The following is a 65276-nucleotide window of genomic DNA, read 5'->3' on the forward strand; positions in this document are numbered from 1 at the left end:
ATCCTGAAGCTGAGGCTCCAAGACTTTGGCCACCTCATGAGAAGAGAAGACTCCCTGGAAAAGACCCTGATGTTGGGAAAGATGGCGGGCACAAGGAGAAGGGGACGACAGAGGACGAGATGGTGGGACAGTGTTCTCGAAAAGACCAGCATGAGTTTGACCAAACTGCGGGAGGCAGTGGAAGACAGGAGTGCCTGGCGTGCTCTGGTCCAGGGGGTCACGAAGAGCTGGACACGACTAAACGATTAAAGAACAACACTTACGGGGGGGGGTGGCGGAGATCATTCATGATCACTCAGTGGAAAGAGCTGGGAATGGCAGCATCGTGGAGCAAGACTGGTAGGTGAGAGTGTTCTCCTGGGTTGCCAGGGAAAGAGGTCAGGGCTGTGCAAGAGCCAAGCTATTCTTTGTTTGCTTGTTACATTTGTATACCAATTCTTCCTCCAGTTTGCTTAGGGTGCTGCACATAGATTTCCTCTTCCCCATTTGACCCTCGCAACAATCCTGCAAAGTAGGTTTGGCTGAAAGACAGTGGCTGGGCCCTCGAGGTCACCCAGTGGACATCATCATCATCATCATCACCAAATGTGCATACAGCCCCCTTCATCCAAGGAGCCTTTTAACAGCAGGCTCAAAGTTCTGCTCCTCTAACCACAGTCATTGACTCCTGAGTCCATCTCACATGTTTCTAAATTTCAGCCTGGAATCAGAAAAAAAGCCAAGCTGCACAGCTGAAGAAACTGCAAAGGTGGTGGTGGGGTTTGAGGGTGATTTATCTTCTTCCCAGCTGCGCCCCCCCCCCCCGCTTAATTTGGACTCACATATGGAAATACAGTATGTGTGAGGGTTTGTTTCAGAGGCCTGAGTGGGCGTAATGCTTTCCATCACTCTTCACCACAGAAAAAGCTTTGCTTCAGCACTTGGGGAAACTGTGAACACCGGGCAGAAGGAAGAATCGGGTGGAGAGAACCCTAATAAGACATCTGATGACTTGGGAGATTTATCTGTTTTTAATCTGGTCCTACGCACTCTGTGATCCTTGCTCACAGCATCGTGCATAGGTTGCAAAAGTCACTTTTAGGCAATAAAGGAGGCACTGTTAATCTACCACAGTCTCTGGCATTCATTAAACAGGGTAAACAGGGGAAGTGTAGCTCTTGAAGCGGACGACAACCTTGGAGTTGTAGGAGATAACTCCATAAAGATGTTGACCCAGTGTGCGCCTGCTGTAAAAAAAGGCAGATTCCTTGCAAGGAATTGGCAATAAAGTCGCCGCTGCTGTAATGCCATTATTCAAGCCTATGCTGAGACCATGCTGCATACAGTTCTGATCGCCTCACTTCAGAAAGGATATTGTAGTGTCGGAAAAGGTTCAGAAATGGGCCACCAAAATGATCGAGGGGACGGTAGAAGTTTGTAAAATTCTGCATGGCACAGAGAATGTGGATAGAGAAAAGGTTTTTTTCCTCTCTCCTAACACTCGTAACTTGTGGACATCCAGTGCGGTTGAATATTGAAAGATTCAGGATGGATAAAAGCCTTGTTCATGCAGCACATAGCATAGGGTGGATCTACACACAGGGGGAAAAACGCTATACATAAGTCAGAAACTAAATTGTTATAATGAAAGGGGGGGGAAGCCCTATGTAAAAATCACAGAGAAATTTTGTTTGCTCTCTGGCACCACCTGGTGTTGCATGCTTGTAACACATCCAAAGCGTTGTTTTTTGACTACTGTAGCTGAGTCCATAGATAAGCTATGGAAATCTCTCCCACGAGAGGCTGTGATGGCCTTCAACCTAGATGCCTTTAAAGGAGGATGAGACAATTTCATGGAGAAGGAGAGTTGCTCTCGTGCTTGAATCCTGCTTGCAGGTTCCCCACAGGCATTGGGCTGGCCGTTGGACTAGACGGGACACTGGCCTGATCCAGCGGGCTCTTCTCATGTTCTTACATTAAGGTTACAAAGTTTAGGTTGCTGTTGTAAATGCAAAAGGTCTCGCCTGAAAGTTGTAGCTGACAGTGCAGATTAAAGCCACCTAACGTCTAGGCTGCGGAGGCTGGACTGCAAGGTTGTTGCCAGTCAAGAAAAGCGAAATAAAGTAAAAACTAGTTAGTTTTCTTTTAGTAGCATTACTAAGAGTGTGCCTGGCGTGCTCTGGTCCATGGGGTCACGAAGAGTCAGACACAAGTAAACAACAGCAACAAGAGTGTGCAAACAGGCCTTCCTCTAAGGCAGGCAAGCATCTTCCTTTTCAAGTGCTTTTGAGATTCCTGGCTAGCAGTTATGCTCTAAGGTGTCCTGGTAGTGGTCATTTGGAGTTTGGGGGGCCAGCGGTGTTATGTACTGAAGTTCTCACCCTGGGCCAGCAGGGGGATACTGTAGATAGTTTTCACTCAGGTCCACATATGCAAATAAGGGATTGAAAGTGACGTTCAGTGATTGGATAGTTACAGAAAGTAGTTACTGTTGCATTCTAGTGGAGCTCTATATAAGCAGGCTGGCTGAACCCTTCAGTTCAGTTCTGTTCTGGCCTGTGAATAAACAAGAGCTGTTTGAAGAATTGCTGTGTCGTCTGATATGTTCACCCACAACTTAACAATGTGCACCTATAGCCATCTATCTGGAGGGAGGGGTGTGTTGTTCGTCCCTCCCCTCAGCCACTCCTCCCCCACCCACCGGTATTTTTCTTTTCTTTTCTTGGCACGCATGCTATTGTTTCTACACCTGTGCAAATACGCACGCCTTTTTCTAAGAGGAAACAAAATCCCAGGAATTATGCAGGAGCACAATAGCAAAGGTTGCAGTCCTCATCTCACCTACCTGAGAGTAAGCCCCCAATGAAGTCAATAGGCACGCATGGTTAGAAATGTGCTATTGGTGCTGAGTAAAATAGAGGCTTTTGCTTTTTTGTTTTTGGAAGATAAGGAGAAATATCTGTTTTGTTTCCATTTGGGTTTTTGAATACTGGGGTGGGTCTTGTGCAAACTGGATAAAGAGATCCTGCCCAACCCCCCTGTGTATTAAACAACTTTTTCCTTTTTTTAAGCCCGATGTGCAGCGGAGGTTTGCCCAGTTGAGTGAATGGAAGAACTGCCCCACTGACCTCAGTCCGCCCTCACCTAGTTTATTTGAGCGCCAGAGCAATCTGAAGCGCCAGTCACAATCCATTATATAATATTGTGTAGTTTGAAGCTCAACATCAAAAAAACGAAGATCATGGCCACTGGTCCCATCACCTCCTGGCAAATAGAAGGGGAAGAAATGGAGGCAGTGAGAGATTCTACTTTCTTGGGCTCCATGATCACTGCAGATGGTGACAACAGTCACGAAATTAAAAGACTCCTGCTTCTTGGGAGAAAAGCAATGACAAACCTAGACAGCATCTTAAAAATCAGAGACAACACTTTGCCAACAAAGGTCCGTATAGTTCAAGCTCTGGTTTTCCCAGTAGTGATGTATGGAAGTGAGAGCTGGACCATAAAGAAGGCTGATCGCCGAAGAATGGATGCTTTTGAAGAAGATCCAACCTCTCCATTCTGAAGGAAATCAGCCCTGAGTGCTCACTGGAAGGACAGATCCTGAAGCTGAGGCTCCAAGACTTTGGCCACCTCATGAGAAGAGAAGACTCCCTGGAAAAGACCCTGATGTTGGGAAAGATGGAGGGCACAAGGAGAAGGGGATGACAGAGGACGAGATGGTGGGACAGTGTTCTCGAAGCTACCAGCATGAGTTTGACCAAACTGCGGGAGGCAGTGGAAGACAGGAGTGCCTGGCGTGCTCTGGTCCAGGGGGTCACGAAGAGGCGGACACGACTAAACAACAACAACAACAACAAAGTTTCTTCTGCTCAATGCACCTCCCTTCAAGCCAGATTCCATCCAATCTGAAAATGTAAGCCATGTTGACTTTGCAAAAAAGGTAGTAACAGAATAGAATTCAAAACAGTAACAACTGATTGCACATTTATTCAAAATCCATGATACCAGCTTTTCAGAGACTGACAGTCACTGACACTTCTGCCCCCCCCCCTTGCCACCTGTTTGCCTCCTACCGCCCCCTTGGGGAATCCCACCGCAGAGGACGGAACCACCAACTTTGGGAACCACTGGGTTAGCGTAGCACGAGGACCTGGGAGAGGACGGTTCATTTTTTAATTTTGAATATTTATTGAATTTTATAACAAATAATGATACAAATCTCATTCATCGTGTTATTTACAATTATTCTCCCTCCCCTCCTCTGGACTTCCCTCAACTCCCCCTCTGCTGAGTTATTTCGTTTTATTTATCGTATCTTGCTTTTCCTACACAAAAATAAAATCCCTTATCATTTCTCTGAAATATCGGTTACTCAAATGAAATTGTGAAAGTTTATTCAAATCCTGCCAGTGAATCCAGTCCATTACAGTTTATTTGTTTCTGCAAATAAACTGTAAATGGTTCCCAGACTCTTTTGAAGTCCTTTTTTGTCCTTCTCTCGTAGTTTGTCTGTTAGCTTAGCCAATTCTGCACATAGTTCATCAACTTTTCTTGCCATTGTTCCTTTGATGGTATTTCTTCCGTGTTCCAAAATTGTGCAATCAAGATTCTTGCCGCTGTTGTAGCATACATAAATAATGTCCATTTTTCTTTTGGTAGTTCTTGATTTGAGATACCTAACAAAAAGGCTTCAGGGTGTTTGACAAAATTCATTTTAAACGTTTTTTTCAATTCGTTGTATATCATTTCCCAATATTTTTAATGCATTTGCATTCCCACCACATGTGATAAAATGTTCCTTCCTTTTCCTTACATCTCCAACATCTGTTATTTTCTTTCCTAAACATCTTTGCCATTTTCACTGGTGTGATATACCATCTAAACATCATTTTCATGTAATTCTCTCTTAACAGTATGCAGTCTGTGAATTTTATATGGGAGACCAGGGTTCAAATCCTCACTCGGTCATGAAGTTTGCTGGGTGACCTGGATCACTGCCTCTCAGCCTAACCCACCTCTCAGGGTGGTTGTGGGGATTAAATGAGGAGGGGAAAACCATGTACACTACTTTGAGCATCTTGGAGGAAAAGGTGGGAGAAAACTCAAGCGATAAATAAATGCTAATAAGTTTATCTGACCTCCACCCACCCTTTCATGGCTACCAGATAGCTGCATAAAGGTAAAGGGACCCCTGACTGTTACGTCCAGTTGTGGCTGACTCTGGGGTTGCGGAGCTCATCTCGCTTTATTGGCCGAAGGAGCTGGTGTACAGCTTCCGGGTCACGCGGCCAGCATGACTAAGCCGCTTCTGGCAAACCAGAGCAGCGCATGGAAACGCCGTTTACCTTCCTGCCGGAGTGGTACCTATTTATCTACTTGCACTTTGACGTGCTTTCGAACTGCTAGGTGGGCAGGAGCAGGGACCGAGGAACGGGAGCTCACTCCGTCATGGGGATTCAAACCGCCAACCTTCTGATCGGCAAGCCCTAGGCTCTGTGGTTTAACCCACAGCGCCACCCCGTCCCAGATAGCTGCATACTGGCCTGCATTTTCTAGACCAGCTCTTGGTAGAGGTGCAAATTTAGGAGGTTAAACTAGATCAACGAGCAACCTGGAACATCTGGTAATCCCTGAGATCAGCTCTAAAATTCAGAGAGGATAGGACTGCTGTGTAGCAGGTGAAAAGCCCAGCTTCCCTGCTCCTCTTGGGTGTGTTTGCTTAGGTCCCAGTTCTAACCGTGCTGCAGCCACGGCCTCATCGCTTTGCAAGCCTTGCTGTCTGCCGCCAGCTGGGAAATGAAGCAAGCTTCCTCTCCTCTCTCCCACATGTAGACGTGCTGCGAGGAGCGTCAGAAATGGTGCCTGCATAACTGCCGTACTTAGCTTCAAGGCAGGAGGAGGAGGAGCTGTGTGACTTCTTAATTGCAAGCTGGTTTTTTTGCAATCTGGGCTATAATGTGTTGGCTGGGGACTCACCTTCCTGTAAAAGGCAGGAAATCACTGCATCTCTCACCACCCTGTGCAAATTTTACGAGGCTGCAAAACTGAACAGGTTGCAAGGCCTTCGCAAGATGCAAAATTAACGTGGGGAATTTAGTGCCTCTTGATGGCTGTTGGCAAGAGGTTTTCTTAAAAGGAAGCAGGAGGCAAACGAGAAAGGCATTTGCTGTTTCAATGTGCTTTTAAATAGAGCTTAGAGGCTTTTGCTGGATTTAAGCTGAACTGCAAATTGTTTAGCTTTCTCAGCTAGAAGGAAAGTTTGGGGTTGGAAAGCCTGGAGAGCAGCTGCCAGTCCGTGTAGACAGTATTGAGCTAAATGGACCAATGGTCTCAGTAAAAACTGTCTCAGGAAGGTCTACAGCACAGGGTAGAACATCTGCATTGCGTGCAGAAAGCTCTAGGGTCACGGAATCATAGAATCGTAAAGTCAGAAGGGACCCCAAGGGTCATCTAGTCCAACCCCCTGCAGTGCAGGAATCCTTTGCCCAACGTGGGGCTTGAACCCACAGCCCTTGGATTAACAGTCTCATGCTCTAGCAAGCAAATCAATCCCTGGCATCTCCCCGTAGGGCTGGAGAAAATCCTGGTCTGAAACCTTTGAGAGCCACGGCCAGTCAGTCAGTACAGACAATACAGTGATACGTCGGGTTACATACACTTCAGGTTACAGACTCCACTAACCCAGAAATATTACCTTGGGTTAAGAACTTTGCTTCAGGATGAGAACAGAAATCGTGCTCCGGCGGTGGAGCGGCAGCGGGAGGCCCCATTAGTTAAAGTGGTGCTTCAGGTTAAGAACAGTTTCAGGTTAAGAACGGACCTCCGGAACGAATTAAGTACTTAACCCGAGGTAGCACTGTACTGTGGTGACAGCAATCACGAAATTAAAAGACGCCGGCTCCTTGGGAGAAAGGCGATGGCAAACCTAGACAGCATCTTAAAAAGCAGAGACATCACCTTGCCAACAAAGGTCCGTATAGTTAAAGCTATGGTTTTCCCAGTAGTGATGTATGGAAGTGAGAGCTGGACCATCAAGAAGGCTGATCGCCGAAGAATGGATGCTTTTGAATTATGGTGCTGGAGGAGACTCTTGAGAGTCCCATGGACTGCAAGAAGATCAAACCTCACCATTCTGAAGGAAATCAGCCCTGAGTGCTCACTGGAAGGACAGATCCTGAAGCTGAGGCTCCAAGACTTTGGCCACCTCATGAGAAGAGAAGACTCCCTGGAAAAGACCCTGATGTTGGGAAAGATGGAGGGCACAAGAAGGGGACGACAGAGGATGAGATGGTGGGACAGTGTTCTCGAAGCTACCAGCATGAGTTTGACCAAACTGCGGGAGGCAGTGGAAGACAGGAGTGCCTGGTGTGCTCTGGTCCATGGGGCCACTAAGAGGTGGACACGACTAAACAACAACAGCAACAAACCTTTGAGAGCCCCGGCCAGTCAGTCAGTACAGACAAGACTGAAACAACAGTCTGACATGGTGTTTGAGAACATAAGAACGGAGTTGAATATTTATCAGCTGTTTTTATTATAAATATTATAATAAAAAGACAGCAAGGCAATGTACATCACGCAAAATTACAATAAGATTCTGCATTACAAGGGGTTGGCCCTTGTGGGGCCTTCTAACTCTACAATTCTCTGTGAAAAGCTAAAGCAGGAGTAGGCAAACTAAGGCCTGGGGGCCGGATGCGGCCCAATCACCTTCTCAATCCAGTCCGTGGATGGTCCGGGAATCAGCATGTTTTTACATGAGCAGAATGTGTCCTTTTATTTAAAATAAATCTCTGGGGTTATTAAGAATCTGCGAAAAATGAAAGATGAATATGAAAGCCTGTTGAAGGGAGGGAGGGGAGTCTGTGCTCATTAGAGCGTTGAGAAAATAAGTGGACGTACGACTGTGGAATTTTACTGTATTTATTTTGTTTTGTTTATGTTAAAGAAAATTGAATAAAAAGCATTTTTAAAAATTAAATGCATCTCTGGGTTATTTGTGGGGCCTGCCTGGTGTTTTTGCATGAGTAGAATGTGTGCTTTTATTTAAAATGCATCTCTGGGTTATTTGTCGGGCATAGGAATTTGTTCATTTCCCCCCCAAAAAATATAGTCTGGCCCACCACATGGTCTGAGGGACAGTGGACCGGCCCACAGCTGAAAAAGGTTCCTGACCCCTGGGCTAGAGTGCTCTTGGGGCAATGTGATTACCTGCATTCTGGCCCCAGACTGGCGGGGATGCCAGATTGCAAAATGCAAAAGCAGCAAAATAGGGCTGGAACGAAAACATATCCATGTACCGTATTTTTCGCTCTATAGGACGCACTTTTTCCCCTCCAAAAATTAAGGGGAAATGTTTGTGCGTCCTATGGAGCGAATGCAGGCTCCTTGGCTTCAGCGATAGCAACCGCGCTCCGGAGGCTACGTGTTGCTTTCGCTGAAGCCTGGAGAGCGAGAGGGGTCGGTGCGCACCAACCCCTCTTGCTCCCCAGGCTTCAGGGACAGCTGCCTGAAGCCTTTGGAGTGCAGCGGGAACTCACACTGCGCTCCGCAGGCTTCGGGTTCCTTTTGCTGAAGCCGGGAGAGCAAGACTCTCCCAGTTCTGGGCACCACAGTTCAAGAAGGACACTGACAAACTGGAACATGTCCAGAGGAGGGCAACCAAAATGGTCAAAGGCCTGGAAACGACGCCTTATGAGGAACGGCTAAGGGAGCTGGGCATGTTTAGCCTGGAGAAGAGGAGGTTAAGGGGTGATATGATAGCCATGTTCAAATATATAAAAGGATGTCACATAGAGGAGGGAGAAAGGTTGTTTTCTGCTGCTCCAGAGAAGCGGACACGGAGCAATGGATCCAAACTACAAGAAAGAAGATTCCACCTCAACATTAGGAAGAACTTCCTGACAGTAAGAGCTGTTCGACAGTGGAATTTGCTGCCAAGGAGTGTGGTGGAGTCTCCTTCTTTGGAGGTCTTTAAGCAGAGGCTTGACAACCATATGTCAGGAGTGCTCTGATGGTGTTTCCTGCTTGGCAGGGGGTTGGACTCGATGGCCCTTGTGGTCTCTTCCAACTCTGTGATTCTATGATTCTATGAGAGGGAGAGCTGCGCGGCGCTCCTTCAGCCAAGCGGGAGGAGAAATGGAAGGGGCTCCGTTTCTCCTGCTGCTTCACTGAAGGGGCGCTGTGCAGAGAGGGGGAGATTTTTTTTTCTTGTTCTCCCCCTCTAAAACAAGGTGCGTCCTATGGTTGGGTGCGTCCTATAGAGCGAAAAATACGGTATTTGTCAGGTCCGAAGGCTGCGTTTCCTCTTGCACCGTTGCGTAACTCCAGTTGGATGGACTCTGAAGTGCAGCCCCGGCAGGAGCCTGCGGTGGGGGGAGCAGGGGGGGCGGACAGTGCTGGCAAAGGGAGGGCGAGGATTCTGCAGTGTGTGGAAAGAGGAGATAAGCACCCCCTTCTCCTCCCCCTCCATATAGGGCAGCAGTGCAGAGAAAACTTTCTCTGCACTTTCCCCCCGACACCCTTCTTTGGGGCAAACTGGCCAGGTCCCTAAGCTCAAGTTTCCAAAAAGCGCCTAAACTGGCCACGCCCCATTCTTAGTGATGAGCAGCTCCGGGGAGTCCCCAGCTCTGGCTGGGGGCGGGGTATTGATTTAATCCTTTCCCCTCCTAAGCCCATTTTCGGCCTCAAAACTGTCCCTTGATGCTGCTAGCTTGCTGCAACAATAAAGAATTGTCATAGGAATTCAAATGAATATTTTAAAATGAGGTACAGTGGTACCTCGGGTTACATACGCTTCAAGTTACATATGCTTCAGGTTACAGACTCCGCTAACCCAGAAATAGTGTTTCAGGTTAAGAACTTTGCTTCAGGATGAGAACAGAAATCGTGCTCCGGCGGCGCAGCGGCAGCGAGAGGCCCCATTAGCTGAAATGGTGCTTCAGGTTAAGAACAGTTTCAGGTTAAGTACGGACCTCCGGAACAAATTAAGTACTTAACCCGAGGTACCACTGTATAATTTTGAAATAAAAATGGATTTTAATCTGTTTCAACTTTTTAAATGTCTTACAAGTATGGTTTTAATTTTTTCTCGGTTTTCCTGTATTATCTTTTTGTAAACCGCTTTGAGGCATAACATTCTGTGCGTAAGTCCTGAAGAGAGAAAGAGGGAGAGAGAGAAAGACAGAGTAGTACCAACAAGCAGCACGTTTTTAAGGAAGCGCATTAGCAGATCCATGAAGGAAATGGAAATGGGTGGGACCTTTTCTTGGCAATGGAAAATGCAGACATGGGCATTTTCTATATGATTGGGGGCAAATGGCTAAAATCCCCTAACCATGATGCTAGGGTTCCAATCCAGATTTTGCTGGGTGGCAAGGCATACTGGATACATTCAAGCAAACATGTTTAGCTTGGAAAAGAGGAGACTGAGAGGAGATACGACAGCCATCTTCAAATATCTTAAGTGCTGTCCATGGAAGATGGAGAAAGCTTGTTTTCTCCTGCTCCGGTGAGTAGGGTGGAATCTACAAACATATTAAAAAACGCTGTGAAAATGCTTTTTTTAAAAAGTTTTGAAAAATACATTGAATTTTGCATAGCTCCCTCTCGCCATCTAGTGTCAAATTTGTATACTGCACTTTACAACACATTTAAAACGTTTTATTTGTAGCTGCACAGCTGAGTCCTAAGACCAGAACCAACGCTTCTAATTACAAGAAAGGAGATTCCACTTAAGCATCAGGAAGAACTTTTTTACAATAAGGGCTTTTTGGCAGTGGAATGGATTTCCTCAGGAGGTGGTGGACTCTCCTTCCTTGGAGGTTTTCCAGCAGAGGTTGGATGGCCATCTGTCTTGGGTGATTTAGCTGAGCTTCCTGCATTGCAGGGGGTTGGACTAGATGACCCTCAAGGTCCCTTCCAGCTCTACAATTCTATGATTCTATGAAACCTTGCAGCACTTAAGGGTGGAGTCTTAAGTTGCACATGTCACTTCACATGTGAACAGAGCAAATCTATACAGACCTGGGTGTGCTGCCCTCATGCGTAACTTCAGGCTTGTTTTCTGCTTATGCGGGTTTTGTTCCAGGCATTTCATGTTTCATGAGAAACCAAGCGATGTTTCAGTTCCTCGCATCCTCTTTGCGTATACTTCTGAGAGGTCTTCAAGAACAAGAAGTGAAAATGGTACTCCCAGCACACTCCACAGGGAAACATGCCTCCACCTTTCTTTTTAAAAATAAAAGTAGATGGCTGGTTCCTCTCCCACCCTCCCAGCCTGACTTGTCAGATGATTTTTAGAAATTATTTGAATTGCCTATATTTAGTGCATTTTTGTGTAAAAATAAAAAAACTGAGAAGTGCATTGTCTGCTGTTTGAAACAGTTAAAACGAAAATCGACTGAGGGGGTGGTTGGAAAGCAGAACACTCACTGGTAGGTTGGTGGGTGGGGTGTAGAGTAAGACACAAACGTGATTCAGGTACTGTGGTGTTTGCCTCCTAGGATGGGTCATAAGGAAAGGGTTAAAATGGGTGTGATGTGATTGGCCAGTGAGAATGCAAGGGGGGAATAAAAGTTAGAATGGGAGGTTTTGAAAGTCAGTTGAGAGTTGAGTTGAGTTGAGTGCAGTTGAGTTGAGAGTGGAGGTTTGGGAGTTGAAGAAGGAAGAGGGAGGTTTAGGTGTGGGTTGGTAGAATTGTATTGTGAGAGAGTGAGAGGAATTGTTAGGTGGAGTCAGATAGATAGTTGGGAATAATCAGTTTGAAGTTGTTAGGAACTAAGATTAAGAAACTGTCAAGAAAAACTAACTGAAACCATAAGCTTGTTCCTGCATTTAAAAATAAACTTGATTATTCGTTTATGTTAACAACTGACTGGACTCCGTGTGTCCCCATGTGATACGGGGTGGTGGCAGCAGAAAAAGCAATCGCAGTGGCGGCACAGGGTCAATAGACCGTCAAATGTCCGGTGGCCCTGTGTGTGATCGCCACAGGTAGGTAGCCGTCTTGGTCTGACACAGTTGAAATAAATAAAATAATAAAAAATTGCCACTAGCACCTTAGAGACCAACTAAGTTTCTTCTGGGTATAAGCTTTTGTGTGCATTCACATTTCTTCAGATACACGAAAGATTATACCCAGGAGAAACTTAGTTGGCCTCTAAGGGGCTACTGGACAATTATTATTTTTTTATTTACACAAACTTGAGTGTCAGGTAAGGTTACCAGCCTGGACTCCTCACTCTTCTGCCTTTAACAGCAGTGTGACCTGCAGGACCTACCAGGCAATAACATGCTCATCTCTGTGCCTGTTGTTAAAAGAACATAGGCTGGCCACTTTTCCCAGTCAATTGGCAACCCCTGGCCTCTCAAGACCAGCCAAGAATGTGGGTGCTGCCAGTGGGGAGCCAATGGGGTAGAGTTGGGCCTAAAGCTGGAGTGTCAGATGGCATCAAGGCAAGCAATAGTCAATGTCAGAGCTGCAAGATTTGGTCCAAGGCTGAAGAGGAACAGAGCATCTCAGTTTGTTTGATGGGTAAGGTTAAGGTAAAGGGACCCCTGACCATTAGGTCCAGTTGCAGATGACTCTGGGGTTTTGGCGCTCATCTCGCTTTACTGGCTGAGGGAGCCGGCGTACAGCTTCTGAGTCGTGGCCAGCATGACTAAACCGCTTCTGGCGAACCAGAGCAGCGCACGGAAACGCCGTTTACCTTCCTGCTGGAGCAGTACCTATTTATCTACTTGCACTTTGACATGCTTTCGAACTGCTAGGTTGGCAGGAGCAGGGACTGAGCAACGGGAGCTCACCCGGTCGCGGGGATTCGAACTGCCGACCTTCTGATCGGCAAGTCCTAGGCTCTGTGGTTTAACCCACAGCGCCACCCGCGTCCCGTTTGATGGGTACCGTCAAATAAATATATGCCTTACAATTGGCCAGCCAGGATTCATCTTGTGGAAGGCTTGTTGGGTTGCTTTGAATTATAGCAGCTCTCCTGACTCTGTAACATTGCTCCCTTGCTACTGCAGCCAAAAGTAGAAAGTCCATGTTTAGGGGCATTACATCTCTAGTTGCTGGAGACAACAAGGTTCTGGGTTAAGATGGACCCTCCACCAGAGCAATTGCTGTGTTCTTTGGTCCAGCTCTCCATGATCCTTGGTGGCAGAGAGACTCTTGTGGCTCTGAGCTGCTAGTGGAGGAACATGGGAGATGTTTGGCCGGATCCAAGCACTGCACACAAGCCTGCCAACAGCCTACAAATTTGAGCTGCAATATGGATAAGCCCAAAGCAAAGGTGCCTTGAACAGGGCAGGATTTGGACCGCATGGTCAGTTATCACTAGAGGAGCAGATCTCCCAGGATGGAAGGAGGGACTTATCTGCGATGCTGCCAGGGGCTTAATTCCTGGAGGTAGAAAGAGGGTGGGATTTGGGTGCTTCTGTGTGGCAAGATAAGGGGCATGTGTAACACAGCTGCTGCCGCCCCCCTTCACCCTGCCCCCCCCATGCTTTCTCTGCCTTTCTGCACTAATCCCAGTATAATTAAAACAAATAAACTCTGGTTGTTGCATTAAAAAAAAAACTTGGATCAGGAATAAAAGAGGCTAATCCTTTTTCAAAGAAGATACTTATAGTAAAAGGAATAAAGACCTGTAGCACAGGACTTGGAAGGTTCCCCCCACCCCAGCTTCAATGTGGGGAAGCGCAAGAGTAGCAGTTCTGACATGAGGGGGGATTCTCAGGGCTTGAAGAAATAAAGACACCTCCCAGGTAGAGCAACTGCAGCCCGAATGTGGACATCGGCATGATCAGACCACACGCAAGGCTCGCTGTTTTTGGCTCGTGTGAGAGGCAGAGAAGACCATGTGCCCAGGTAGAAAGGGAGCAGCGCACTTTTAGCATCTGCTGTGCTCCTGTCTCCACCTGTGGGGCTCTTGCAGAGCTGTTGGGCTCTGCGAGAGAGTTTGGCTTCCCGGACTTGGCTCAGCAGTTTCTGATAGCTGGCACCAGTGTTTGCCTTTGCCCTCAGTCCCACAGCCCTCAGGAATGCTGCTGCCTTGGCTGCAAGGAACCAACGGGTGCGAAGGTGTTTACCCCTTAGTAAATTTGTTTGGCTTGTCAGTTGTGTTGGCTTCTGTGTGAGAGTCAAGAACAATCTGGAGGGCATGCACGCATGCGCCTAACCCAAGCACTTGGTGAGAGGTCAAGCGCTGGGGAATGGTGACCTGGTGAGAGCATGGAAGCCATTCATGGGCACATATGCATGCTGGATGATACTGCTGTCTGTGTGTTATTTCGGGAGCTTTTTTTATTCAGGGTCCTGGATTATTTTAACTCGCTCTACGTGGGGCTGCCCTTGAGACTGACCCAGAAACTCCAGCGGGTGCAGAAGGCCGTGGCGAGACTCCTTACGAGGTCTTTGCTGCAAGATCACATTCACCCGGTGCTATACCAGCTGCACTGGCTCCCGGTGGAGTACAGGATCAGGTTTAAGGTGCTGGTTTTAACCTTTAAAGCCCTATACGGCCTAGGACCCTCGTACCTACGGGACCGCCTCTCCTGGTATGCCCCACAGAGGAACTTACGGTCTTCAAATAAAAACATCCTGAAGGTTCCAGGCCACAGAGAGGTTAGGCTGGCCTCAACTAGAGCCAGGGCTTTTTCGGCTGTGGCTCCGATCTGGTGGAACACTCTGTCACAAGAGACTAGGGCCCCGCGGGACTTGACATCTTTCCGCAGGGCCTGAAAGACAGAGCTGTTCCACCAGGCCTTTGGTCAGGGCACAGCCTGACTCCCTCCTTTGGCAGTCTTCACAGAACTTTAGCTTAATGGTTGCCATCAATTTGATTTTAATGAATTTTTATAATGAAATGTTTTCAGAATGTTGCATTATTTTATTGTTATTAGCCGCCCTGAGCCCGGCTTCGGCTGGGGAGGGCGGGATATAAATAAAATTTATTATTATTATTTTTTATGGGTTTGGGGAGTGTGAAAACCTTGATATGAATCAGGATGTGTCTGAGTAGACGGTGGAGGAGAGGAGGCTGGCTGGTGGTGGATTTGCCTGGTTTGGTGAATTGAAGAGGGGGTGAGTCTGAATATTGGGAGGGTTAACCCTGCAGTCATGATCAGACCACTATCTGGTGACGTCTGATCTTACAGTGTCAGACCGCCACACACACACCCCCCCAGTGTGCATGCAGGAGAGGACCTTTTTAGGAAGGTCTGCCCCCATCCTTTGTCACAAGGGATTTTGGCATGCTTTGGGGGATTTTCTACAAGTCAGAGCCAGCAATATTGTTGAGTCTTTTGTCCTGCTATGGAATGGCGAGATGTGCTGGGCTGCTGACGCAGTTGCTCCTGAGCGCCCTCTCTAAACCTCTGGAGCCAAGCTATGAAACAGGTTGGGCGCAAGTGGCGTAAGACATGATTAAAAGCTGATCAGATACATGCTGGAGTGCATGGTTGCGCCTATTGCATGGCAGTGGCGAAGCATCTCTGAGTAGCCAGCCAAAAGAGCTATTCCATGTGGCGAGAGGACTGCAGATATCTGTCCCTGATAATAGTTTTTAGGCCAGGTGTGAAAAGTTTGCCGGGGAGTTTGAGGATAAAATCATTCATCTCTTTGTTCAATGTCGCCACTATTACAGAACCAGGAGAGATACTATTTCTTGGAAGGCACTGGCAGACAAATGTTACATGAAAGAAAATCCATAATTGTACACTTAGAATGTAAGAACAGCCTGCAGGATCACGCCAAAGGTCCATCTAGTCCAGCATCCTATTTTCACAGTGATCAACTAGATGCGTGTGGGAATTCCACAAGCAGAATTTGACCACAAGAGCAAGACTCTCCCCTCCTGTGGTTTCCAGCAACTGGTATTCAGAACCACAGCTGCTGCCAGCTGTGGAGGGAGAGCATAGCCATTGTTGCTTATAGCCATTGACAACCCTCTCCTTCATTAATTTGTCTAATGATCTTCTAAAGCCATCCAAGGTGATGGCCATTACAGTGGTACCTTGGGTTATATACGCTTCAGGCTACAGATGCTTCAGGTTACAGACTCCGCCAACCCAGAAATAGTACCTCGGGTTAAGAACTTTGCTTCAGGATGAGAACAGAAATCGTGCTCCGGTGGCGCAGCGGCAGTGGGAGGCCCCATTAGCTAAAGTGGTACCTCAGGCTAAGAACAGTTTCAGGTTAAGAACGGACCTCCAGAACGAATTAAGTTCTTAACCCGAGGTACCACTGTACTGCCTCCTGTGGGAGCAAGTTCCATCGTTTAACAATGTACTGTGTGAAGAAGGACTTTCCTGGCACTTCCAACATTCAGCTTTATGGAATGTTCCAGTCTTACGAGAGGGACAAAAATTATTCCCTCTCCACTGTCCCCATGCCATGCCCGATTTCATAAACTTCTATCATATTAGCTTCCAACTGTGAGTGAGGTAGAATGTGCCTCTCCCTGCCAACCAGTTCTTAGCACAGTATATTCGGACTCTGGAAACACCGTTGTTCTCTCAACTAGCAAAACCCCAAATCCAATCTGAGCTCAAGGGAGTGAGCGCATGCATCAATTTCTTGAGCCACCAAGTTACCCAGCTGCAGAGGCTGGTGTTCAGCTTGCCAGCTGTGGCGATCACACAGGGTCCCCGGACGTTTGACGGTCTAGTGATCCCTGTGCCACCAACCCGTTTCTCTCGGGGGGACACGGAGTCCAGACAGTTGTTAACATTAATCTAAATAAAGAAGTTTATTCTATAAGCATTAACAAGTTTATGGTTTCAGATAATTTTTTTTGTCAGTTTCTTAATCTTAGTTTCTTTACCGGCCTATAGTAAAGGTAAAGGAACCCCTGCCCATTAGATCCAGTCGTGAATGACTCTGGGGTTGTGGCGCTCATCTCGCTTTACTGGCCGAGGGAGCCGGCGTACAGCTTCCGGGTTATGTGGCCAGCATGACTAAGAGGCTTCTGGCGAACCAGAGCAGCGCACGGAAACGCCCTTTACCTTCCCGCCGGAGCGGTACCTATTTATCTACTTGCACTTGACGTGCTTTCGAACTGCTAGGTTGGCAGGAGCAGGGACCGAACAACAGGAGTTCACCCCGTCACGGGGATTTGAACCACCGACCTTCTGATCAGCAAGCCCTAGGCTCTGTGGTTTAACCCACAGCGCCACCTGCATCCCTATACCTTCCAAATAACTTCTAAATGATTATCCCAACTGTCTATCTGACTCCTCTTAACAGATTCTCTCACTCTCTCACATCAAACTATCCCAACCCACAGACTTATCCTCCCTCTCTCTTCTCTAACACCCGGCTGACTCCTTAACAACACTAACTCTACCTCTAACTCCTCCCCTTGGGTTCCCACTTGCCAATCACTTCACACTCATTTAACCCTTTCCTTATGACCCAGCATGATGTCACCTAGGAGGGCAAAAGCCACACCAGCCATGGGCAGAAACAACTGGTCTATTGCTCATCTCCCTCCAGTCTAACCCTGGCTGTGCTGTTTTGTGGCTCATTGACAGAGCACCTGCTTTGCATGCAGAAAGGTAAAGGGACCCCTGACCATTAGGTCCAGTCATGGCCGACTCTGGGGTTGCGGCGCTCATCTCGCTTTATTGGCCGAGGGAGCCGGCGTACAGCTTCCGGGTCAAGTGGCCAGCAGGACTAAGCCGCTTCTGGCAAACCAGAGCAGCGCACGGAAACACCGTTTACCTTCCCACCGGAGAGGTACCTATTTATCTACTTGCACTTTGACGTGCTTTCGAACTGCTAGTTGGGCAGGAGCAGGGACCCAGCAACAGGAGCTCATCCCGTCGAGGGGATTCAAACCGCCGACCTGATCAGCAAGCCCTAGGCTCGGTGGTTTAACCCACAGCGCCACCCAGGTAGGGCTAAGAGGGACCCTTGCCTGAAACTCTAGAAAGCAACTGCCAGTCGCTGTAAACCAGCAATGACATTTAAATTCTAAATCTGCATGTATACATGCATACATTTTATGTAACTTTGTGTCTTATTAGCTTGGGTCCCAAATTTTCTGCATACCAAGCAAAGCTCCTGGCCTTAGATCTGGCTACCTAGGCTGGTCCTAAAATGTATGCTTCCCCTGACTATAGTCTGTACTCCACCCCTTGAGTCCATGGCTGTGGACCATGGACTGTTAAGCAGGAAAGCTATGATAGTGCAAGTTATCTGATCGTTTTGATTCCAGTGGGTGAGCAGGTGCAGAAAACCGGTTGGGCAGGACATTGTGACCTGCTTGGATTTAAAAGAATGAAAAGCATTCCATCATATTGGAAGGAACAGACCCTCATGGCCACAAGCCTTCAATGGCTTTCAAACGGTGTTCTAGTCTGGATTTTATCAGAAGAAGACAAGTTATTGTTAGATGGCTTTCCTTACCATTTCCTATAGCAGCCAGCAGGGTATGTTTTGGGGTTTGCTTTAGGGCACACTCTCAGTTCATGTGGGGCAATGGAAAAGCCCCAGACACCCAGCAAGCACCTCTTGTGAGAACCTAGTTCAAGGGTGGGCATCCTTGGGTCCGGAAGTCCCAAAGGGTCCTCCAGTCCTCAGAGCTTCCCTCAGCCACATCCTCAAAGCCCATGCTTAACATCATCCTTGAGTGCTTTAGCCTGCCTGCAATGTCTACTTGAACGGCAATGTAATTCTTCTCATTTGCCTGGTTAAGAAATAAGGAGAGATGCGTGTGTGCGTATAGAGACTAACAACCCTGATTCCACGCACCCATTTTTTATTTTCAGACATTACTTGTCTGGAATGTAGCCTTCTGTACATCTGTATCTGGATTTTTAACCTCTGGCCATATTCACTTTTCCCTCCCACTAACACGGGTGGCGCTGTGGGTTAAACCACAGAGCCTAGGACTTGCCAATCAGAAGGTCGGCGGTTCGAATCTCCGTGATGGGGTGAGCTCCCGTTGCTCGGTCCCTGCTCCTGCCAACCTAGCAGTTCAAAAGCACGTCAAAGTGCAAGTAGATAAATAGATACCACTCCGGTGGGAAGGTAAACGGCGTGTCCGTGTGCTGCTCTGGTTCGCCAGAAGCGGCTTAATCATGCTGGCCACATAACCCGGAAGCTGTACGCAGGCTCCCTCGGCCAATAAAGCGAGATGAGCGCCACAACCCCAGAGTCGGCCACGACTGGATCTAATGGTCAGGGGTCCCTTTACCTTTACCACCCAGTATGTGGTCCATATCAGGGGTTTTCAACCTTTTTGAGTCCACGGCTCCCTTGACCAACTACCTTCTTTCTGAAGCACCCCTGTGGGGCTCAGGAGCCCAGTGAGGTCACCCCTTGCCTGCAGAGTGGGCAGCCTCTCACCCTTTTTCAAACACCCTCCCTCAGCCTCCTCACCTCTCCCCTCTCCTTGGGAGTCCTCTGGGCAGCCGCTGCTGCCGTCCCTGGTCTCTGAGCTGCCCCACCCCAAAGAGAGGTGATTCCTCACACTGCCCCACAGGGGCCTGGGACTTGACTGTCCATTCCCAAGAGCAAGGGCTGGCGGACTGGCTGGCTAAACTCCCTTGCCTGCTTGCTTGCCTACCCTGAGGCTGCCTCAGCTCCTGGCAACCAGCACCCCCTGGCCAGCGCTAGAGGCGCCATTCACCTGGGGAGCTTGTAGCCACTGCTCTATATCATAGAATCATGGATGTGGCTCTTGGGCTAAGTCCCCACCTCAGAAAAACTCCTACAGAACTGTTTTGGGCTGTTTGGTTTTGCTTTCATGAATGAAGCTCCAGAATTTGACCAGCTGCGCATCCATTTATCTTTGTTGCCTCTTTATCATTTTCGCTGTCATGATGACTAATGTCCGGATAAGTCAGTATCTCCTCTTAGCCAAGGGTACTTTAGAGAAGGCCAGAGTGTTAAAGGACTCAAGATGTCCTTGGTGAGGCATGATAAGTTCTAGCCTTGGGGCTCATCTCAGGAATGCAGAAGAAAAGCTCAGCTTGCAAAGAAGACTGTTAATGATATGGCACAGAAAAGTGCTCCTTCACTCTTTGCTCATTTCCCTTTTCATTATTAAATTTTATGCAACTCACTTGCAGCTGAGATCGGACAAGCCCACACCCTACTGAAGTTTTTCTTTCATTCCAGCAGGCATTTTAATTGAAGCCCAATTTGATAGTTTTAACTGATTTTTATTTTTTTGTATTGCTTCTTTGTAGGACACTTAGTGACTATCATAGTTAAGCAGTATATGAGTTGTTTAAACAAATCAAGGGCAGCCACAGTAAGGAAAAACCTCACATAACAGCTCCAGAGCCATAGAGCTCTCACCAGAAGCACTGCTTCTGAACTTCTAAGCCCAAAGGTTTGCACATTCTTCTTTCCCTAACAGGGCTTCCCCTAATAGTTGTGTGTCAGGCAGAAATTCGTCAGGCACAGCTTCTTTTATCCATGCATGCAGCAATTAATGCTTGTCTGCCATTCTAGCCCTTAGGCCAGGGGTCAGCAAGGTTTATCTTGCCTGGGCCGGATCAGTCCAGCAGAGAGCCCTCCGTGGGCCGGATCACACACGCGCACCTGCGATTTTCGATGTCTACATGTGCGCAGACGCGATTTTCAGCGTCACGGAAGCGAGTCGCCGGGCCACACTGCACCGGTTTAGCGCAGCACGCAAGCGGGCAGCTTGGTTTGGGGGCGGCTTGGGGGGCTGGTCAAACGGCCTCTGCAGGCCGCTTGCAGCCCATGGGCCTTTGGTTGCTGACCCCTGCCTTAGGCCAAATCAGAAAATGTCTGATTTTCAGGTTAGACACTTGATCCCACATTTGTCTCTGCCATGGCCCACAGGGGGGATGTCTGAACCATGTTGTTGTTGTTGTTTAGTTGTTTAGTCGTGTCCGACTCTTTGTGACCCCCTGGACCAGAGCACGCCAGGCACTCCTGTCTTCCACTGCCTCCTGCAGTTTGCTCAAACTCATGCTGGTAGCTTCGAGAACACTGTCCAACCATCTCGTCCTCTGTGGCCCCTTCTCCTTGAGCCCTCCATCTTTCCCAATATTAGGGTCTTTTCCAGGGAGTCTTCTCTTCTCATGAGGTGGCCAAAGTATTGGAGCCGCAGCTTCACAGTCTGTCCTTCCAGTGAGCACTCAGGGCTGATTTCCTTAAGAATGGAAAGGTTTGATCTTCTTGCAGTCCATGGGACTCTCAAGTGTCTCCTCCAACACCATAATTCAAAAGCATCCATTCTTCGGCGATCAGCCTTCTTGATGGTCCAGCTCTCACTTCCATACATCACTACTGGGAAAACCATAGCTTTAACTATACGGACCTTTGTTGGCAAGGTGATTTCTGAACCATAGATCCATCCAAATGCATGAGAGCTACCCTGTACTCATTCCAGAGATGGTAGACGCCTTCTTCACCAATACTGTTAATGGCATGGGAGCCAATTCCCTCTGGTGAGATCATATGAACATTCTTTGTGCATCTCAGATGCCGCTGTTTATATTCACCATAGGCCATAGCTGAAAGGGGTCTTGCTTGCCCTTGCTGACTAGGTCTCCTGTGTGACCTCCTTGCAACTCTGCCATTCTGTTAAATTTCACACTAATACACCTTTTAAATGCAATAATATTATGCCAATGCAGTCACTGGGCAGGCAGAACCTCCAGTGCCACCAACGCAGGCAAAGCCTCAGGAAATTAGACACAAGGCGTGTATGCCAAGACTCAGATCAAATTAATTTCTCCTTTGGTGAAGTAGGAATCTGAACCTCGAGAACATTTATTCTTCTGTTACAAAACTAATCCTCTTTACAATCATGTGTTATGCTAAACTTTCCAGATCCCCCCTTTTGCAAGCCTCTCTAGAACTGGTGCTGGGGAAGCATTTAAGCCGTGCATCAAAGATTCAAGTCCACACAGACAGATGATTTTTCTTGGAAGTAGGCATTGAACATATACATGATCAAATATTATTTTTTAAAACCCAAACCCTTATAATTTGAACCGCACAGTCTCTGTGTTATGAAAGATTATTTCAGGTCACATTTTATGTAAGAAAATTCATAAAGTAGGTTATTCTAATTTTTCTGGAGCCAATTGTTTTTATAGGACAGCCTCCCTTAACCTGGTGACCTGCAGTTATTCTGAACTTCAATTCTTACTCTTATTCTGTGATCTAAAACAGCTGGAGGGTACCAGGTTGGGGTGGGCTGCAAGGTAAAGCACAGTCAGAGAAGATCCTAAACAAAGTCCCCTGTAGCCCCATCTTCTATTTATTATTGTTCTTGTCATTATTTCTTTAAAAGTATATACTGCTTGATTGTAGAAAAAACCTCAAAGCCGTTTACAAAAAAGATAAAACAAAACTATCACTAAAAATTTACACCATAATATAAAGCATACAGAAGGATAGAACTGCAATAAAATAGATTTTAAAAATTTAAATGCCCACAAACTTTCTAAACATCTGGGCAGATTTGTCTACATAAGAATGTCTTCAGCAGGTGCCAAACCTTAGCCTGGTTTTCAAAGTAGTAAAACAACTTTAGGCAAGTGCTTGGTTAGATGAGTTGATTACTGCTAGTTTCTACTTTTACAATCCACATGTTATGCATAATGAATTGGTAAATGTGGTAGAATTCTGGGCTGGACTACTACATAACCACCGCAGATTTAAATAACATTTTAAATCCCATTCCTCCCCCGCCCCTGAAGAATTCTGGCAACTGTAGATTATCCTTTACAGAGCTAGAATTCCCAGCACGCAGCACCCTTAACAAACTACATCTTGCAGGATTCCTGGGGGTGAGGAGAGAAATGTGCCAGAAATGTATTGTAGGTGTGGAGCAGGTGGGATTCTTTAATGCTTTTTCACACATACTGAAGCTAGCACAGTCTGCTTCCCACAGAGGCCTCTGGGAAACCTATCAGCTCCCCAGCAAATAGTTCCATGTAGTCATCATGATTGATAGCCATTGATAGAGCATCCTTCATGAGTTTGCCTAATCTCCTTTTAAAGCTGCCTAAACTTGTAGCCAATGGCACACTGTGTTCATTATCAGAGGGTGAATTCCCCTACTCCGCCCCACTGAGCTGATAAACTAATCCACTGATTTGTCTCTTTTCCTCCTGACCCTACATAGACTGCCAGGTCCTCACTGATCCACTCCAATGCCGTTGCCGTTCACGGAACATTTAGTTCTAAAACATTTAAAGTTCATGCTTGTGATTTTAAATAAAGGTAAAGGTACCCCTGCCCGTACGGGCCAGTCGTGTCCGACTCTAGGGTTGTACACCCATCTCACTTAAGAGGCCGGGGGCCAGCGCTGTCCGGAGACACTTCCGGGTCACGTGGCCAGCGTGACGAAGCTGCTCTGGCGAGCCAGCACCAGCGCAGCACACGGAAACGCCGTTTACCTTCCCGCTATAAAGCGGTACCTATTTATCTACTTGCACTTAGGGGTGCTTTCGAACTGCTAGGTGGGCAGGAGCTGGGACCGAAGACGGGAGCTCACCCCGCCGCGGGGATTCGAACCGCCGACCATGCGATCGGCAAGCCCTAGGCACTGAGGTTTTACCCACGGCGCCACCCGCGTCCCTTGATTTTAAATATTTATCTCAAATATTTCACTGTACTGTATCTGAGTGGTTATAATCTGCTAGAGAGAATATTTGAAGCAATTAATTAATTATTTAAAGCACGCATGGGAAACCAATCAAAATCATATCAAAGGAAGGGAGAAGAGCATAAATCAAACTCTGCATTGGAAAGCCTTACAGTGGGGCAGGCAACGCAGTACCCTTCCCGCCCGGAAACCAATGTCCCCACTGCGGAAGGATGTGTGGATCCATAACCGGCCTCCATAGTCACTTATGGACTCATTGTTAAAACTGTGTTTATGGAAGACAATCTTACTCGGCTACGAGTGATCGCCAAAGAAGAAGAAGACCCTCCTCCAGATGATATTGTAATACAACTGCCAGCTTCCACGACAATAATAATAATAATAATAATAATAATAATAATAATAATAATAATATCTTGATTGTCATTGCCCCCCTTCAGGGACAACGAAATTACTTGACTGCTCCATAAAAACACTAATTAATCAATACAGTATAATACAGCAAGGGAGATTAGATGACTTTCAAAGTCCGGGCTTCCCATTCAGGGCCGAGATCGCTCTGGAGAAGAAGCTGTTCTTAAGACGGCTCGTTCTTGTCTTCATCGTCCTGTATCTCCGTCCCGACGGCAAGAGCTCGAAGAGACAGTGACCAGGATGCGATGGATCTTTTACTATGTCCAGTGCCTTCCTATGGCACCTTGTGGCATAAATCTGCTCTAAGGTGGAGAGTGGGCAGCCAACAATGCTCTCTGCTGCCTTAACAACCCTGCACAACCCCATCCTGTCCTGGGTAGTACAGCTTCCGTACCACACACATAAGCCATAACTGAGCACGCTCTCAATGGCACAGTGATAGAAGGCAAGCAGCATGGCTGGGGCTGATGAAAGTTGCAGTTCCAGAAGATCTGGAGGACACCATGCTGCCAACCCCTGCCTGAGGTCAAGCCCTCAAATCTGGTGAATCTCAAGGGGTGATGAATTAATCTGGGGAATCTCAGGCTGGCAACAAAGAATGACAATTTTGAAAGTCAATCTAACCCTGAAGTAGGCTGTACATGCAGCAGAGATTCATTGGGGGTTGGTGAGGTACATATGGGAGTTGGTGGTACTCCCTAAGGCAGAGGTTTTCAACCTCTTTTGAGTCCACAGCTCCCTTAACCAACTACATAATTTCTGTGGCTCTCCTGTGGGACTCAGGAGCCCAGTTATGTCACCCCTTGCCTGCAGAGCTGGCAGCCTCTCACGCTTTTTTGAACACCTTCCCTTGTGGATAATAATAATAATATATTTATACCCCACCAATATGGCTGGTGCTTTTGAATTATGGTGCTGGAGGAGACTCTGGAGAGTCCCATGGACTGCAAGAAGATCTAACCTCTCCATTCTGAAGGAAATCAGCCCTGAGTGCTCACTGGAAGGACAGATCCTGAAGCTGAGGCTCCAATACTTTGGCCACCTCATGAGAAGAGAAGACTTCCTGGAAAAGCCCCTGATGTTGGGAAAGATGGAGGGCACAAGGAGAAGGGGACGACAGAGAACAAGATGGTTGGACATTGTTCTCGAAGCTACCAGCATGAGTTTGACCAAACTGCGGGAGGCAGTGGAAGACAGGAGGGCCTGACTTGCTTTGGTCCAGGGGGTCACGAAGAGTCGGACACGACTAAATGACTAAACAATAACAACACAATATGGCTGGGTTTCCCTCAGCCTCCTCTCCTGTCTCTTCTCCTTGGGAGTCCTCCGGGCAGCTCCTGCTGCCATCCCTGGTCTCTGAGCTGCCCCCCGTGCACCAAGGAGAGGTACCTCTCAGAGGCACCATTTGCCTGTGGAGCTTATAGCCAGGGCTGCTGTAATAAACAGCTGTGCAAGCCTTTGGGAGGCAGAGATGCAAAAGGGCATCAGAAAAAGGAAGGGAAGGGACGAGGGACAGAGGCCAGCGTTGTCCGCAGCACACAGAAAACCACTGCCCTAAGGTATCCCTGAACCAAAATTTAAAGGCAAGAACCAACCCTTGACATCAGCGCAAAAACATACAGTAATGGTAACCAGCAGAGCTCTTGGAAGTACAGTGGTACCTTGGGTTACATACGCTTCAGGTTACAGACTCCGCTAACCCAGAAATAGTACCCAGGGTTAAGAACTTTGCTTCAGGATGAGAACCGAAATCGTGCTCCAGCGGCGCAGCCGCAGCGGGAGGCCCCATTAGCTAAAGTGGTGCTTCAGGTTAAGAACAGTTTCAGGTTAAGAACGGACCTCCGGAACAAATTAAGTACTTAACCCGAGGCACCACTGTACTCGTGGTATTTGATATTTGACTTGATAACCATACTCAAGGTGAAAACTCCAAATGGGCAGAGAAAATACTTATTGGTTAACTATATATGCATTAATGATAAGCTATCCTTCAGTGTGAATATTTGCAGGGATGCTGACAAGCTAATATAATAAAAGATGTTGTTAACATACTTAACAGCCTAGACTCTAGGCCCCAGAGTTACACGGTATTTCAGACACACAAGAAGAGAGAATTTTAAAGAAAAGCTACAAAGAGAAGCAAAGTACCACCGTGAAAATTAATACAATTAAAGTGGGGATTTCTGCTAGTCTCGGTTTAATGCTATAACTGCTGTTTACTGTTTCTTTGTGGTCACATGCTAGGTGGTTTCCACACAAAAAAAGGTGGGAGGTCTGTGCTTTACAGAGCTCACATCTGTACAATTTATGAAGCTGGCAATGATGGATCATGGAGGCTTAATGCCTTGGAAGGGGGAAGTGGCTTCCATTACTCCCTCAGCAATAGTCTTTTGTCATTCCAGCATGAAAAACCACACCTGGCAAAACTTCCTCTTTGTTTCTGCTGACTTGATCGTTGCTATCAGCAGGGAGTTTCATTTCACAAATTCATGCTCGAGTTGCATGAACAGGCCGATTCTGCTATGAGCTGCTGCCCATGGCGAGGGATGGGGGGAGGACTGCACCTCAGTGATATCCATGGCTTTGCATGCAGAAGATCCTAGGGTTCAATCCTTGGTCCATCCAGGTAGGGCTGAGCACGACCCTTTGCCTGAAACCCTCAAGAGCCATTGTTGGTCAAGAAAATACTGAACCTAAGCCTAAGATGTATGGAAGTGAGAGCTGGACCATAAAGAAGGCTGATCGCTGAAGAATGGATGCTTTTGAATTCTGGTGCTGGAGGAGACTCTTGAGAGTCCCATGGACTGCAAGAAGATCAAACCTCTCCATTCTTAAGGAAATCAGCCCTGAGTGCTCACTGGAAGGACAGATCCTGAAGCTGAGGCTCCAAGACTTTGGCCACCTCATGAGAAGAGAAGACTCCCTGGAAAAGACCCTGATGTTGGGAAAGATGGAGGGCACAAGGAGAAGGGGACAACAGAGGACGAGATGGTGGGACAGTGTTCTCGAAGCTACCAGCATGAGTTTGACCAAACTGCGGGAGGCAGTGGAAGACAGGAGTGCCTGGCGTGCTCTGGTCCAGGGGGTCATGAAGAGTCGGACACGACTAAATGACTAAACAACAACAAGCCTAAGAATACCTTCAGTAGGCCCTCCTCCCTCATTGCAACCAGCTGCTGCTATTTTTCCTATTGCTACTGTGCTGTTGTGCACCAGTTGCCATAAACTGCAGGAGGGAGGCCTGCTCTTGTACTCAGCTTCCGCTTATGGGTTTCCCACTGGCATTTGGATCCAGAACAGGATGCTAGACTAGATGGGCCGCTGGCCTGATCTGGCAGGCTCTTCTTGTTTTCTCTTCTTCCCCCTCCCCGTTTGCAAGTTGGCAAGCAAATGAGCAGGCTATGGTGACTCTTCCTCAACACCCCTACTGTTTGCTCTCTGAAATATACTCAGAGTCGAGCGTGGATTTCATGCTCTTTATTCAGCTCATAGTGGTAAGGAGGAATGGAGTTCCCCCAGAATGTCTGCTTTATATACATTATTTACACAATGGGCCCCACGTGATTGGCTAATTCCGGAATTCACCTGTAGGCCAATCAGGTTGTGGAATCACTTCCATCTGGAGCTGGATTGGGTGGCTCCTGCAGACCAATCATACTGCTGCATTCTGAATCCTATTGCTCTGGGACCAATCAGACTGCTGCATTTTGGATCCTATTGTTCTAGGACCAATCAGACTGCGGCATTTTGGATCCTATTCAACTCAGTACATAACACTCACCCACCCTCCCTGGGCTAGAGGGAAAGTGCAAATGAGAATCAGAAGCTGGGCCACTATCAGCTGTGCCCCGTGTCTGCCAGTGTGTGGGTTTCAGCAGATGCCCAACCATGCACGCTTGTGGCGCTGGCCCCTCCTTGGGGGTTAAATCTGTGGGCTTTTAAGATGCCAGTGACATTTGTAGCACTGTCCATGTTTTGACTTGGGAAAGGGGGAAAAAGGAATGGATAACATTCCATCTGACACCTGTTTAATAAAAACTCAGGTTGGGGGAAGGAGTTATGTTGCACGTGTTTCTAGAATACTGTAAACCAGTAGTTAATTTTGTGTTTCAAATCATCCCCCCGCCGATTTCTGCCCGGCTTTGGCCCTTATACTCATGGGTCTGTATTTAAAAAAATAAACAAATGATGTCCAAATGGGTACAGCAAATGTCCAGATGTTTCCATCTAGCTACAGAAAAATGAAAGCTTTCTAGAAAACCAGACAAGCAAAGACATTAAGAATGCCGAATAATGTGTCAGACATTGATCTATGGATCCACATTTTTTTATTATCAAAATAGGCTGCTAAGATACGCCTCAGTAGTGTACCCCCACATATGGCTCTGGGGCTGCAACAGCATAAATAGTAGTCAATGAATTCACCCTTAATGTAGCAATATAGTCTAATAATCTCTTACATGAAATCTACATTGGAAATGTTTTTAGATCTAGGGTCATTTGCTGTTTATTTTTGCTTATTTGTGTTGAATTCTCCAATCATGCAGGGAGAAAGGCTTCTCAACCTTCCATGTTAGAATCCTGGATTGTAGGGAACTTCCAGATGAGCAGCTCTTAAGAATATATGAAGAACCCCAAAAGGGGCCCATCTAGTCTAGATCCCACAACTTCCCAATGATTGCTCTTCCACTGTATGCCATAAGAGGAATTGCTGCTGACATTACAGGGGGATAGACCATTTTTGGTGTGTACATCCCATTATGGTTTGTCTACACTAGTGGGTGTGGCATGGCCATAAAGGCGGAGAATGGACAATTCACCAAAGCATCCATTAAAAAAAAAAATCTTTAAAAGTTTTAATTTTCACTTGTACAAGTTAAAATGCTACTGCTTAATCAACCCAAATACTTTTTTTTTTTTTTTGCAGAAACCTGAAGTGCAAAAGTGGCTCAAACAGCAGCAGCGGAAAAGCCTAGACATGTTTTCTTGCTAATTAAAAGATCAATCAAATATAATAAACATTGGGACAACATGTCATTGAAAAGGTCGTAGTGAAGGTATCCCAAAGTGGCAATAGGTTCACCAACTCAGTGCAGCGCCTGTCAAAACCATGTGTCTTGAAAGACAGAAGATTAGCACTAAAGACATTGTGCTACTCTTACATTCTTTTCTTAAGTGAGTTTATGTGGTTTGAGAAAAAGATGGAACAACCACACAGAAGAGAACGAGTTGATCATGACGTTGCTGCTGTAACACTGTTAAGATGCAATGTTTTTTCCACTCTGCATGAGCAGTGTGCTTTCTCAGACATATATGTATGCAATGTTTATCACTCAGCAACAGTCTTGTGGCAATTGTTTTCTCAATCCAGGTAGGTGGCAAATTATGGGGTCAGGGTTCTGCAGCTCCTGTGGACTGTGGTATCTGGTTTGGGGAAGAGGGAGAGTTTTCTAGAATTTGTTTTATTTTCTAATTAGCAATCTGCATGGATCAATATTTCCCTCTACAAGAGGAAACCCACTTTACAGTATGTAGCAGCCGTAGTTATGTACATAGCTCACCTCTCAACCTAACAACTAAATGGCTATGGAACTCCTCTCCATTCAATTAATACATGAGGTAAGAAGCTGCTAATAAAAATTATTAATAATCTTGATAGGGAGTCTTGCCTCCTGGGAGGTTTCTTAGCTTGTCTACCCTGTTTTTCCACTGGCTAACTTCCATGCAAATCAATAGCCTACAATATTTTCAAAGTGCATCTCCATTTGCAATTGAAAATGATCAACTCTTATTTTCCTGGAAGAGATGGAAAGATTGTAATGATCCAGCTGTTCACGGGAAAGTCACAGGAAAGTTCAGAGGAAAGTCCCACTGGTAACCCCGATAGGTCTAAAGAAGCTGGTACCGTCATCTCTTGCAGTTGCCCTTTTCCAGAATTAGTACAACTGAAAAACAGATGTACTTATCTTTAGGGGGGGCTGGACAAAATGTGCCTGTTTAAAAAAAAAAAGATTGTTACAGATTTCTAAAAGCAGATTTAGCATATAAATTAATTTAATAATTTATATGGGTTTTCCCCACCCACTTCCTGTTTGGGTTTTTTTTTTCCAAGCTCAGGGCCAAGCCACATGTGACATAAATTTTTTTTTTTTTTTGCATTTAACATGAAGGTAGGTGATGTTGTTTTTAATGCAAACAGCACCAGCTGTGTGGGGATGAGGTTGATAATTGCTGTAATCACTGCAGGTGGGAAAGGAGAGTGTAACCCTTTCCTCCCCTACTAAGGAAAATCATTTGTGTGAAAATGGGTAGTTGCTTTCTGGGGAAAGGTTTAATTTGCAAATACTAGCATCAGGGAAGGACTTCTCCTTAGGACCTCAGCAGGATATTAAATTTAAGGCTCAGTGGTAGAGTTTATGCTTTGCCTGTAGAAGCTCCCAGGCTCAATGCTCAACAACATCAAGTAAGGCTGGAAATGTCCCATTTGAGGCTGGAGTGCTGCTGCCAGTCAGTGTGGACAATATTGAGCTAGCTGGACCAATTCTCTTTCTCTGTATAAGGGAGCTTCTTATATTCTCCACCTCAGGGGTCAGCAAACTTTTTCAGCAGGGGGCCGGTCCACTGTCCCTCAGACCTTGTGGGGGGCCGGATTATATATTGGGGGGGGGGGGGAATGAATGAATTGCTATGCCCCACAAATAACCCAGAGATGCATTTTAAATAAAAGCACACATTCTACTCATGTAAAAACACACTGATTCCCAGATCGTCCACAAGCCAGATTTAGAAGGCGACTGGGGCGGATCCGGCCCCCGGCCCTTAGTTTGCCTACCCATGCTCCACCTGCTACAATCCTGGTAATTATCAGCCCACCCAAAATGCACTACTGTATTTGCATTTTTAAAGAACCTTCATGGTGAATGCAGATACTGCGCTTCACTTCTAGTTTGGCTTTCAGCCCCAGTGTTAAACGACAACTACATTTCGGATACACCAAATGTGAATTAAGACAAAACTTGTGTGAGCCAACTTTCTTCCTTCGCGTCTCTCCTCAAAACCTAGCTTTCATGAAGAAGACATTAGAACCTCTTTCTCCCTGAACCCCACTGTTGCCAAGCATAAGTAAAGTGAAATAAATATAACGTGCTGTATATGCATTCCGCTGTTTTCCCTCTGATTCCATCTCTCTCCCTTGCGTTGAATTTTAAAATTGTAAGCTCCTCGGGGCAACGGCCAGTTCTCTTACACTTCGTAAAGTGCCAAACGCCCATGCAGTTATGATGTTATATAACTAGCTAGCTAACTCATAACAGCTGCAAGCGAACATATCCAAGATTTGGAAGACAGCAACCTTTTTGTGGCAAAGATTGGAGAGTCAGAATCTGTGGACATGCAAAGACCTGCTTTATTCAGTCTAGTGCTTGTTCCAAGTAGTTGCTTGCAAGGAGGAATATGCACCTCACCTGGGCTACCTCAGGAGACAGAGAAATGGCTGGGAAAGAATTAAGTACCTATGCTTTCTGGCAGTCTTTTGAGACTATATATATATATATATATATATATATCCCTGACTAATTATATATATTAATAAGTATATATCCCTGAGTGCCATTTTACACATTCAAATTAACAGGAACCACTTGCTTCCCCAAGACAGAGAAGTCACTCCTCAAAGATGTAAAAGGGAAGCTTTTTGACTTTATAGCTAATGATAAGGGTGATCACTTGATGGCTAACACAAGGCTGTGGAGTTGGGGTTGTTGGGGTTTTTTTGCCTTTGAAGGACTTGGCAACCACCTTTCTCCATTACTTCTTCATCTGTGTTCTTTGCCCTTTGGTTACTGGCAAGTAATAAAAGCTGCTGGCTTCCAAATGCCCTTATATAATGTATGTGGTTGCAGAAACAAGGAGAAACAAGTCTTGCGACACCTTAAAGTCTTAAGAAATTTATTTTGTCACAGCAATATATTTTCTGCGCTCTGCAGGGGGAGGGCGGGATATAAATAATTTTAATAATAATAATATTTATGTTTAGGCGAGCCTACCCAGATATGTAGAAAGCTGGTGGGTGTTTAACCTTATCTTTGAATGTTTCAAATAGCTGATTTTATCGATGATTTTATTATCTTTCGTAAGCAGCTCTGACATGTTTTCCCCACCCCTGACCATCAAGCAGTATATAAAATTTTATGTAATAAGTATTCTGGCCACTTTGTCAGGTGCAGCAAAGCGAAAGAGGAATGGCGCGCCTTGTGATCTGTTTCAGGGGAAAGGCTTAAAAAATCGGAGCACCTTCACTGCGCTGCATAAAACCTATGCCAAGTGCGAAGGAAAGGCATGGCCACTTGTTGTTGTTTAGTCGTTTAGTCGTGTCCGACTCTTCATGACCCCCTGGACCAGAGCACGCCAGGCACTCCTGTCTTCCACTGCCTCCCGCAGTTTGGTCAAACTCATGCTGGTAGCTTCGAGAAGACTGTCCCACCATCTCGTCCTCTGTCGTCCCCTTCTCCTTGTGCCCTCCATCTTTCCCCACATCAGGGTCTTTTCCAGGGAGTCTTCTCTTCTCCTGAGGTGGCCAAAGTCTTGGAGCCTCAGCTTCAGGATCTGTCCTTCCAGTGAGCACTCAGGGCTGATTTCCTTCAGAATGGTGAGGTTGGATCTTCTTGCAGTCCATGGGACTCTCAAGAGTCTCCTCCAGCACCATAATTCAAAAGCATCCATTCTTCGGCAATCAGCCTTCTTGATGGTCCAGCTCTCACTTCCATACATCACTACTGGGAAAACCAGAGCTTGAACTATACGGACCTTTGTTGGCAAGGTGATGTCTCTGCTTTTTAAGATGCTGTCTAGGTTTGTCATTGCTTTTCTCCCAAGAAGCGTCTTTTAATTTTGTGACTGCTGTCACCATCTGCAGTGATCATGGAGCCCAAGAAAGTAAAATCTCTCACTGCCTCCATTTCTTCCCCTTCTATTTGCCAGGAGGTGATGGGCCCAGTGACCATGATCTTCGTTTTTTTGATGTTGAGCTTCAGACCATATTTTGCGCTCTCCTCTTTCACCCTCATTAAAAGGTTCTTTAATTCCTCCTCACTTTCCGCCATCAAGGTTGTGTCATCTGCATATCTGAGGTTGTTGATATTTCTTCCGGCGACCTTAATTCCAGCTGGGGATTCATCCAGCCCAGCCTTTCGCATGATGAATTCTGCATATAAGTTAAATAAGGAAGGGCACGGCCACTTAGGTCCCTCTAACTTCTATGAGGAGCGAGGCCATTCCTTCCTCTTTCCCGCCCTTCTCAGGCAGCGCCTTTTCTTTTTCCCGCCTTTTTCCCGCCCCTCCCCTCCCCCCCACGGCCCTTTAGCTTCGTTTCCCTCAGAAACTCCCCGCGGGCCATCGGCTCCGCCTCCGAACCTGAAACCTGCCAGGTGACTGAGAGATAACACTGAAATAAAAATAAAAATAAAAAACCCTCCTTTGTTTCTGTGATTCTCTCCCGGACGCGAGCGCGTGAGGGGAGAGGCCGCGGACGGACCTTTGCACTTGTAGTAGTAATCGATGCCGATTCTCCCTCAACCCCCACCCTGTTCTCGCGCTTCCTTTCGTGCCTTTTTAAATTAAAAGTAAATTAAAGCTCTGAGCGGACGGCGACGTGTCCCAGCCACCCCGGAACCCATTTTTTCCCTCAGCTACGGTGGTTTCTTTGGGGGCTGGGTGGTATTAACGCCGCCCTCCTGCCTCGGAAGCTGCAGCCACAAGCGACGGTTTCCTGAGGGGGGGAAGGAGGGTGGCCTGTTGTTGCTCTGCGCTTGTCATGGAGGGTAAACCGAGAGCTTCGAGGCGCTTTCAAGGCTGTCATAGAATTGTCGAGTTGGAAGGGACCACAAGGGGTCATCTAGCCCAACCCGCCGTGACAAGAATCTGTCAGACCCATAGAGCGGGTAGGGAGATTCATTTCACGGCGGGGGAGGGGGGCGCGATTTCTGGGCGCTGTCAGAGAAGCCCCTCCAAGACCCAAGCAGCAGGTGCTCGGAGTGCTTGTTATTCCCCGCCTCAGGCCAATTACAGACATGACGAGCGACCCGCGTCTTAGCTAAAGGCGCGCCTGAGGCGGAAGCCCCAGCCTCAGAAAACCATCTTCATCGTACTATTTGCTTAAAAGGCGGTTTCTCGGCTGCCAGCCCGTTTCAGCTGCCTGAGGTGAAGGCGGCCGACAGCCTCGCTCTTTGCCCAAAGGAGAGGGCGAACCCCGAAACGGTGCTTTTTGGCCGTTCAGTTTTATTATTTCCTATGTGTTGGGGGGGAGGAGAGGTCCCCCCGCTTCCCGTGCGCGTGGGACCCGCGTCTCAGCATTCCCACGTGCAGCGGCGCGTTCGACGCGGCCTCGGGGCGAGCTCCGCCCAGCCGCTCCTTGAAAAGCGGGTCGCGCGCTCCCGGCGCCGGTGGGCGGGGCTCCGGGCTGCCCTTTTACGCGCTTGCGCGCGACGTTGCCGGACGCCCTTTCCTCGTAGACCGAGCTGGTTGTGCTTGCGGCAAGCGCCGCGCGAGAGGGCCTGCCTGGGAAAGGTGATGCGCCGGGGGAAGCGGGTGCGTGGCCGCGGGGGAGGCCGCCGGGAGAAGGGCTTTTCTCGGGAGGAGGGGCGGGGGGCTCGCGTGCGGCAGCCCCAGAGGGCGCGGGCGCGTGCTCCGTCTGGCTGTGGTCCAGGTCCCTGCAAATGCCGCATGGTGTCTGCACCCTTTGCAAGGCGCGGAGGTGGCGGCGGCTTCGCACAGCCTTGCGCCCCAGGCACGCTCGTTCCCTCTCCTCCCATTCATTTGCCTACAGAGCTCGCTGGCGGGCGGGGGAAAAAAAAAAGGTTGTGCATTATGCAATGGGAGAGGCTGGCTCTGGGAACTTGGGGGTGGGCGCTATCCCGTTTGCATTGCGGCCCTAAAAGGGCTCTGTCTCTCGCTGCATGCCCAAAAGGGGCCCTTCGCCCTCGCAAGTCCCTTTCCCCTTTTCCCCCTTTGTTAAAAGTCTCTGCGCTTTTCTTGCGCCGCGGTCGATCTCCTTGTAAGCTTGCCTACGTGACATTGCTCGGCTTTGACCTTTTCTTTAGGCCGACCAGGGCTTGAGGCGTCCCTTCTCCGCATAATGTGGGGTGGGGTGAAGTAAGGGCGGGCGGGCGGGGAAGATCTCCAGGCTAATGGGTTGTTTGAGGCGGGGGGGGGGGGATGCAATTTGTGGCCTTTGTGCTTTGTAGAGCAGAGCTGAAATCGTGCTTCTCGACAGGAGGAGGACCTATTACTGGGGAATAGGAAAGGCGCTACAGAAATCTTGTGGGGGGGGGGGATGTTTTACCGTTTACCAGTCGGAAGTATCCGGGGAGAACGTGGGGCATGTATGCGCTGCTTTTTGTGTAGTTGCAGGATCCTGTTGTTAGGGATAGGGGCCCTTAGGTGAACCTCCATGGGTTTTGACTGGGGAGGGGAGCTCTGCATGTGCTTGGAGCGCATGGCTCCATATTTCCTGACCTTGAAGGGATAACTGGGGGCCAGCATGCTGGGAAAGGAAGGGGTGAGGCAACAAGCCTGCCCATTGGCTGTTACTCCTTCTCCCTCGCGGTTTCTGCCCCAGCTTGCTTATATAAAGAATAACGATGGGTTATTACAGGAGGCTCATTTTTCTTGATATTTCTGGGCCCAGGGCCTTTTACTCATCTTCGTTTAAATTCTTTGTTCTGCCCACTCATGTGCTTGTCTGCTGGTGCAGTATGACTTGCTGCTTTTCCATTAACTTTCCTCTTCCTGCCCAGTGCAGAGTTGTTGAAGGCTGCCTTGTTAGGCATAGTGCCAAATACAGAGGGAAACCCCTTGGTTTATTTAGTTTACATTGACCAGCCATGGCTCTGCAGGATTTCGGACAGGAGATTCCCCCAAATCTGATTGAACCTGGAACCTTCTGCATGCAGAGCAAAAGCTCTACCAGCAAGCTTTATTTTGAGAACACTTTAAATGTATAGTGTGTATGCAGCCCAAGTTAAAAGGAGCTTCAGAAACAAATCTTGCTAGAAGAGCTTCTGTAGAGGCTTGTGTCACCACCCTAAAGTACATCCTTAGGACATGGTTTGTGTTGCTGTGCAAATGTGGCGGACCCTTGCATCACAGGTTAATCGTGCAGTCAGACCGGTTAAGAATAGAGGAGATAGAAGGGAAGTAGTTGCAATAGTTGAGTGCCTTTAAATGAATTCTCCCGTGAGTTCTCACAGAATCCCACCACACATGTAGAGCAGAGATGTTTGACTGTTCTGATGACTTTGTGGCAAGTGGCTGCTACTGCATGCTAGAACATTATTTAATTCAACAGGACTTCTTTTAAGAAGGCAAGATTAGGATTCTTCTGTTAAACAATTACTTAGATAGTAATGGCAGCGTGATTGAGGTTTTCATGTTTTCCAGGTGTGTTTTTTTACTGCGTATAAATGTGAAGGTGAAGGGAGGTGACACTAACCTTTGATCAGCAGAGTGCTTAGCAGCAGCAGCAGCAGCCATTGAGCAGGGGTGGCAAATTGTTTTAGTGCTGGTAGGATCAGGGGTAAAAGGAGGCACTGACGGGGCAGCCTATAAGGGGTTGATCCTTAGTGTGGCAGAGGGAGCTCTTATTTGTTTTACTAGCTATAAATCCTGGTTGGGGGGGGGACAGCCCATGAAGGGAGGGGTGTTGGGCGGGGCCTCACTGTGAGAGGTGGGTTGGTTTCATACATGCACTCTTAACCACAAAACTCTTACCTCATGGCTTTAATGGGAGTCTGGGGTGAGAGGCTAAACTGAAGGTGATTGAAGCCATCTATTGCCGACAGAGTGTCTTCCTGAGAGGATTACTGAGAGGTGATTTTGAGCACTTTATAGTAAATGATCAAGCAGCTAGGAACTGTCCGCACATTTTAGTCTATATGAAAAAAAATTGTGCACTTCACTAATTTTTATAGCATTTGGCATAGTACTGCCATGTGCTGCCTTCTGATTATATTATTGTAAAATAACTGCATTGGAAGTGTTTTGCATATCTGTCTCTGGTTTATTATTTGGTTTAGCTAACGGATATCAATTGATATGCTTTAAGTATTTTATAATGAAATGTTATGACCCTGTTATCAAAATGAATTATTTGGATTTTATATCACGTTTTGAAATGAATTAGCATTTAGATGGTTATAGTTACAATATATTGATTTGCATTTTTTTGTACTTGAGATATTTTATGCACTGTAGAAAGAAGCAGGCTAGAAATTGAAATAATAAATACGTATTTTATAAATAAAAATGGGGTGTATAGTCTGGTTGACAGTACAGTTACGCTGAACAGATCAATGCTTCCCATGTACATGAAGGTTCATGGTGAGTTGACTTGTTTAGGACAGTTTCAACAAGCAGTTTGTGCCACCTAGTCAGTGGTTTAGCTTTCTGGCACACCTTGGGCTCTGCCATTCATGGTGCCCTGCAGATACTGAAATGAAAACTTGGCCGCCAATGGAAAGCCTTGGCAGTGAGCTGGTGACACACCTAGTGCTACTGTAAACATTAGTTTGTGAAGTTATAGGTAAAGTATATCTATTACTTTTCTGCCTTGCCATGAATGAAAATATGTTCTAAGAGTTCTAGACCTCTTGCTTTATTCATTGCGCTGAAGACTCCTTGACTGCTATAGTAGTGCAAGGTATGGTGAGATTAAATCAGGCCAAACTGGCTTGTTTGACTCCTTCATAAACTGGTAATTCCAGCATATTGCAACTGCAGTGTTTCTGGCAATCCTAGAACCTACTCAAACAAGCTAAATAAGGCAGTGTGCTGAACCAGTTTGTGAATGAAATACTGTAGAACTTTATTACTTTATGTTGAGAGTAGTTCCAGATTCTTTCTAGCTCAACTTCCTGTGACAGAATATTAAGACAGTAGAGCACAAGTGCAATTAAAATATTAATTATGTGGTCCTCCACATGTTGGACTCAACAGCCCCAGCCAGCCTGGGCAGTTGTCAGGGATAATGGGAGTCGCTGTCCAACAATATCCAGAGGACTACAGGTTCTTCATCACTACTTTAGGTAGATGCTTGGAATGTGGATGTGTAATAACTTAAAAGTTTAGCCTGAGGTTTGCCACTTCTGTAAGCTGTTTCTGGTTTGGTGTTTAATGGAGCTGTGTGCTTGTTGATCCACTTCAGTAGCTGCAAGCATTTAACACCTACCTAACGGGGCCACCTGTGTAAAAGGTGATTCTGTGTACCCTGGTATTCCTGAAGCCGAAGTTTGAAAGGGACATATCAGTTGCCTCCTTCTGTGGAAGACTCATTGCTTTCTACAGAAAGGTGGAGTTCATTTGCTTGCTATCTAAGTGCATAGCAGCTTACCCAGTTTTCCTCGAAGTGGTTATCTTCTCTGGCCAGGCTATGGGATCATTTGCTGATGTGTAATAGCCAGAGATAGACTGTGGCTAAGCTTGACTCCTGAGCTTCATGTAACTCCAAACACAGTATATATGTATGCTTGGCACATTTTCACAACTGAGAGACTGGCCATTCTGCCATGTATTGGGACTTCTGGGGGCTGCTTCTTGCTTGATGTGTTGGATACAGCATAAAGACATGCACCTTGCATCAGTTCTGAAGGTGCACGTGAACTCATATTTCTATTAGTTCAAAGAAGTAAAATAGCTGCCGCCGAAATCTTACACCAAGAAAAGAAGCTGCTTGAAAACACTATTCAGAACTGGTGCTGGCATTTAGAACTTTAGCATCTACCTAAATATAAAATGTCAAAATCTGAGGAAGCTTGGAAAGTCTGTGTTCAGGGACTGATTGAAGATCAAATCTTGTTGGGAGGATTGGAGGTAATAAACTAATCTGAGCCACTTGATCCAACTGAAAGAAGAGCTTGGCCTGATAAGGATAAATCTGGGTGTAGGTTTGAGTCTTTTTACAGGTAATAGAGCTTCAGTTTAGTTTTATGTGCATGCTGCCTTTCTGCAGTGGACCATCCAGGAAGTATTTCACAATAGGCATCAAAATACAGCATTGAAACATCTCATGTCGCTAACCCAGAAATAGTACCTCGGGTTAAGAACTTTGCTTCAGGATGAGAACAGAAATCACAAGGCAGCAGTGGGAGGCCCCATTAGCTAAAGTGGTGCCTCAGGTTAAGAACAGACCCCCAGAACGAATTAAGTTCTTAACCCCGAGGTACCACTGCATTACAATTATTTATACCGTTCCACTCATTATACAGTCCTTTCAAAGCAGATTACAGGAGTCATTCAAATACATTTAGTGGTTTTTAAAAAGGCTTTCCTACAGGATAGTTGGTGGTAGTGGTAAGAAAGAGAAAGTCCAGCTGGATAGGTTCTTGAGATTGCTTACTAACCAATTCACACCTCATATGTGGCAATCAACAAGCCAGATCAACAATAATTTATTTGTATGCCGCCCATCTGACTGTGTTGCCCTAGCCACTCTGGGCAGCTCCCAACAAAAAATAGTAAAAACTCAAGACATGACATACTAAAAAGGAAAAACCTCTCACCTCAACCATGACTACAGCTGCAGTTATTGCCGACCAAGAAAATTGGCATGCAAAAGCATAGCAGTGGCATGCGGGATAAAGTAGCTGTGTATTGCTGAACGCCAGCAAAAGATTACTAGTTAGGGCTTCTGTGAAGATTTTTCATCCTTAAGCTCCCCTTTCCACCCCTAAAATAACTCGGTGAAATGTGCACATAGACTTCATGCCAAGCTTACATAGGAACTCTAAACAACAGTTTCTAAATGTAGATGTGTTAAAGGTCATCTACTCTGTATGTGACAGGTGAAGCCTGTCACAAAGAAAGTCCTTGAAAGTAGCGGGCATGGCTGCAGAACTGAGCTACTCAGGACAAAATTTCCATCCTGCCATGTGAATTATACTTGTTATAAATATATATGTATATATTATTAATTTTCCAAAAACAATACATATTCAAACATAAAGAAAAGAGTTGACTTCCCCTTAGTCCCATCCCTGGTTCCGTTGTTTATCATAATACTGCATGTCCATTTTTAAATTAAAAAGTGATTGAAATTAATTGTCCATTCATTTAAAAGGGACGCGGGTGGCAATGTGGTCTAAACCACAGCCTCTTGGACTTGCCGATCAGAAGGTCAGCGGTTTGAATCCCCACAATGGGGTGAGCTCCCATTGCTCGGTCCCAGCTTCTGCCAACCTAGCAATTCGAAAGCACGCCAAAAAGTGCAAGTAGAGAAATAGGCACCAATCTGGCGGGAAGGTAAATGGTGTTTCTGTGCGCTGCTCTGGTTCTGCCAGAAGTGGCTTAGTCATGCTGGCCACATGACCCGGAAAACTGGACAAACGCCGGCTTCCTCGGCCTGTAAAGCGAGATGAGCACCACAACCCCAGAGTCGTCCGCGACTGGACTTAACTGTCAGGGGTCCTTTTAATGTCCTTACCAGTACTTGAATTAGAGTAGTAATTAATTCCCGAGTTGCATCTTGTTTACAAAAGGTGCAGCTTTTAAGTTCAGATGGCACTGTTGCATGGCTTCAATAGTTGCCTGGTGTCCTGTGGCATCTCTGGTAATGGGTGCTAGCTAGGGCCACTGCTTGTGGCAGCTGCCAGTGTGTCCTCTTTCTGCAGGAAGTGCATCACTGACAGTGGGTAACAGGTGGTAAGTGAGCCAGGTAGCCATGTTGGAAAGCTACCTACTAGCTGGTGTTTATAAATGCCATTTCCTAATACTATGTGGCTCAATAAAGATAGAATGGAGTACAGTGCACCTGTATATCAAAGTGTTGCAGATAATCTGTCCGTGTGGTTGTAGAGGCCTCTAGTGGTGACTGCCGCTTTTAGTTTTGATGGGAAGAGCTCTTGTGCCTTATAGATGTGGCTTTTACTGTCCTAATGAAGACCTTGCTTTGCTAAAATGTCTTCAAACATCTGTGTTTCAGTTAAGTACCTGAAGGAGTGACCAGCTATGGATCATGCTAGGAAAGCAATATTTAACATGGTAAGGATGATCAAACTGCATTATCAGGTTTACTCAAATAATAAAAATTCCCTGGCCAAAACCTTGATGCACCACTTAGTCCCTGTCTTTACATGTAGCTTGGTCTGCAAAAGCTGTTCCAGCATGCAGAATTGGACCTGAATGGCACTCTTAATTATGGGGATGCTGTTCTGGCTTCCCAGGTGGTGCTAAGCTGTAGTTCCCACCATTCTTGATGATTGGCCATGCAGGCTGGAGATAATGGGGACAGGGGGGCCATTGGCTATCTACCCCACTTTGTCACAGAGAACTGTAGGTAGCCAGTTGTTCAATGGAAACAAGTATTTGTGCTTGTACGTGCCTGAAGTAGCTCCTCAACTGCTGAGCTTAAATCTAAGCTTCCCATGTAGATTGGTCCTTAGGCCTAGAGACGCATGGGTGAATTATGACCACAGTTATGAATGAGCAGGGTCATGTCTATGTAAATGCTTTGGACTGATTATGTCATGTTCGTTAATCTCATAAGCCCAGATAGGTTTATGTTCTGCAGCATCTAACTTGAGAACCGAAAATACTGCATGCTGTCCTACCCCCCCCCCCCCCAATTTTATTTTTAAGCCAAGTATGTGAGACCTTGCTTTGGATGTCATGTTGTTTTATATATTTCTGCCTCCTTTCCTTGATTCAGTCAAGATATACAGTAGGGAAAGAACAGCCAGACTTACTTTTCCTATTCATATGTACCAGATTTTATTCCAATCTCAGATATTCAATTATTACAAATAATTTGCAGCAAGGCTATTATATTAGCAGACGGCAGTCTTTAATATTAGCACTCTTCATTCATCTCTGATGAATTCTTTTTTCTATCTAGTTTGGAGGAGAGCCGCTCTCGTACACCCGCTTCAGTCTGTCTCGACAGCCAGATGGAGACAACAGTCATGTGGAAATGAAACTGTCTGCTGAAGATGAGGAAGGTATTGAAAATGGAGGAATTGACCATCTTCATACCCGACCAATAAAACCAAGGAACAACAATCGACACCTCTGCTGTGTACTTACTGGGGCAGCTCTCCTTTTCCTTATAGGTAAGATGAATAGGTGAGAAGTAAAGAGCAATTTGTGGGTTTTTTTGGTATCTTCCAAGGCACACTGAATAATGCATTCCCTCCGGTAGGCACAATTCAGCAGTGTTTCCTAGAAAATAAACTTGGTGTATTAAAAGTTAAAATGGTGCCACATGGGTATTAGATCTTCTAGGGAGGATTTACTTATGGACATATACAGGAGTATCTTCATTACAGGAAAATAAAGAAAAAATTATGCAGCAATGGTATCAAACCACAGGAATAGTCATAGACTTTAAAAAACCCACCCTGATCTCTGCTGGAATTGTAAAAAAAGTAAGAGGGGAATTTTGTCCATTGGTGGTGCTCCCGTGAACGTGCTAGAAGTTCCTCTGAATTTTGAATTTCTTGGGTTTGCATATGTAAAGCCAGCATCTATTCATCAACTATTTCAATTTTACAAAGTCTGGAATACTGTACAGTTGTACCTTGGTTTTCAAACTTAATCTGTTCCAGAAGTTCATTCGAAAAGCAAGGTGCGGTTTCCCACAGAAAGTAATGCAAAATGGATTAATCCATTCCAGACTTTTAAAAACAACCCCTAGAACAGCAATTTAACATGAATTTTTCTATTTAACGAGACCAGTGATCCATAAAATAAAAGCAAACAGTGTACTTCAGTCACACAATCAGTCAATCAGTAGCTGAACTGGGTTCCACACAATCACACACAAAAAAGAGCCACAAAAAGGCAAAATAAATAGCAAAAACAGACAGACCTCAGTGTAACACTCAAACGGAAGTGTGGCACTCAAATTGTCAGCATAACACTCAAAATGAAAGTGTAACACTCAGTGGAGCACGTTTGGTTTCTGAAAAGTTCGCAAACTGGAACACTGCAGTGTTTGGGTTCCAAGTTGTTTGAGTACCAAGGCGTTTGAAAACCAAGTTACCACTGTATTTGTGTATAGCATATTGCATTTTATTTTGTACAGTGGTACCTCGGGTTACAGACACTTCAGGTTACAGACTCTTCTAACCCAGAAATAGTACCTCGGGTTAAGAACTTTGCTTCAGGATGAGAACAGAAATTGTGGTGCGGCGGCAGCAGGAGGCCCCATTAGCTAAAGTGGTACCTCAGGTTAATAACAGTTTGAGGTTAAAAACGGACCTCCGGAACGAATTAACCCGAGGTACCACTGTATTGGTTTTTGATTTGTAAACCACCTTGAGGTTTGTTTGTTTTTAAGAAAGGTGGTATATAAACTAAGTCCAATGAATAAATCTACACAAACAGGATTCCTGATTGGCTATCTGAGTTTCCGTGGAAGGATACAGGCAATGAAAAGTGAAGATGGTGTTGAAGCATGCCATGGCTATCGATGCTCAACCGAGCCTGAAGATGACACACCGGAACCAGAACCTGTGTTATACTGGAGTGACCTTAAAAGCAAGTTGTCGTCCAGGCTGCGCTCTGCAGGTTTCAGAGAGAAAATTGAGTAAGCTTTTTTAGAAACCTTCTCAAAAATCCTTTCTAAAAGAGCATTTCAGTAGACTCAAAATAATGGCTGGCTGCAATGCTTGGCTTCTGGAAACATAACTTAACTGGAATACCTATGTGTTCAGGTTCGGTCAGAAAGATGCTGGCAGTCCAGGAGATGAGAACCTAGCCAATATCATTCATCAAGAGTTTGAGAATTCCAAGTTGGATAAAGTCTGGAATGATGAGCACTACGTCAGGCTGCAGACCCCAGGGTATGTGCTTCTTCAGTTCTTCATATCAGAGCTCCTCTGGTCGGTCTCAAACATTAGAGCTGATTCTATATGAAGCTGTCAACAAGGTGTCTGCAGTATAACTTGGTTGGCAGATCTTCTGAGAATTAACCCAATGTGGAAAGCCAAAATACAGGAAGTGAATATTCACATATTAGAAAAGAACAGGCTTCCTATCTAGTAAGGTCCAGGTTCAAATTGATCTTAAGGCTGTGATTTCTGCTCTTGTCCTCCTGGTCCTAGGGTAGTGGTCACAGGGTTAGCTGTAACCAGTAAAAACTAGCACAGGCTTGCATTTCAAAGCTCCCCAAAGAGTGATAGTTAGATGGTCCAGGATATGTGCAGCCCTTAGTTGTGTAACTGGGACTAAAAACATTTTAAAATTCTGTGTTAACGCTCTGATTGACTGCTGTTATTCTTCTTTCTTAGATCTCCGAATGTAGTTTCCCTGGAACAGCCAAGTGAAACTTTGGAGACTCCTCAAGCTTATGTAGCATACAGTGAAAGTGCAAAGGTTTCTGTAAGTTGGCTTGGCTTGTTAGGTACCTGAAGTTCTGCTTTCAACGTAGTGGCATGCTAGTTTGTACATTAAGTAAAACTTGCTTTGGCCAGTAAGATGGTTTGCAATGGTCTAGACCAGGCACCCCCAACCTTCGGCCCTCCAGATGTTTTGGACTACAATTCCCATCATCCCTGACCACTGGTCCTGTTACCTAGGGATCATGGGAGTTGTAGGCCAAAACATCTGGAGGGCCACAGGTTGGGGATGCCTGGTCCAGACCCATGGCTCCCAATGTGGGGCACATGCCGTACAGGGGGGCAGTTTGATTTTTAAGAAGGGCAATTCGAGAATGAGTTATTTACAGTTAATGGCCTTTTAGGCTTCCTCCACATGAACCGTTCACTTTTTGAATAATAAGAATTATATGTTGGGTGGGGGGCATCAGGATTTTAGAGATGTTTAGGTGGGGCATGGCCAAAAAAACGGTTTGGGAAACACTGGTCTAGACTTAACTCAATGTGTTACCTGAAAACAAAACTTCATCTTTAATGTCGCCTATATAAGTCAATGGGCATGTGTAGCGTGTAGAACACTAGCCCTAACTCACGTGAAGAAGTGGATACAATCAAGTAAGGTCTCCAGGCCTTAGAAAATATTCCAAGCACTGTTGGGCCAGGGGTTGGACCTCATGCTCTGCTTAGACAATTGGTTGGCTACATTTTCTCAGTCATGCTGCCTGAGATGCTTTAAGATCTCTGGGGATGAAACAGGAACCGTTCTTCATCGTAGCTCAGGAAGGTGTCTCTAGTGTGAAATCTTGTGGTCTGCTTGAAAGGAGATGCAGCAAGATTAGTTTGCCGCTTAATTGCTCTTTTATAGGGAAAACCTGTTTATGCCAACTATGGGCGCAATGAAGATTTCTATCAACTGCTGCAGAAAAATGTCAACTTAACTGGAACAGTGATCCTTGTGAGAGCTGGAGAAATTGCTTTTTCTGAAAAAGTAAGTTTTCTGCTCTTAAGACAAGACCAGTAAAGATGCTGCATGATAAAGGAATTTGTAGGGAGCCTGTGGTGGCTCTTCCAGTTCCCTGTTCAACTCCCATCTCTTTTGCACGTGTCACGAATGCTCAGGACTCACAAGCTGGCACTGTCTCCAGAATGGACATGCAACAGACGCCATCCTCTGAGCCAAATTGAACTCTATGATCTACCTGGTGCTTCCCAGGTCATTCTTGTGCTCTGCAAAAAAAAACAGTCTGGCTACTAAATAAAAGCATATGTGCCACTATGGCTGTGAATGGACAGAAGCATGGGAAAATGACTACATGGTGGGCTGTAGAGCTTTTACAGATACTGGGCAATGGTCACAGTGGAATGGCTTTACTAATTGACCAGTTCCATTTAATATTTTACTGTTTTCTTTGGCACAAACCTGCTAATAAATATGCTAAATGCCGCCTCCTCCTAGGTGGCAAATGCCAAGAAGATGGGTGCTGTAGGAGTCTTGATATATCCAGATCCAGCTGACTATGCAGAACTTGGAGAGAGCTATTCCCAATTTGGACACGTGAGTGGTTTCCTATACCTCCTTGGGTGAATGTGGGTGCCTCTTCTGCAGGCTTCCTAGATGGATTCTGGAGCCTGCCTAGCACAGTAAATGAAAGACAAAGACAAATAGCTTCCTCTTGAGCAAACAGAGGCGTAATCCCACCCTTTTAACTTGTGAATGCCCTGAAATAGACCTGTTTGAACTGCTTTTTGGTCTCCATTTTTCATATAATTCTTGGATTTTGCCTTGGCAGGCTCATCTTGGGACAGGAGACCCTTTTACTCCTGGATTTCCGTCTTTCAACCATACTCAGTTTCCCCCAGTTGAATCCTCAGGCCTCCCACGCATTCCAGTACAAACCATTTCAAGCTCTGCTGCAATAAAAATATTCAGGTAAACAAACTCTCCCTTCAAGCTAATGATAGTCAGTACCCTTTCTCAAGAGCTACTGTTACCAGATTTAAGGATGATATGCAGTTTTTTTTTAAAAAACCCAAATCAGAGCAGCCCCCCCCCCAAAAAAACCCCTCACCTTCAAAAACAGATGGAAGTTTACTGGATTAAAGCTGCTATAATGCCTGGCAAAAATGTGTTTGCCTGGCACCTGAATGATAGCAATGCCCCCATATTCCCAGCTAGGAATTCCTACAACATAGCAGCATTTGGGGGAGAGGGACAGCCTCCTTCCTGACAAGTTACTCCTTGCACTCTGCTAGGCAGAAGCTGTAATGCTCTGTAGCTGATTGGAAGTAGGTGCCTCCCTATAGTCCAAAGCTGCTGACTGTGATGTGAGGAAGTTTTGTGCTTTCTAGGAGCTATCTCTGGTTGCCTCTACCAGTAGAAATAAACAGTGTGTTAGGCCCAGTAAAGCTGCTTGCTGAATTCCTTTTGTGCTTTAAATCACCAAGAGTCCAGAATTTGGCTATTAGGACTGTCATTTCAGGAGGACCTTGGTAGGAGGCGCTGTGTGCTTCAAATAACTAGTTTTCCCTCTTTTCAGTGCTATGAATGAGCCAGACTGTCCAAATCCATGGAAAGGAGATCTCCCTGTTTACAAGCTTCGGTCAGATTCTCATGGAAGAAGTGTGACGCTGCAGGTGAACAATGAGCTTGTGGAAAAGAAAATCCTAAACATCTTTGGTGTGATCAAAGGCTTTGAGGATCAAGGTAAAAGCTTTGCCAATCTGTTGCAGATGTAAAAGGGAAGGATTAATAATAATAAATTTTATTTATATCCCGCCCTCCCCAGCCGAAGCCGGGCTCAGGGCGGCTAACAACACTAAAATAGTGCAACATTATAAAAACATTATAAAAATTAATTAAAGTCAAAATTGATGGCAACCATAAACTAAAGTTTTGTAAAGATTGCCAAAGGAGGGAGTCAGGCTGCGCCCTGACCAAAGGCCTGGTGGAACAGCTCTGTCTTGCAGGCCCTGCGGAAAGATGTCAAGTCCTGCAGGGCCCTTGTCTCTTGTGACAGAGCGTTCCACCAGGTTGGAGCCGCAGCCGAAAAAGCCCTGGCTCTAGTTGAGGCCAGCCTAACCTCTCTGTGGCCTGGGACCTTCAAGATGTTTTTATTTGAAGACCGTAAGTTCCTCTGTGGGGCATACCAGGAGAGGCGGTCCCGTAGGTACGAGGGTCCTAGGCCGTATAGGGCTTTGAAGGTTAAAACCAGCACCTTAAACCTGATCCTGTACTCCACCGGGAGCCAGTGCAGCTGGTATAGCACCGGATGAATGTGATCTCGCAGCGAAGACCCCTTAGTTCATTTCTTACCATTTCGTGATTCAGAGCTCCCTCATGGCATTGGGAGGGATCTTGATGGGCATTTGGCCTACTCCCTACTCTGCAAGTGATCTACAGAGATGCTGTGTGGGCAGCATGCCAGACTACTTGCCCAGCCTGTGTTCAATAACAGAGCACAGTCCAGACTCACAGGATGATGATACCTGTAATGGAAATACTGCAAGATGGCTAACATGAAGCAGCCTAGCAAGATGCTCCATTGAATGCATGATGCCTGTTTGGTAGTGAAATAGATGGCTAAGAGATACTGAAACGCATCAACACATTGCAGTTTGGTGCTGTTGAGCAGAAGAAGGTTGTGCTGCATAATATACTAGGATAATGGCATAGGCTAGTCCCCAAGTCTTCAGCTGACTTAGTTGCAAGGAACTGGTGTGCACCATAACACAGTGTGTGTTAAGCATACCCTTAGTTCTCCATCCTGCGATTCTGATAGAGGCTCTAACGGTTGATCCCTGTCTTGCAGATCGGTATGTAGTCATTGGAGCCCAGCGTGATTCCTGGGGGCCTGGGGTCGTAAAGGCTGGTGTAGGAACCAGCCTGCTTCGGCAGCTTGCCAAAGCACTCTCTGACATCGTGAAACTTGGTAAGGAGATTGGCACTGAGCGTCTACAAAAGGGATTCTTCGGCGTGAATATAGAGCTGGATACAGTAGTTGTCCCCTCTCCTCTTTGCAGATGGGTACAAGCCCCGCCGGAGTATTGTGTTTGCCAGTTGGAGTGCTGGAGCCTTTGGAGCTGTCGGTGCCACAGAATGGCTGGAGGTAAGTTCGGCTCCAATGTATTGGTCAGTTCAGAACAGCCAAATCACGCAAATAGCTAATTGCTGCTGTTCCTTTACTCTCTTCAGGGCTATTCCTCATCTCTCCACATGAAGGCGGTTGCGTATATCAACTTGGATGCAGCAGTTTCAGGTAATTGTCATTAAAGATTGCATGTGATAGAGGGCGTTCCCTGTAAATTTAATACTGTAAATGTGATTTGATGATTAAGTTGGATAATATAAACTGGATAAATGTGTACAACAGATTTGTCCAAAACAATCTTAAGAAGGGTGAGTGTGTTTGCGTTACACATAAAAAATAAACAATCCTGGTCATTTTCTAGACTAGACTGGCGCAAAAGACTGAGGGCACTAAACTCTTGGTTTCTTCTGCTCATTGGACTAAAAACGCACTTTGAGGCTAAACTTCCCTTGGAGATCTTTGCCACTTTGATTTACTGAAATTCAGCCACTTGGGGTAGGGGCTGTGGCCTTTAACTGTTCCATAGAATTAACTTCCATAAGAGCCTAAGAAGAGTCTGCTGGATCAGGCCAGTGTCCCATCTAATCCAGCATCCCATGTAGAGAAAATGCAGGTGGAAAAGACATTGGAAGTTGTAAGATGAAAACCTACAAATGCTCCTGCTACAACCTCATTATTATGGGAGCATCATGCAAAAATCCTGTGGGACATGAATCTTGTCCCTTACAGTCACATCAGAGTTGCACCCTCCTTAATCCCTTAAGGTATTAGTTGAGAAGCATTTAGTGTCCTTGTTTCTTATTTTTTTTGCAAAAAGGAAAAAACTCAGCTTCCTTGCACCTGAAGTATGTAACTAGTGCTTGCAGGTAAACACCACCTCTCCATCCCAAAGGCTGATAATGATGATGTACTTCATTGAAATTAAAATGGAAGTGAATGTGTATAGCCACAGTCCATAGCTGCACTGCAGATCATCAGTCCATCTCAGTAGGCCTTGAACTAATACTTTTAAATTGTACCCCACAGGCTCGAAGGACTTCAGGTTCTCGGCCAGCCCCATGTTGAAAAGGTTGTTGGAAGACGCAGTCACAGGAGTGAGTATCGTCTCTTGAAAGTTCCAGGCAGTGACCTGGAGAAGCTGAACCATAAACTTGGTACTGGGGCCATGTTCCCCCGCACAGAGGGTCTTCATCAAAAGCTTGAGAAACACTCCACAGCCATATGTATGAGTCTTGCTACCTCAAGCTCTTTGATGGCAAAAGTGTCTGGGAATACCTGTCGATAACAAAGCATCCTTCAGAATTTTGCAGAACACTAGAGTCTTTAGACGAAGGGGTGGAAGACTGTACTTTATCAGGAGAAGGTTTTATTGAAATGTTCATCTTTTATTCACTTTTAGATTACTGTGTCGTCAACTGATCTTCGTTCCACTTTGGCCAGAAAAGAGTAAGTATCGTTACAGACGGGTGGCTGCGGTGGGAAATCCTTTTGGTCCTGGTAGTATAACGTAAGGTTACCAGACATCCCCGTTTCCCAGGAACATTCCCCAGATTTACAAATCAGTCCCCATACAAAATCCATTGAAGTTGAAAAGTGTCCCCGGATTCATTGAAAAATATCTGGTAACCTTAGTATAACGACCTGTAGTACCTGCTCTGTTCCATCCACAGCAGATGGGCATCAGTTTTGCTTCTTCTGCCCATCTCCAAGGCTGCCCTGAGATCTGGCATAAAAAAAGATGTCAGTTTAAATCATCAGAACATTGGTCTTACCTTGCCAGTGCTTTTTCTTGGGTAACAGGGCAGGCATAAGACAATAACTTGGTTGTCGAATGCTTTGGTACATGTACATTTCGGCTCCCGAACAATTCAAACCTGGAAGTGAATGTTCCGGTTTTTGAACTTTTTTTTTGGAAGCCAATTGTCCGATTGGGCTTCCACAATTGTTTCCGGCGCGCCTGCGCAAGCGGAAGCCGTGCCTTGGGTTTCCGAATGTTTTGGAAGTCAAACGGACTTCCAGGATGCATTCTGTTCAAAAACCAAGGTACAACTGTACAAACTTTTGCAACCCAAGAAGCGAGAAATAGGCTCTTACCAAAAGCTAGAAATGTGCTCTCAGCAAAAGCTGAACTGTGTGCCATGTGTACCTTGCAGTGACCTTGGGATTCTGTTTGGCTTTTCTAACCTCTGTTGAAGTATATGACTCTTCAATGCTGAGCACAGCAGCTGAAAACTTCTCCTTTTGCAGGGTCCCGTTTCGTATTGATGACGCAGCCTTTCCTTTTCTGTCCTACTCGGGGATACCATCTATTTCATTCCAGTTCTGTAATGTAAGTTGGTTAATGCTGTTCTGCTTTCCTGGCCCAAGCTCATCTATGTGCTACCTCTTGAAAATTATCTATTGGCCACAGCAGGGCATAATACCTACTCTTGGGAGAATTTGACTGGAGCAGTCAGTTATGCAGAAGGCCCATTCAGATTTTAAAATGTAAGCCAAATCATGGAGACAGGTTGCAACCACCTCCTGAATTTGACTCTTCACTGGCTTGCATCCTAGACCTCATTTGTTGAGAGCCACCCTGAGGAATTAGGAAGAAAAGTAATTGTTTGGTACTTTGTGACACGCCCTTGGACCTAATAAAAATACCCTGCCCCTGCAGCTTTTTTTTTACTTTTGCAGTGGTACTTCGGGTTACATACGCTTCAGGTTACAGACTCCGCTAACCCAGAAATAGTACCTTGGGTTAAGAACTTTGCTTCATGATGAGAACAGAAATCGTGCTCTGGCAGTGCTGCGGCAGCAGGAGGCCCCATTAGCTAAAGTGGTGCTTCAGGTTAAGAACAGTTTTAGGTTAAGAACGGACCTCCAGAACGAATTAAGTTCTTAACCCGAGGTACCACTGTAATTTACAAGAACCTGCAATTTTCTGTCTTCTGAATGTGGAAGACTTGCTAGGACAATGTGAAGTATTTCAAATAGATGAGAGAAACCATTTGGGAAGTGTGGAGCACCAGGCAAAGAATCTTACTCTGTTTACTTCTTGCAGAATGGGAAAGAGTATCCCTTCCTTGACACCCAATTAGACAATCTGGGCAGCCTGATGGGGCGTTTCAGCGCCCCCTATGAAGCGGAAAGTACAATCCGCAAAGCAGCTGAAATCGCTGGCCGTATAGCTCTGAGGATGACGCATGACCACGAACTGTACCTGGACTACGAGAGCTACAATAACAAGCTGCGTGACTTTATAGGGAAGATAATTCCATACCGGAAAGAGATGCAGGTAGTGCAAAATACCAAGAGGTGCTGGGGAAGTGGGGTTTTGTTTCACGTTTGCAGTGGCGTGCCTGGTCTTGCGGCAGCGCTTGTGGTGTTCACAGTGGTTTCTTGCAATGTAAATGCTTCTGGCACTGGGTAGGGTTAATGGAGACAAATGTCTATAGGGATAGATGTTCATCTGTAGTGGATCAGTGGGGGCCACCAACAGTAGGTTGTATTGTGTACTTATTTGGGCCCTAACAGGAGAGCTCCTGTTCAGGACTCCAGCCTGGATTAAGGCCCTTGTAGTGTTCAGCACAGGAGGGGAGGATTCCTAAAGGAGCATAAGGGAGAAAATTGTTCTTTTACCACCCATTTCAAATATTGCATAAAAGACTTGCCTACTGTCTTTGCTTGCAGAATATGGGCTTGGGCCAACAGTGGCTGATGGTTGCCCGTGGAGACTTCAACCGAGCTACAAGCACGCTGACACAAGATATCAGAAACACCGACCTCACCAACAAGGCTGCTTGTCGTGCTTTGAATGACAGGATCATGAAAGTGAGTTGTTTCCCTTCCTCCCCAAAGGGGTGAGAATCTTAAGGGAGCCTTTTCTGAGAGATTTTGTAAACCCTGGTGGAGTGAATAGCAGAAGAACCTGATGACCTGTTGGAATCTGATCAGTCCCTGTGCAAATTACAATGACAAGGCTAAGAGCCCAAATCCGTGATAACCATAAGCTAGGAGTAGTCAACTCTGTACATGGTCCCTCTGGTCTAATCAGCTAGTAGTCTAGAATCCATTAATATTGATCATCTTTCTTTATGTTGTAGAATGTAGGTAGAAATATAGATATATAAAAGAACACAAATTGTCACTGCATCTTTCTGTTGGTTTGCCTAAGAAGGTAGATTTCCAGCGGGGGCACTGAGTAATTTCTTTTCTGAAAAGGAGGCGGTAGGCCAAATGTTGGGAACCTCTGTGTTAGTGGATCTGTACATATGCATCTTTACTTCAAAGACCAGAATAACTGTCTAAGAGTAGATAGTAAAAACGTAAAGGGACCCCTGACCATTAGGTCCAGTCGCGGACGACCCTGGGGTTGTGACATTCATCTCGCTTTACTGGCCGAGGGAGCTGGCGTACAGTTTCCGGGTCATGTGGCCAGCATGACTAAGCTGCTTCTGGAGAACCAGAGCAGCGCACGGAAACGCCGTTTACCTTCCTGCCGGAGCAATACCTATTTATCTACTTGCACTTTGACGTGCTTTCAAACTGCTAGGTGGGAAGGAGCAGGGACCGAGCAATGGGAGCTCACCCCGTCACGGGGATTCGAACCGCCGACCTTCTGATCAGCAAGCCCTAGGCTCTGTGGTTTAGACCACAGCACCACCCATCTAGAGACAAACACTTTGAACTGTGTGGGAGAGGAGTTTTTCCCTTACCCAGGGACTCTGGAAAAAGCTGCTCTGCTGGAGGAAGGAAATGTCTGAAGACTCTGCTGGGGCTCCGTATTCTCCTGGTTTCCACAAGTCACCAACAATTCAGAGGGTGTTTGCACTTGTCAGGGTTGCCTAATCCCAGAGCTCTTTTTCACTTGTGTTTCTCTCTCTCCTCTTAAGGTGGAGTACAACTTCCTCTCCCCGTACCTCTCTCCAAAAGACACTCCTCTCCGGCACATCTTCTTTGGTTCTGGCTCCCATACTCTCCAGGCGTTGCTGGACCACTTGGGTCTCTTGAAGACAAACAGGAGCGCCTTCAATGAAGATTTGTTCAGGAACCAGCTTGCTCTGGCAACCTGGACGATCCAGAGTGCTGCTAATGCCCTTTCTGGTGACATCTGGAACACAGACAATGAGTTCTGAGAAAGTTGAAAGCTACAATTAATTCTGAAGTACAGCAACAGGGAACCCCTTCCTTTTCAACCAGTAGCACATAACAAAGTCCCCTTAGGCCTTCAGAGGATTTTTAGTTGTCCAGGCTGAAACTTGAGCAATTCCAAGCAAGTTAAAATGTCCTGACCCAGAGAACATAGATGTATGTAGATTCACCTTTTAAAATGTGCTGGCCTCTCTAACCCAAAATTTGAGAAGGCTGATCTTGGGCTGAGTAAAGCATTTCTTCCAAGAGAGGCACCCAAAGCAACCCAGAGCATTGAACTCATAAGAATTGTAAGGGCTCTTGGATTCTTATGAATTCAACCTGACCTCCCAGACTCTTCCAGAGCAAAGTTGTCGTGTGACTTGTGAGCCTAAAAGCTCCCATGTCTTTGATCCTATTAGGAAATCTCCCCTGGGTACAGAAGCTCTTCCATAGACCCCTTGGCCTCTGGGATACAGCCAACACACCTTGGCATAAGATCTGTCTAGCAGGGAATGAAAATGAAACCTTTCGCTTTCCCAATAGGAATTGAGAGAGTCCCAGGTGAAATTCTCCTGTGACTTGCTCCTTTCCGTACTAAGGAAGGCCACGCCAAAGAAATGAAGGCTATAGTACCTTGAGTGGTCCTGTGGTACTATTTAAAAACTAAAACAATAACCTACGAGGAGACTGGTTGTACTCAAGCCCTTGCTGTGAGGCCTTTTCAGTAAACGAGAAGTCTCTTGGCCTAGTCTTAACTTGCAGCACTTGTTTGAGAGACTGACTCTGCAGACTTGGTATCGAGGTATTTATTTATTTATTTATCAGTGGCAGTGTTCACTATAAATGGTATTTGTTTTTTCTACAGAATATAATTATCGGAAGCAGTGACTTCCATAATTATGACAGTTATACTGTCGTTTTTGATAAAGCAGCATCTGCTAGTACAATCCAACCATGATAACTGGAATTTTTGCCACCAAGCCTTCAGTGTTCTGCAACAGCACCATCCCTTCGGAAGATTATTTGGGATTCCGGAGGGTAGGGACATCGTCTCATCTCTTGGAGGATGCAGTCCAAGCAGGTGAGGGGAAGTCCCGGGAGGTGTTACTCTTGCTTTTCACTCTCAGAAGATAGAGCGAAAGCTGTGAGCTGCACCTTCTGCCTGACCCTTTCAATGAAAAGCTTCCTTTGACTGGGTGCAACCAGTATGTGATGGGGATTTCCTTCAGTAGATCTGGAGCCCCATCATTTGGGCTTTCTATCAGTCCTCTGACTCCTGGTTGTGTTTAGGCTGATGCAAACCATTGCAGGCTTGTGTTGAGCTGTGCTTGACTCCAACAGCAGCTCTTGTGCAGAACTTCCAGCACTGCGATGTATCATGAGAACTTGGGTCACATTATCGGGAGCAGTGTCTCCCATAATGTTAAAGAACAAGGTAGTTTTTGCCTACCACAGTGTTGTATCGGAGGCAGTGACCTCCATATGTTGCACTAAGGGTGTCTTAATTATCGGGGACAGTGTTTCCCATAATTTTTTTGTAAATGCTCACCATGCAATAACACCTGCAGAGCATGATCGTTAGTATCTAACATGTATATTCAAACATCTGCAACTGTCTGTCTTTGTCTGGTCTCACTTTGTGCTGGGTGCAATAACTACTTTAGTGGCTCTTGCCACGCTGTGGGCAAGGCCAGGGTAGTAATTGGCTGCCGCAACTAGTTTTATATTGCTGAGAACCTTGGAGACGACTGAGCAGTGGGCTTTTGCTGACTCTTGGTGAAGCCTGACCCTTCTTTCTCTTCTCTTTTGTTCAAATCTACTTCTAAGACTTCAAGAAATGGCTGGATGAATGTATATAAGAGTTGCTTATGGCTATAAAGAAATTTGTGTTAAAATGTGGGTGTCGGTTGGGAATGCTTCAAGAGCTTGAGTGGATGATTCTGATCAGTTGCTTGCACTGAAATAACTGAATCTACTGTGATTGTTGCACTTCACTTTTTTTACTTGGCTTCTAGTACAAAAATCTGGTTCATACATCTGTGGGAACATCCCTTTAGATATTCCTCAGCAGAAACAAGTTGTGTATTCTGGCTCTCCAAAGACTCAGGCTGATAAAGATGCTCTCCATACTATTCATAAGTGCTGCTTTTAAGGCTCTTTGCTTAAATGAGCAGCTTCCGCACACTGGGATTTCATGCTTTGTGCTGGAGAAAGCTTGATGAGCTGGGCACAAGGATGGAAAGTCATGTGTTCTTGTAAAATCTCTTCCACGTCGTAATTCTGTTTACCCCAGCTTTACCCAACTTGGTAGTGCCTGCAGCTCCAGGGACTCATGGGGATTGTAGTTTAAAAACAGCTGGAGGGCACAAGCAGGTTGGTTAAAGCTGGTGTAGATAAAGTCAATTACATTTCAAACCTTTTGTGTGTGAGAGTGAAAAAAATCTAGCTTGGTAATTTCCCATGCGTGGTTTTCTTTCCTCCGTTTCATGAGGCCTGTGAATGCCGGGTCATCAAAGTAGTAGCGGTCTTCCCATAGCGCTGCATGCATCTTGGGTAGGTAATAAAGCGTAGACATAGTTACTGGGGGGGAAATTGGACTGAATCTCAAATATATAAGCTATGTGTATCTCTGAAATTTGTGTTTTGTGCTGTTGTGCTATGAGATTATTTAGAGTTGGGGGTTGTAATCTTGGTGTTATGGCTGATGAGAACTGCAAGACTTGACTGTCAATAAAGAACAAGGAAGACTTGCCTGTGAAGTGGTTTATTAAGCTACGTTAGTGGATATGCAGGTTCCTAGGAAGCTGCTAATTACCGGCCTGTTCTGTGGCCTGCCCAGAAATAAAAAGTGCAGACCACATTTTGAGTGTGCTTGAAATCCCTACCAGTTAGTTATTTGATTAGGAGTTTCCTGTCTAGCCCAAACTGTACTAATGGCACTGTGAACCTGAGAATGCCATTTCAAAGCCAATTCAGTTCCATTTTTATCCGAGTAGAGTCCGTGTATGAAAAGGCATAACCTCACTGCATATTACAAACTTGCATGTACAAGCCATACCAACTCCATTATGCAAAGGCCAATCGTCGGGCTCATCCTTGCATAGATTCCCCACCTCATAGCAGCTTAGAGAGGTTTTTGCATTGTGTACCCACCTTATTGGGGGATATATTAGCAGGACAGACACCTCAGGTTGAAAGTGGGGGAATTGCGATAAAAAGTTAGTTCATTTGAAAATACCCATTGGTTCAAGGCTAAGATAACCAAGCCTGATGTATGACATTAGGTGTGGAGCAGTTAAAGAAGCAGCTTGGCAAAGGGGTTTTTGTTAAACTCCTGCAAACCTCCAAGTCCTGAATTTTGCAAGGCCCAAGTGTCTGTTCAGCAGGCTCAGTTTTTGTAACCAGTCAGTCAGGGCCCTGTCCTCCCAAGACAGGCATAAAGAGGTGAGCAAGGCAGGGGCAGGTCTCCCAGGACTGAGAGCCAAGATGCTTTCCAATTTCTCCATCCTGCAGAGGAAGGCGTGTGAGTGAGTTACTCATGTGCCCCTGGGAGCGAGGCCCCCTGTTTACTAGCCAAATGTTTTAGGGCCTGTATGTGGGCTGAGAGTGTCTAAGCAGGCTAAGATGATGCTCCTGGCAAGCGAAGTGTTTGGCAGACCCACCTTCTCAAGGCAGCGCCATGATCAGGCAGAGGAGGACAGGCCCAGTCTTGCACAACGGCTGGTTGTGCAAAGAACAGGACGTGCCCTTCTGCCTTCCCCACCTCTGCCTTGTCAACGGCAAACTGATTTCTCTTTTGCAACCACATGCCAAGGCGGTGTTTGGTTTTCGAATCGGACTTGGGTCAACACAACATGTAAACGAAAGGTCCCTTTTCCGGCTTGCAGTGTGACATTTCCCTCCTTTGAATCGGCATCTGGAGCAGCTGTTGCTATAAAAGGAGCTGTGATCCTGTCCTGAGCCGGCTGTGTCTCGCACACCAGCAGCACAGACTGCACGTACAACCTTCGCAGCTATCGAACAGACGGTGTAGCAGCCCAGAGCCATCTCCAGCCTCGCAGAGCCCCTTCTGGCGGATTTAGGGTAGTTGCGGCCCAATGTGCCAAGCCGTATTGCTCCTCTGTGGCTTGCTCCGAATCTGAGACCCGGCAGCCTAGATCACAGGGCGTGGAGACGTCAAAAGGGACTCCTTAGGACTGTGGGGAGGCCTGAGGCAACGTACGTTCAACTTGCAGGACTTGGGTCTGGAAGGTGAAACTAGATGTGCCCCAGCTCTCGCTTTTTACACTCTGGGGGGAAAGGGATTGTGAAATGTTTGGAACGGAAAGACACCGGTTTGCCTTCCACTGCTGCTCTGCCCCACATCCTGGCATAGCTTCTAAGCCATGCCCATATACCATTGCTATGATTTATTACTCATCCTTCCCCCTAAGGTCCGAGGGCAGGTTAGAACAAAGCACAGTTCAAAACAGTATTAAAATCAGTTCAAAACAACTTACACAGGAATCGGGTGGCTCCTAAGAACATACACCTCAAGCAGTAATTACTTGTATCTTCATCATCCTCTAGGAGCTCTGCCAGATCCACCTCTGGCGGGAGGGACTTCCACAACTTAGGGGTCACCAGACCCAAACAATCCAGTGTGGTGTAGTAGTTAAGAGTGTCAGGATTCAAATCCACACTTGGCTAGGAAGCTTGTTGGGTGACCTTGGGCTGATCACTGCTGCTCAGGCTAGCCTACTTCGCAGGGTTGTTGGGGAAAATGCAGGAGCGGAAGACCAGCTGCAGCGCCTTGCACTGCTTGGAGAATCAAAATGGAATGAATGAATTAAATTAAATAATTGAGAGGGCACCTTCTGCTGATCTTAGCACCCAAGAGGGTCTGTAGGGAAGGGGAGAGTCTTTCCGGTATTCGGGGCCTGGGTCATTTAATGTGAGCACTTTAAACTGGACCTGCAAATGAACTGGCAGCCAGTGCAGCTGTTTTAAAATTGGAGTAAACCCATGCTTATTTTTTGCAGTAACCTTACTAAGTTGATGTCTTGCAAATTCTTTGCACTGTAATTCCCACCAGCCAGCCAGTCTGTATCCTGGGAATTGTAGTCCAAAATATCTGGAGGGTGCCAGTTTGGGGAAGGTTGTCTAGTCCGACGGTACTCCTGGCAGCGACACATTTGGGCCTCACAAATAGATGACACTCTTAGAAGAGTTGTCTGTGGAGCGGACTAAGAGGGCACCTGATCTAGGGGCTCCTAGTCTGTTTCCCCGTTGTAGAAGGTGCTTTGAAAGAGAAAAGAACGCCATGTTCTAACACCTTTTGTCCTGTAGATGGCACTGCAGCACTGCTCACGGGAACATTTCCCCACTTCTGGCAAAAAGTTAAGGCATTTGCAAAGGGGAAATGTGTAATTATTATTATTATTATTATTATTATTATTATTATTATTACATTTATATGCCACCTTTAACTTCCAAGTATCTCAAAACGGTGTACACGGTTCTGTTCCTCCCCATTTCATCTTCACAACAACCTTGTGAGGTTATTTTCCAGGTGAAAATAAATTATCAGTGGTTGGGTTTGCTAGTGGTGCCTTTGACCCCAAGGCATGGGGGAGGGGGAAGCCTTTTTGTGCAATCTCCCTACTGCAAGGCTCTGGTGGATAACCTTTTTTTTCAATCTGAGGGCCTCATTCCCTTTTGGGCAACTTTCTGGGGGCTGCATGCTGGGGAAGGGGGCAGAAGGAAAAACAGACAGAGCAATGAACACGAAGTTTACATTTGTGCAGAAGGATAGTTTCTACACACCCCTCTCTGTTTTCCTTCCAGGCGAGCAGGTATTATCAGAGTTCAATGATATTTTCCAGCCAGGCAAAAATTCTCAAGGTGGGTGCAGATCAGGTTCATTCAGGAAATAAGAATACATCTATCCACAATAGTTAGCTGATTTCTGATTTTAACTTGTACAATTTGCTATAAACCACCCTGATATTTTTTTCAAATGAGCAGTGGCATATAAATAATTTTATAAATAAAAATACGAATGCAGTATAATAAAACAAAGTTAAACCATGCCAAGTAAAAGAGCAAGAATATAATCTTGGTACCAGCTAACACCAGGCCTGAGAGAAAAGGTTTGACCAGGCAACAGGAGCTCACAAGGGCTATAGCCATCCGAGACTCTGGGAGGAGGGCGTTCTGCGTTCAGGGTGTGACTATGGAGAAGGAACAGAGGAAGTTGCCTAATACAGAGTCAGACCATTGATCCATCAGCATTGTCTACAGTGCACTGACCGGCCGCAGCTCGGCAGGGTTTTAGGCAGGAGCATTTCCAAGCCTTACCTGGAGAGCTCAGGGCGCGGACCTATGACCTTCTGCCTTCAAAGAGATGCCCCCCCCCCCACTGTGCTATGACCTGTCCCCTGGCTCACAAAGAGCACTCAAAACAACTTCGTAGGACTGGGTCCTCATCAAAGTGATCTTCCTGGTTTGGGGCCAAAATATCTGAAGGATTACCTGCCTCCGCATGTGCTTGCCTGTACTCTGATATCACCGCCAGAGCCCTTTTCTGATTACCCGTGCCATCTGAGCTCCAATGGGTGGTTACCAGGGAAAGGGTCTTTTTGGTGGTGGCCCCTGGATTTGGAAAAATCTCCCCGAACAGGCTCACCTGGCACCCACTCTGATGCCTTCCCAGTGCCAGGTGAGGGCTTCTTAAAACTTTTGTCGGTCTGTTTTATTCTCTCTTTGCATGCATTATTTTCATGATGCTTTAAGAGACATCCTGCACTGAACTTATGTTTACGCATTAGTCATTTCACTGCACTTTGAAATAATATATTGTTTAGGTGCCCTGAACCAACTTGTTTGAAAGCTGGATCATAAACCTTAGCAACAAGCAGATAACTTGGGGGGTTACCCTATGAAACTGAGGAGCGATAGGCACAGAACAGACAGATTGTAAATAAAATATCACACAAAAACCTTTTGTTAATTTAGCTGCGCAGCTGAAATTGGTCGTGTTTAGTTGGCATCCCATTTTGTCTTTGTCTCAAAAGAGGGATGCAGGCCCACAGAGGGGTGCGTGCATGCAAACCTAGACAGTTGTGTAAGTGCCACCGAGTGACGTCACACAGAAGAGCTAGAAAGCAGAGACGGGGAGGGCAGAGGAGGAATCTGATACCCTGATTTGCAACACATAAGGATTAAGAGTAGGGGACAGATTTAGGATGTGGAAGAACACCTGCTGTGCCAGTTTAGCAAAAAAAAAAAGCCACCCCTTCAGCACAGGAGGAGGTGCTTTCCAGGGAATTGGACTGATTTGCAGCCAAACTTCAGGAGCAGCGGGACCAGATTAAGTTATTGAATGAGACGGTTCAGGTTCCATCCGTACAGCAGATGCAAGTCTGGGCACAGAAATGAGATCATTCCTGCTCTGGTTTTTCCCCCCTTAGGGAGTCAGAGGCTGTTGCAATAAATGCCTCCTCTTTGTGAGAAATTCCATAACAAAGTGCAACACTCAAGGCTTTTCAAGCCACCTGCAGTTCTATGGAAAGCCTTACAGCGTATCACTCAGGCTATGTAAACATTAGTGGCTTAAAACGCAGCGCATTTAAAGTTGCATTTGCAAAATGTTATGCACACTGAAGAGCGGGACGGGGATGTCTTCACCTGATGCGCGTGACCTGTTTGGTTTCCCCAAACCTGCAACCCCGCCATACTCCTATTCATAAAGCTGTCATCTAGGCATGTAGAACAGCTGTCTCAAATGCACACACATCAGCTTAACTGCCGAGGGAATGTGGCTTACCTTTTCAACTCGGAGGCAAGCCAGTTTGAAGGAAAACATACCCAACAGGAGTATTCTTCAAGCAACTATAGGACTGATGTGGATTACGGATAATGTCATGTGTACTTGGCTTCAAACACCAGTGATTGGAGCACGCTGGAGACAGTGCAAGAGATAATGTGCACACAAGCCTAAAGCTGTGAAGTCTGGGATGTTTTTGTAAAAGCGAAATGGGCATGCTCCAATGGGAAGATCACCTGCACAAGCCTAATTAAAATGAATGAGAGCTGTGCGAGAGCACACTAGTCATTCTGTTCGAGTCCCCTTCATTTCAACCAGGACTGGAGAACGTCTGCTGGACTGCGCCGAAAGCTTTTAGTCATCGTGTCTGTAGAGTTCTTTGGAAATGCCTGGAATAAAATTGGCATTATGGGGCAAGATCTTCTAGATCAAGGATGGGTGACCTTTGACCCTTCCGGTGATGGAGGACCATAACCCCCACCATTCCTGGTAATTGGCTCTTCTGGATGGGGCTGATGGGGGTCTTGAGCCCAACCACATCTAGAAGGCAAGAGGGTGGCAAATGGATGACTTGTTCAGTATAGGACTGTTCCCTGAGTTGGCCAGAGAGGCTGGTGTTCTTCAGGAATCATCACATGTGAACTGAGACTGACTATCTACCTACCTACCCACCTACCCACCTATCTATCTATCTATCTATCTATCTATCTATCTATCTATCTATCAACTCCCCCTCCCTAAAGACCTCCCCACCCCCAACTTGAAAACTATTCATGTTTGTGAGATGCGAATTGAAACAGGTATCTATGTTTATTTAGCAAGGCTGAGATATTTTCCAGGCTGCTACTGGATTGGAATTGTTTTTTTAAAAAACTTTTTATTATTATTATATTGCTGTTTGCTGCCTTTAGGGTAGGGGAGCACAGGATATAATGTATCAAATAAATAATATAGTGTTCCATGAAAAACAAACAGCCTCTAAGCAGTTTACCTAAAATACAGCAATATAAAATATCAATTTTAAAAATAGCGATTAAAAGCAAGACGTTAAAAACCGTAGATGTAATAAAATACACAGGGCAGGAAAGGTCATCCTGGGTGAATCGAAACTTTTGCGGTCTGGCCGTTGGAGGCCGCCGTTTCACGCCTGGATGGAGAGCTCCCCCAGCCCCTTTTAAGACGTGTCCCCAAACCCCTTAAGGTCTCCCTCAGCCTTTGAAATCTGGATCCAAAACCCAAAGAGCCGTTAGCTATTGGCGGCCAGTCAAAAACTTCCCCGTCGGCCTCATCCTGGGGGGTGGGAGTGGGCGGGGGGCGAGTTGCCCCAAGTGCGCGTCTCGCTGGGGCCGGAGGATGCGGGGATGCAGGAACGGCTGGACCACTGCGGCCAGGCGCCGCCGCCTCCTCCTCCTCCGGGGGCTCGCCCTTCGCCTGTCCCGACGGTCTGCGCAGTCATCGCCGCCTGTTACATAACCGGGCATTGACTTAATGAATGGGGGAGGTTTGCCACCCCCACCCGCTCCTTTTGGGCACAAACTCACGTTAACCCCTTCCTTCCAGCTCTCCCCGGGCCGCCTCGGTGCGCCCTGGGCGCAGAAGAGAGGCGCAGAGAGACCCCTTGAGCCAACCCCTCTCCTTCCTCTCCCTGGCCCTCGACACCCCCACTTTCCGTGATGGGACCCCCCTCCCTTGCCCGCTCGCCCTGCGGCCCCCCACTTTTCCCTTTCCTTTGTTTTGCAGAGCCGAGGCTCCTTTAAGGGAGGCGGCGGAGGCGGAGCGAAGCGCGAAGGGAACAAGGCGACCCACGCTCCGGGCGACTTTGGCCAGCCGAGCCGGGCCGGGTGGCGCAGAGGCCGCGGCCGGGCGGGGAGGGCGACGCTCGGGCGCGCCGGGAAAGTGAGGAAGGGGCTGCTGGCAAAGGCGATCGAGGGGGAAAAGTTATTTTTTAAAATTTGGGGGTACTTTTTTGGGGGGTAAGAAAGAGGCTGTTTTTTTGAGGGGGGACTCTTAGAAGGGGAGCTTGGAGGAGGAAGGAGGGCGCTTTGCAGGCGTCAAGGTGGACTAGTGGAGAGGAGGGCCGGACGGAGCGCCCGGGGGGCCGGTCGGGGAAAGGAACAGGAGGAGGTTGGGGAGACTTCGGGGCGCAGGTGACAGAGCAGGAGAGGGAGTTTGTGGGGCCGGAGAAGAAGGGGTCAAGTGTCCCAAGGTGACCATTCGGTGGGGTGAGCCGGCTCCCCCTTGAGCCATCCGGCGGCCGGAGGTGCGGGCCAGGCGAGGGCTTTGCTGCCAGCAGGAGGCGCTGGGACTGGGGCAGGGGGTCCAGGAGGCGTGGGGCTTGGCGGTGGGGGTCCAGGAGGAGGCTTTGGGGGCGGGGGTGCAGGAGGAAGTGCTGCGTTGTGGGGTTGAGGAGCAGAGTCAGGCCAGGGGGAGAGGAGAGCCCCTTGGGGGGTGGGCAGGGGGAGGCCCTTGGGTGGGGGGCCTTGGGGCTGAGCAGGAGGAGGGCGAGGAGTGGCTGCAGAGTGGGGTGGGGGAGAGGCGGGTGAGGACCCCCCAGGAGCCCCCGGGGCAGGTGCAGTGGGCAGGCGAGAGGCGGCTGGCAAGGGGCGCTGGAGTGCAGGAGGGCTCAGCTGGCCAGCGGCCGGAGCGCTGTGGGGTGGAAGAGGAGCACCCGCCTTTGGGGGAGGTCTGGGAGGAGAAGGGGGCGCAGGAGGAGCTGCTTGGGGGTCCGCGTGGAGCAGGCTTGCTGGAGGAGCAAGGTCTGGGCCAGGCAGCCCAGGAGGAGGAAGGCCCGAGCCTGGGGGGCCGCCAGGAGCAGGAGGGGCGGGCCGGCTTGGGCCAGGAGGTGGGCCTGTGGGGCCAGCACCAGCCCCATGGCGAGCGGGATGTGAGCCCGGCGCCAGGCCTTGAGCCCGAGGGGCAGGAGGTCCGGCAGGCGGTGCAGCACTCGGCCTCGCAGGAAGGGGGCTTGGGCCAGGGGGTGCAGGAGGTGGGGGGGCTGAGGCGGGGGGTGCAGGAGCAGCGGCAGGAGCTGGGCGGCTTGGGCTGGGGGCTGCAGGAAGGGCAAGGAAACATGGGCAGGCGGCAGCCCCTGCAGGGCTAGGAGGGGGCTGCCAAGGAAAGCCCCCCCCCTTCCCCAGAAGATCCAGGCCAGCGGACCCTGAAAGCTCAATCAGGGCCGGTTGGAAAACTGAGGGGCTCTCAGCTTTCCCTGCCAAAAGGACCCTGGATCTGCTGCAAAGGGGGCAGAATCCGTTCCCGTTGTGGCAGAGGCTGCTGAGAGGTCCTGCCTGAACAGGCACCGGTTGGGCTCAATGACCCTTGCCATCGCCTTTCTCTCATCCGCAAGCCTCTTTGCGCAGCTTTCCCCGCCGTTCCTGGCCTTCTGTGCATCCTTTCCGCTCCAAGTCCTGGAAGTTTTAACACTGTGTATTGCAAGCCGTTCTGTGTGCGTTTCTTCCTACTTCTGCATGGACTGAACCTACTGCAGGATCGTCTTCCCTGCGGAAACACAAATCCCTGCAAATTCCTAGAAGTTGCATGAAGTCTTAAGCCCTTGCGGTGCATCACAAACGCCTTGTTCACCCCTCTGCTTTTATCTGGATTATCGATCAGCAGCCTCTTTCTCCGCCAGAGATCTTGGCTCTGCAAACTCCCAGCGGTGTGCCATGCAAAAGAGAGCCTGACAGTCGTGCAGGGGGGCCTCGCGATGGGCCGTAAACCTCAGCCCTGATGTTCAGCATCCCTGTGTGGTCCTGTGGATTGCCGCAGCTGCTCCCGATGTCCTCCTCGCGTGGAGTTCTGCGCAGTGTGCAAGTTGCCAGCCTGGCCATCTAACAGCTGCCTGTGTCTCTGCCTGCTCTGGAAAGCCACAACAATGTTATCTCACTGTTTGCTGGAT

General features: G+C 46.9%; 1 protein-coding gene across 3 annotated transcripts; it reads left to right on the top strand.

Moving 5' to 3' along the window:
* Positions 1-33725: 33725 nt before the first annotated feature.
* On the top strand, positions 33726-56322 carry TFRC (transferrin receptor). Of its 3 annotated transcripts, none has more exons than XM_081007462.1 (19): positions 33726-33820; positions 40972-41030; positions 41884-42097; positions 43374-43575; positions 43703-43831; positions 44279-44369; positions 45231-45353; positions 45822-45920; positions 46156-46295; positions 46903-47069; positions 48175-48294; positions 48386-48471; positions 48558-48621; positions 49480-49547; positions 49853-49899; positions 50701-50782; positions 51500-51733; positions 52129-52269; positions 53331-56322. In XM_081007462.1, the coding sequence occupies exons 2-19, from the start codon at positions 40998-41000 to the stop codon at positions 53571-53573; spliced, it is 2283 nt and encodes a 760-aa protein (XP_080863588.1). In that variant the 5' UTR covers positions 33726-33820; positions 40972-40997; the 3' UTR covers positions 53574-56322. The 3 variants fall into 3 exon arrangements, with proteins under 3 accessions (XP_080863588.1, XP_080863586.1, XP_080863587.1); XM_081007460.1 differs by lacking the exon at positions 33726-33820 and adding an exon at positions 34439-34565; XM_081007461.1 differs by lacking the exon at positions 33726-33820 and adding an exon at positions 36726-36866.
* Positions 56323-65276: the final 8954 nt, after the last annotated feature.

This window comes from Podarcis pityusensis, assembly GCF_964106645.2.
Source record: "Podarcis pityusensis genome assembly, chromosome: 5".
Lineage (NCBI taxonomy): Eukaryota > Metazoa > Chordata > Lepidosauria > Squamata > Lacertidae > Podarcis > Podarcis pityusensis.

Bases quoted from the DNA above. Each gene is read 5' to 3' on its own strand.
- TFRC (XM_081007462.1), top strand. From the start codon at position 40,998: ATGGATCATGCTAGGAAAGCAATATTTAACATG. The intron at 44,370-45,230 runs GTAAGTTGGCTT...GCTCTTTTATAG, and splicing joins GTGAAAGTGCAAAGGTTTCT to GGAAAACCTGTTTATGCCAA. The intron at 48,622-49,479 runs GTAATTGTCATT...TGTACCCCACAG, and splicing joins CTTGGATGCAGCAGTTTCAG to GCTCGAAGGACTTCAGGTTC.